The following is a 51415-nucleotide window of genomic DNA, read 5'->3' on the forward strand; positions in this document are numbered from 1 at the left end:
ACATTACTGATTTTTGCCTGTTTTTTAATTAATTTTATGCCAAAATCTAAACACTGCTATGTGAGTTTCCTTCCTGTTCTGGATCTCTGATTAATATCCTGTAGATCTGTGAGCAGCTACTGGGGCATCACACTGTTGCATTTTGCTGTTATCAAATGCAAGGATTTGTGTGGTTTCTAAGTTATCACAGACTGATTGTGTTTCTACACAGTCTCTGTTTTTACTTTCTTTCATTTTGCCATATTAATCTCCAGTGAATGACAATTGAGTCTTGGGGTTAAGTACTTTTGGAACAAAGAACATTCACTTTAAAATAAATACTTTTAAAAAAGATACTTCAAATTTATTCACACATGCTGCAAAATAAGCTTTTTAAAACAGTTTTATTAAAAAATATTTAAAACTTTTTTATGTTAATAAAAGCACAGAATTTCTATCCTGAATTACAGTAATTCAAAATGCCTATACATATGCCTATGTATAGGCATATACGCCAACCTAAGAAAAAATGCGTCTACAACACAATATAATGGCTTTGCACGTTTGTGCACATAAAGAATATATTTTGTGTCCTTTTTCTTAATGTCAGAGGGTGTATCCTCCCCCTCAGATGAAACATTTAACAGTAGCAAGTACTGTTAATGGCTCCCTAAGAGTCATGAGTGAACAAGTCCTGGACAGATCAACTGTAGAATAAAAAGATATGGTAATAACCATCCTTCTTGAATAAATGGATTTATTTTCTGAGTGTATGTGCTGATGACAAGCTGCTGTCTCGCCTCTGCCCATCCATCCAGGCCAGTGTCTTGATGCTGGTGAAAGAGAAGCCACCTGGCACGGTGCCCTGCAGAGAGCTGAGGCTGCTCTTACAGCTGAGCAGTGATTTGTAATCGCAGCAGAGAAAACTTGCATGTCCCTCTCCTGTGTTTCACATTTAGGACACCTTCTGTCATAGTATTCAGAAAATCTAGAGGCAGAAATAAAGCTGAAGTAAGTAATTACACAGCACTAGCTTATTGTTAAATGCATCTGCATTTGCTTAGCTTTTCAAAGTTCCTGCTTTTGTCAATTGCTTGCTGGTGAGTTCAGTGGCTGGTCTGAAACACATTACAGAGCATCTTGATCCCCCGTAGACTGTGTGTGGAATGAACTTGTAGATTCAGTGTGGTAAGTGATGTGAACTCCACACCACTTGCAAACATACCCAGGTAAATGCCAGTTCTTAAAGAGCATCTTCAGATACTTCTTAAATTTTTCCCCCATGAAGAAGTAGATGACTGGATTGAGGCAACAGTGAAAAAGGCCAAGGATTTCTGTTACCTGGAAAGCATAGTCCAGATTCGTGCTCACTTGACAGTCTCTAATGACTCCCGTAGTTTCCAGCAGTTGTAAAAAAATAACGATGTTGTAAGGGGTCCAAAAACAGAAAAACACAATCATGACAGCAAAGATCATCTTCACAGCCTTATTCTTTTTCTCATTTCTACAGTGAACTAATGTTTTAATGATCATGGAGTAGCAAAATGTCATAACTATAAAAGGGATTAGGAGCCCTAAAATGTTGATTTCCAAAGTGGAAAAAAGTTTCCATGTTGTGAAATTGCCTGGATATCTCAGCTTGCAGGTAGTATAATTATGTTCATTAAAAGACTCTCTAAATACAAGCTCAGGAACAGAGGCCAAAAAAGCTACGAGCCATATGACAAGGCTAGTAATCAAGCCATGGAAGGCAGTCCTTGCTTTCAAGGAAAACACTGCACGAACAATTGCCAGGTATCTGTCTATGCTCATAAGCATAATAAAAAATATACCACTGTAAAACCCGACCAGGTAGATCCACGAAATGATTTTACACCAGGGAGTTCCAAAAACCCATTGGTCTAGCATGAAATAAGACCAGAACGGCAAGGATAAAACAAAGAGCAAATCTGAGATGGCGAGGTTTAGCAGGTACACATCAGTCATGCTCTTCAGCCTCTTGTATTTGAAGAGGACCACAATGACCAGAATGTTTCCGGTGAGCCCGACCAGGAATACTAGGCTATACAGAACTGGTAGGAAGGAGGCTGAAAACCTCCTGACGCTTTCCTTACTGCATGGCTTTGGAGCATCGTTATAGTTATCATAATATTCATAGAAGGTTGAGAGGTCAGGGGACTCTGTACTTGCAGAACTCATGCTTTTTCCCCAGTTCCTGAGAAGGAAAGAATATGAAAATGTCAGTGACTTTCAGTGCGTCAAGACTGTATGGTTACTCCGCAGCCCTGAATCATGAGCAGTGAATGACTTACAGTTCCCATACATGTCTCATTACAGGTTCTCAGACATTATGTAAGCATTATGGGATGCATGTGCATGATTGCAGAATGTACTGTCCTTAACATGCATGCGCTTAGTCCTTGCGGCACTGTGCAACTTGGATGTCAAGCACACAACACGACACTGGATGAGAGGAAAGCAAATGGGAATGAAAGACCACGGATATCAAATCAGAGAGGGTTTAAGTCCTTTGTGGAGTAAAGTAAAAAGCAAAGCCACTGTTTATAGCAGTTCAGGATTTCACCCACCTTTCCCACCAGGCAAACATCACCATAAGAAGAAAGTAATAAAAATGCATCAGACTTTTCCAATGAAATTATACTTACTGAAAGCTGAAATGAGTTTTGTGCTGTCTTCAGTAGCTAAATGACTAACAGGAATTTGTCATATGTATGCACTTTTCTAATAGGCGGATACAGAGTTTTAAGTGATGTTACTTTGAGGTAACTTGCACACCATATGAATTTATTGTTGATGTATCACTGTGTGTGTTATTCACATCACAGCAAGTGTCATTCTTTTAGCCTGACATATGAGAACTCTAAGCCTGAGCTATGTTCTTCCCCTTTGTCCTTATTTTTATGAATAGAAAGCAGAAGAAAAGTGAGTTTCACTGCTTTACTTGTCTTTACTTTGTACATTGCTGCAACATAACAGCAAACATTGACTATCCTTAACCTGACCCATCCTGTGTGTAGTCCCAAGCATGACAACTTTGCAGCCTACAACTCTGTTCTATTATACACAGAGAAGAACTGAATCTGACTTACAAGTCAAAAGTGTCAAAATCATTTGACACCAATGGTCTAGAGATGACAGCTTTGCAACAGCTGTTCCCAGACATACCTGAATCTAATCTAGGTTCAGTATAATATACTCAAATATTTAAAACTGAAAAACATATGATCACAGAATTCACATATACCCACTTCTGATGATGCAAAAATTCTTAAAAGTGCTTTAAAAATTACCCGAGCAGCTAAAAAAGGTAAATGAAAAAGCATTACATTCACACACATCATGAGTGTACATGATACACAACTGTTTCAAAATTGCATTTTATGAATTTTACCTTTTCTCCTCCTTTCTTCTCAGATGATGTAAAGAAGCTTCTTTGCTCTAAGGGTGCAGAATCAGTTGCTTCTCACCAGGTAGCTCTGCCAGGGAGGTGTTACCCACACAGCAATATCCAGCAGCTGCAAAAAGCAGATGTCACTAGGTAGCTGTGTCTCATAGCGGAAGCTTCCGACTTCCTTACAGATTGTATCACAAGTGCTTCTCTCCTCAGTGCTCATCAGAGATAGTCCCTTTAAGTCAGAAAGAGAATTAAACACATAATGTTTAAGAAAATGCAGATTCCACCGAGGGCCTGATTACTGAGTTAAAACAGCTTCATCTTATCCAATAATCATTAAAATAGGTGTCGCTAAAAGCAGCTCTCATTTAACAGAAACCTTGTTCTTTCTTACGGGTTGTAAAGTGCATCTTAGAAAAAATAATCAAAGGATCATTTGTAGTGAGCAGAGAGGAGGCAGGCAGTTGGTGGGTGTGTGGGAGGTGTGTTTCTAGTTCTTCTCTGACAGATAACTAATTTTGCAAGTTGCACTATGTAATTGTACAAGAAAAAAGCTGTATAGATACAGTGTAGGGAAGGCTCCTTTTAATCACTGTTGTTTGATCTTCCTAACCCCTACTTATCTTACTAAGAAAAGAAACGAAGGCATGTTAATTCATGCTGCCTTTTTGCTTGATGTTTCCTGTAGTGGGTTTTATATACAGCAAATCTGCCTCCTACCACTGACCTGTACACACTGTAACAGCAGTCAGAATATCAGATAAGAAGTAGGATGTGCGCACGCGCACGTGCGGTCTGAGGGCAGAGGGTGCTGAGGTTTACTGTGGTTCTTTGTCGCAGCAGAAAGCTCAGCAGCTTCTATGAATTTCTGCTGAGAGTGTGGTGGGCCCTTATTTGTCTTTTGGGGGATCCTGGGAATGGAGAAGAGACCACAGAGAACATGTGTTAGTCAAACGGGATGGTTTTGTGTTCTGCCAGCAGACCAGCTGTGCTAGTAGCTGGCAGGTGCTGTTCTCCTCTGTATCCCAGAAAAGGCCAGCCAAGCAGAAGTGTAAGCCATTTCTCAAGAGGGGAGCCTGCTTTCTTGTTAGCAGGAGAAACTGAAGACACACAATGAGAAATAGAAACACGAAAGCTACAGTTGGGAGGGTAGGAAGAATCAGAGAGAGATCTCAGTCCAGAAGTTTTCTAGTTCATTCTCTGGTGTTATTCCAGATCCAGGTATAGCTTTTGCTCAGTTATGCTGTTTGCTGCTACCTCATATACCTCTGACACTGCTACTCTGCCCAACAACTTACATTTGGCTGAAGAGTTTCTTCCAGAAAAGCTTGCTGTGAAGACAGCATGTGATGTGGGATCTACCAGTTTCACGTTTTGCCAGAATAAAACAATTGTATGGGAAGGAGCTTCTCAATCATCTTTCAAAATTTCCGTATGTGGAAATTTTTAAATTGGTCTCTGAGAGACATTCCTCCAGTGCAGGTTATTGCTCTGCAGATTGTGTACGTTTTCTCTTCAGTTTACTAGCAGTCCTTTAAATATGTGGACATCAGATAAGCAGGCAACATGGTGGTACCAGTTTCATCAGCTCTGCTCACAGAAACTAGAAGCTGTTCCTCTTGCTGCTCTTTTGTCTGTGTAAGGACCTAATTAATCTCTTGTTGCACTAGGGCCACAAGTTCAGCTCTTCACCCACAATAACAATGACATAAAATCTTTCTTTAAGCACCTGCTTTTCAGGAACAAAAACGCCTCTTGCTCTGTAGGCATTGTTCTTTTCTAGTTTTGGCTGTAGTGGTTTTGCCTCAATAAACCACCATGCATGAGCATGCTTATCTTGTCCCACTCATTATTTTCAACTCTATCAAACTAGGTATCTTCTTTGAATTTCATCAGTGGTAATTTTTCTTGATTTCCAGATAAAGTAGTGAATAGAACTGAATTCAGATATGATCTCTCTTCAACCTTGTAAGAACCCTGCTTGGTTAAGGAATGATTTCCCATCATCAACAACCTTTTGAGATCTGTTGACCTGTCCTTAGCATTCAAACCACACTTCAGATGTGCTCCTTATCTTCCAGTCGCACTGTTAGCAGGGAACAAGTCTGCAGCCTTATGAATGCCAGTTTAGTATGATCCATATGGCACTGGCCTGAAGAAAGTACCTTCCTGCCATGTTGCCTTTTGACCAGCCCTTTGGAAGACTTTCAAGTAGCAAGTACTTCCTAAGCAGCTTTTTGTATCCACTTGCCACCTGAGGTGCAAGGTTGGGCTGATACAACCAGAGCAGCAGGGCAGCAAAGATTCCTTGTCAGGGTGTGTTTGTGTGACTGTGGTGGGATGGAGGGGAATGGCTGGACCACAGTGTCTTGTAAAGCAGCTGTTATTTTGCAGACACCAGTGCATTTCATGCTGCATCAGCAAATGGGAAAGTCTGTCTTTGTAAGGAGACCGAGCAAAAGCATCTCTGCAGAAAGAGGAATGCTCGGCCACAAAAAGAGATTAATGGTTGCAGCTACAGATGATGAAAATCTGTGAACTCCAGAAAATGAAGATTAAAAAAAATGTCAGTTCATGAAAATCAAGAGGATAAGAATGAATCTAGAAACATCTTCTGATGGCCTACCCATGAAAAGAGTCCCTGGGAGACCCTGCAAGGAAAACTGCAGAGAAGACAGAAAAAATAAAAAGAAATGTCTGAGCAAATGAGACAGTGCAGAAAATAGAGGAAAGGTGTTGTGAGTGCAGGTCCTGCAATGGCTTGGGGAGAAAGAAGAGTGAAAGGGACTGAATATAACTATAGTCTCTAGCAGGGGAGCTCTGAGGTCCCCTTCTAACATGACAACCTGTCTTTTCCAGGTCCTGCATGGAGAACCTGGCGAAGACTAACAGAAAGAGAATGGCAGGAGATGGCCAGAGTAAGAGGAAAGGAGGAAGGGTTCTCAGTGATGCTGCTGTAAAACTAACATGTCTGCAGGGGAAAGGGAGAAGTAAGAAGTTGTCTTACCTCTCTACTAGATGGTATCAGGTATGTGGCACTGACCAAATAAATAACGAGAGTGCAGAGAGGTGAACCAAACCTGATTAGCCTGACTGAGAGGAGATTAACCTTTCATATGGGTTGGTGAGGTGGGGGGGGGGCACCATTAAATCCAACAGGAAGGAACTTAATAAAAGCAAAATGCAGAACCACCCACACCATGAAAACATTGCTTCTCATCCAAAGATTATTTCAGTCATTCCCATCATTTGTGGGAACTCTTATCATTAATTTGCCATTTTACGGGATACATAAGATTCTTTCCCAAGGAGGGACTGGAGATAGACATTTATCTAACCCACTAGCTAGGCTGTGAGATACTCACCACTGATATAAAAGTGCACTACCCATTCCCTATGATCTCAGTGTTGGCCATGGGTAGACAATTCAGAGTGTGTTTATTTGACAAGCCCTCATTCAGAAGGGGCTGCCCCAGAAGAGAAGCAGATGACAGTAAACAAAGACAGATGACTGTTGCAAAATCAGTATTTTGACTGACTGTGTGGATCAGTGCAGGATCCAGGCTGCCAAAGTCACAGATGGACAAATTATTACCTTTCTCAAAAAACCATCCTCTCCATCAGGTGGCCAACTCCTTAGTGTGTGGTCAGGCCTTGCGCAGTTCTTTTGCAATTCAAGTGATTTTGGATCACAGTTTGCACATCTGTGTCTCCCATCCTTGCTTGTTAGCAAAACGTTTGTGCCACCTGTTCCTTGTACAGTTTGTTTCCTTGTATTTTTCAATGTATTCCAGATTTCCTGTTCATGAGTCAGACTGCAGCACTCTTGACAGAGAACTAAAAAAGGGAGGCAAATAAATTTCCTAGTCTTAGAGACAACCACTGTGTACACTGGTTCCCAGGTGATTCACTCATAAACAGTCTGAATGCATGAATCCCCTTTGGCTAAGATAGCTGTTTGCACTGACAAGCAAAAGATTTAAGTCCCAAACATCTTTTCCTTGCTCAAAACGAAGCTGCAATGTTCCTAATCTTTTTTTCTTTCAGTGGTACAGTCCTGTGCATTCTTCTGTTTGTATCCACTGGTGATTCTCTGAATGGTATCAGCCATCCTTTTCCTCAGCCTAATTTGCTTTCTTTCCATATGCTGTGCTTGCAAAGCTGCTAGATTCAGAACCCTTCATTAAAAAAAAGAACTGAAACTTCTCACCTTAAACATGACAGAAACAGTAATTTGTATGCTGAGTTTTACTTAAAATAACAATCACTGATGCAAAAAACATGAATTGTATTCCTTCTAAATGTGAAATGGCACAGGGAGGAGCTTTCTTTGTCTTGTTCAGTGATCTGTCAAATGTTCCCAAGCTGTTTTGGCTGTTTTGACTCTGAGGAGCCGTTGATATTTGAGATTTAATTTTTGTTTTTTCTTTTTTTTTTTTTTTAAATGTCCCAGCCATCACCTAACCATCATTATAAGTCCCCACTAAAGTCTGGTCTTTCCAAAGAAAAAAAGGCAGTGGTGAATAGCAGAGATGTTCTCAGGCCAGTTTGTTTCATGTTTATTGTGATGAGTTTAGATACAAGGGAATGATGACTTTCTGGCGTAAAGGCTTTGTTTTCTGTGTGCTCTGTGCTAGTGCCCCCAAGTCTCATGCATTTCGGTTTCTGGTAGTCTTAATAAAAGCTGATTAAATGACTGACCTTATCCTACACATCTACACAACAAATATTTTTGAAGTCTCTTCTGCCATGTTCCTCAGGTGGCAGTTGTAACATAAGGAATCTAGTTAGAAAAACTAAAATATTTGCAGAGGATCAAGACTGAGAAAAAACTAATACTTGCTCTTACTCATTACTAGTCTTTCTATCTTTGCTAAGACCCAGGCACTCTGCCATCACATGGAAAGGCTGTTTCACTGCAAGTCTTCAAGACAAGCTGTACAGCCAACTTACGTTAATATTCAGTTCACTTTTAGTAGCAGGGAAAACCAGTCAGGGCACTGAAATAAAGCTGTGACAGCAACAATAATAGGTTTTCATTGGAACATCTCCTTCTTTGTGATTCGCAGGATATTCTGTTGTGTTTTGTGAATTGCTGGTGAAACTGCTCGTAGTTAATTTAACATCCATGGGCTTTCATTTGTTCAATAGCAAGCGAATAAAGAAAACCTAAAAAAAAAATATGTTTCTTCCAGCAACAGAATGTAGTTTTGTCTTACTTTTTATATTTTTTGCACTTGGCACTTGTTCATCAGTGACTCCACTTACTAGACTGGGGTGTCCTCCTTTACCATGAATGACTTTTAAGTCCAATAGAGTTTAATAATGCCACCCTCTGGTGGAAATGCAAAGAAAGCATTGACACTAAAGATGGGCAGAAGGCTCAGTGGAGTAAGCTTAGGACAGGGGGTCCTACATGAGCAAAGGTTAATGCAGGGGTAGTGAATTGGTATGGTGACCCTGGAAATACTTGGCTTCAGATGCTGTCAGACTTGTGTAAAAAGACATATGCCACTGTCTGCAGCTGCCCTTTCGGAATCTGACTTGATCTGTAAACCCTGGTCCGTGCATTCCGTGTTGCCTTTATGATAACATGTATTTTGTCCATTCCTTGCACTGTAGCCTCCTGGAACCTGAGCTATTAGGAGGATCTGGAGAGCTTATAAGGATCAGCAATGGGACCAAGAGAAAGTAAATGAACAACAGATCAAGTGATGGGGAGCCTAAATGATTCAAATGAAGGCTCCCTTGGGGAAAACAAACAAACAAACAAACAAACAAAAACAACCCACCAAAACTGATCACAGTATGAGGATACCTATTTCCTAAGATAGGACCAATCTCAAGGGGAAGATAAAGCAAAGACTCCCTGGAGAGGGGCTCTGAAGCCACTTGGGGGTCATGATCTAGGGAATTTTAGTCAGCTCTAATACTGCTATTCACAAAATAGGCAAATCCAAACCTCTTTATACATCTTCCTTCCAGGGCAAAGAAAATATCCTGTTGAAGGTCCTTTGTCCCTACCAGGAGGTCTAGCATGATGTCCCTAGGAAGTGCTGAAAAAGCAATTCCTGTGCCTGCTTATCCATTCCCCATCCCTGAGTAGTTATAGGCCATTAACACTATTGGTTGAGGCCCTTTGAGTGGGAAATTCTCCCCATTGCCGTGTGCTCCTGCTATGGTCAAGTTGGGATCTGTGTTATTAGCAATTGCCAGGGGCAAAAGGGGGTGCAACAACCTGCTCTAGGTGCCTCACAGACATACCATTTCATTCTAGTTTGCTCCTACCTGGTTGGAGATGCAAAAAATAATTGAAGCTGCAGCTCAGGGTTTCAAGCAGTTCTTGAATGTAAGGAACCGTCCTGGTACAGCGCATAGGAAATTACACATAGAAATAGGAGATCCCGTCTGTCACTAGGGGGAACTGTCTCGTCAGCAGATGCACGAAGCCATCGGCTGCTCTGCTTCCTTAGCTTCATTGGTGTCCTCCAGTGTGCCCTGCAAGTCTTGGCCATTGCAATTTGTGCTGGCGTTTCTTTGTCTCTCGGTGCTGCTGGCTCTAGTTTTAATGTAGCAAATGTAGCATTTATGGGCTAAATGCAAACTTCTCATGGGAGAAATGCAGCTTCTCAGTTGCCTGCATTATCCTGGCATATGAACCTGTATGTAGTGGGACTGTTGCGCTGCAGCTGAATGTGGAGCAGTGACAAATGCACACAATTAATTGAGACTTAAATTCTGAGTGGGGTGGAAAAAACAGACTGTTCCAGTGATAGCTGCAGTTGGAAAGGAGATAATAACTGCTGAAAAGTGAAACAGCTGTGCCAGTCTTTTCTTGCATTCTCTATCCCATTCACTAACCTCTGCCTTCAGTGATATATAGTTAATGTGCTGCTTCCTGCTGACTACATGTCATGGTTGGAAATTTGGTAAATGCAAACTGTTCTAAACAAGCAAACTGGTTTCCCCATGTCCAGTCGGAGCTATTTTACAGTGTTTCTTTAGGAAGAGAAATGACAAATGTAATATATTAACATTTGTCTCTTGAATATTAGTGTAACAAACAATATCATACAGGAACAGCTGGTGGATTTTTTTTTCCACGTTGAGAACAATGTGTTTACCCTGGCACTACAAAACCCCAGTCTTGAGGTTTGGGTGTGTATATGGTGAAAACCAAGCTTTTACAGTAGCTACTGTGTAAATTAGGAAGTTCTGATTAACAGCGGTAGCAGAATTATTAACAACTTCAGCAGAAGCTGTATGTATGTGTTAAGTGTCAGAAACCAACCTTTGGTAGTTACACATTTTTCTCAATTTTTGCTTTGATTACCGAACTTGAATTTCAAAATAATAACTCTAGATGACACAGGTTTTCATTAGAGTTCCAGGTGATTTATAGGGTTAAGAAACTGAAGTGCAAACAGCAGATCTTTGAGCGAGACTAGGTAAGGCCTTAATACAGAAAATATTTCATTCAATGGCTCCTTTAGAAGTGGTGCATCAATGGCCTTTGATGAAGCACCACATCATGCTTGGGTAATAACTACAGAGGAAAGATGTTACCGCTAGGAGCTGCAAAAGCCATAGTGGGTAGATATAGTGCAACTTCTGGAATTCACATTTGGAAAGAATAAAGCTGGTAACTGAGATTTTCTTTGAAAAATTCTCATTTGTTTTTTAGTGATAGCAGGACTTGGGACTTGCATGGATCAGACTTGTCCCCTCATTGCCAACAAAGTTGACCCTTGTCCTGCTAGGAGAAGGGTTTTGTATTACCCACAGAATCTGAGTGAGGGACTTCACAAAGGTTATAGAGACAAAATGGAAATGACAGAACTTAACTCATAACCCATTAATTTATAACTAGTTTATCTGTGAAATACATTAAAACTTCAGACTACTCTGGGCCAGGACTTCAGATACACTCCCAGCAAATGCTGAATCCAAAGGAAATATGTGGGTAGTGGCTGGCTCCTTCTGATGCCAGTGTTGAAAATGACCGCTCTCACTGCTGAGCAATTTCCTAAGCCGATGCGATGATCTGGCAGCATTTCTAAGTTTTTTGTACAAGTTAAAACCCCCAAGAATTCAGAGTGACCATGGTCAGCTTAAAAATTAAGAAACATAAATCCTATTATTTTGGAACTGTGATGTAATATTTGACTAAGAGGGATTCACAGTGGCACCTAAAAATAATACTGATGTCCATGTTTCTCATTGCAAGCAGTTTGGCTGAATATGTATCTTGTTCATTCTATTTTGAAGTAGAACATGAAATATAGTCTTGAACCTGCTGAGGAAATTTGGATTCGGGTTTTCTTAGTTCCTCAAACTGCAATCCATCTGAAAAAAGATTTATGTTAAGTGTCAATGTGATTCTCAAACAGGAAAAAAGTTGATCATGATGAACAAATAAGATGCAAAGGTAGCTCACCACCCCTCAAAACCTCAAAGCCCAACACCCCTCCCCACAAACCCAGAGATTTCCTGACCTCATTTTTTGCACAACCAAAAACACAACAAGTGCATGTGTGTGTGTGTGTTTCCATGTGTAAATTGTGACTTGCTAAGTCAGTCCTTAGTTTATGGCAGATGGAAAAGTTTTATCCCATATTGAGAGACTGGTTTACTTTCTCATGACTAGTGGGTAGGGACTGGATGGTTGCTGGTCCTCAGGGATGTGTTGATCCTGCCTAAGGATACATGCATAATTAGTGCTCTATATAGAAAAGCTTTACATGTTGTAAACTAACCAGGCAGTGAGAAAAACACGTTTCCTGCTGCAGAGGTTTTGAAAGAGAAGTTGTATTTTTAAATAAAGGCTACAATTAACTGAAAGTCCAATTCTTAAAGAGACATGAGTGGGCTTTCAGTCAGGCTTGAATTGTGCAAAGAATACCTCAAGGAGTGTAATATGTAAAATTAGTAGAAATCCAGGAAACTACACAATATTAGCTGTCACAAATCACAAAAGAGGCATGGTGTGGGCAGGAGCTGCGAGGCTCTGGCTCCCCATGCCTGCTGCCATGGTGCAGTGCAGTGAAGGGCAGCAATGCCCAACCCTGTCCTGGTAAAGTTTGCCACTTGTGGCTCTCAGAGCAGTGGTATGTTTCATGGAGTCTGAAGCTTTTTAAAGAACAATTACAAGAATACTCTTCCAAGTAATACAAACAAAATGAAAATGTTGATTTTGGTTTTCACTTGGGTTTTCAAAGATTTACCACTTCTGCTGTGAGGAGGAATCTGCATAACTAGATGTTTGTGGCAGAGCCCAGCAGGGGTCAAAAACTAAGCGATCCCAGTATGGGGTATAAACTGGAATACTTTATTGAACACGCGCTTCGCAATGTAAGGGTCTTGGGGCAGGGCATGTTAATGAGGAGGATGAGCTATGTTAATTAGGGAATTACACAAATTTTACGGCAGTTTACCCAATAGGTTAATATTTCCCTCAACCAGGATTACATAAGGGGAAAGGGATTAAAGGGTTTAGACATGGTCTGATACAATTATCTCAAGAGTCCTTTCTTAATTCTGCTGGAGCCAGGCTTAATCCATAAAGTTGAACTTTTACAGGTCTTGTGAGAAGGGTTCAGCTCTTCGGATCACAGGATTCTTGTCAGCCTCTGTTGCCCAAGGCCCACTGCATTGACTCATTAAACTCCATTCTGCAGATATATTTTTGGGGTCCTGCAGAGCCCAATGCCTAGAAACTCTCCTGAAGCTTTTAATCTCATACAAATGCTCAAATATTGATCAATAAGACCATGCATGTAAAATGGCAAATTCTATATAATAACTTGCAAATACGTAGCATAAAACTTGACAATGTTACACTGACAATCCTTGGAAGTCTTCCATTGCATGGTATGGCAAAGAAGACAGAAGAAGTGCAGATTGTCAGAAGGGGCTCTTGACTTGGAAGTGAAGGATTTTTGCAGATGCAGCTTCACACGTTGTAGCTTGCAGAGGACTCGGGTCTGCCGAGGCAGTTTGACTCTCAGTAGCAAGTCTGCCCTGCCAAGAGGATGATCCATATGGCAGGAATATGATGCATTGTGCTGGTGATGGGTAGGATTGCTGGGAAAGAAACCACTGGAGCGAAGCAGGAAAAGGCTCTCCTTTCCTAGGAAGCTAGCAGAAAGCCCTGGGTTTTCACCTTTCACTTTAGAGACTGCATGTGGATCATATTTAAAGGTGCCTTTTACTCTTCCCACTCAGTAACTCACCGTTGTCTGAAAAATCAAAGTAAAGTTAAATAAACCAAGCAAGATTGCATTGCTCTGCTTGGCAATCCACCCTCTTCAGGCTGATTTCATGCAGATGACTTCTTGTTTAGTCTCAGAGCACCTTCCTCTTTCTTTCTGCACATCTTAGCATTTCTTTAAAAAAACATTGTAAAAATACCATATCTTAAAAATAACACTTTCTTGAGGGTAGGAACAGACAGACTTGTTTTCTACCACTTGATTAGGCAGATTGAATTTTGAAAAGTAATTTGATTTCAAGTGACACTCATGCTACACAATCTTAGACAGTAAGTCTGGAGTCTGGAAGTCCATTTATAGCTGAAAACTACAAAATTGAGCATATATTACATATTTACACCTAATACAAAGAATTTTATGAAAAGGCTTTTTTTTTTTTTTTTACAGCAGAGCAGGATGAATATTCAGTAACAAAAAAATGGATTATTTAATATTTGTGGAATTATTGTATATGGAAAATTGCTCAGTGGACACATTCTCCTCCAAGCTTTCTTAGAAACAAGGTGATACTAAGGTCCTCAAAGAAAGAGCCTACTCCTCACAGTGATACTCTAAAACAACTCATTTGTGTTATTTGAAAAGTGAGAGTGCTTCTTCAGTTCCATCAGTGTATAGAAATGGGACCCCACTGTTACAGACTTGTTTTGTAAGATCGGTCCTTGATTTTTCCTTTTAAGCTGATTTCAACTCCATTATTGGCAACAGTCCTTTTTCCATTTACCTAACTCTAGTCACCATTGCCAATAAACATCTCCTTTGCCCTTGCAGCAGATGATGGCTGTAGTTTCCCAAGGAGGTCACTGGCAAAGGGGTCTCAGTTGTCTGATTGACATTTTCCACCCCCAATGCACTGTTATTGCAAGAGTAAAAAGGATATTTTGCTGCTGTGGAGTACACATGGGAAATGTGTCCTCTGGGATGCACTAAGTCTGGGTATACCTGCAGTTTTCCCTGGGGAAATCAGTTGTGGTGGGGAGGTCCCAAAGGTTGAGGAAGATTGTAGTAAGGAGCATGGGCAAGTGGTTCTTTTGTCCCAAAAGCTGTTGTCTATGGCAGTACAGACACAATTGCTGTTTACAACATGGAGTAAGCAGAGCACGGGTGTGAAGCATGTACTTACCATGCTCAGCTTGATCATGCTATATTTGGACCAAGCACAGTGATACCCAAACCCATACCTCTAGTTCCCCTTGTCCCAGCAGGTGCTGGTCAAGCTGGCAGCCCCTGGCTCAGCAGAGGGCTTGGGGATGTGCCAAGTGAAGGACTCCACTGAGCTCTGGCCTTTGGCTCAGGCCAAGCCTGTGGTACTTGGGAGATAAGTCTACTGGCGATCCTTAAGGACAGTCCTTTCTCTATTATTGCATGCTATAAACAGAAAGTGCACTGTTGGCTCCAAAAGCATGTTAATAAATAACTCTTTTTTTTTTTAACAGTTGGATTTTATTAGGGATGAAAGCACAGGTAAAAAACATTTGTTGCATTCAATAGCCCCCAAATCACTTCCATATAGATATATAGCATCAGGAAAATATACTCCTTTACTATAAAAAATATCCTCCTAACAGCTACTATTCATTAAAGAGATCTCTCTTCCCTTAAAAAATGAGTTTAGGTCTATGTACATTAGTATCACACGTACATACACTGACACATGCACATTTCCATGATGAAACTGTTCAAAAGGTTTCTTATCCTTAAATTCTTCTCCATCCCCTTTTCTAAGCACAGAGCACTCTTCGTTTCTACTTTCCCCTTCCTTTCTCTTGATTCCATTCCATGTTTATCACTGACATATTGTACTGCTTTTGTTTTTAGAATCTTTACTGTTTTAGAATATTTAATGCTTAACAAGAGGCATGTCAGTAATTCAGTGCAGCTGTCGTCTCTTCATATGGGTAACAGCAATCCCTCAGTGCTTGCTAGCCCTGCAGAAGACATATACAGACATTTCTCCTTCCCAGAGCCTTTTAGACAAAGACAGAGCCATCCTGGTCACTGGTGTTCAGGGTTATGTTGCTGTTCGCAACACTTTCTGCATAACTAACTGAATGGGTGACCTGGTAGTGACTGCAGGGGCCACAGAAACACAGGAATGGACAGTACTTCAAGCAGACTTGATAAAGGTATTTCCTGAATTTTTCCCCAGCAAAGGCATAGATAAGAGGATTGAGACAACAGTGACTGAATGCAATGGTTTCGGTCAGGTGCATTGCGTAGTCCAATGATTTAATTTGGTTGCAACTTGAGAATAACTCATACTGCTTTAAAGTCTCTAGAAAAATCAGTACATTGTAAGGAGACCAAAACAGAAAAAACACAACCACCACAACCAAGATCAGTTTTATGGCTCGTGCTTTTTTCTGATTTTTGCAGGACATCAGGGTTTTGATGATCCCACAATAGCAATAGCATATGATACAGACTGGGATGAAAAAGCCAATGGTGTTCAGCTCCATATTGCAGAACACTGGCCAGATGTTCTCCAGCTTCTGTGGGAAGACAGCGATGCAGTCATTTTCTACCAGCTGGGAGAACACAAAATGTGGCACTGACACTAAAACCGCTATTGCCCATACTCCAAAGGTTACAAGAAAGCCCTGTCTCACTGTTCTGGATTTCAGAGAATATGTTGCTCGAACAATGGCCAAGTACCTGTCGACACTGATAACAGTGATAAAGAACATACCCCCAAAGAAACCAATGTAATACAGCGAGGAAACAGCTGTACATGAAATAGTCCCAAGGGTCCATCCACGCACTGTGTTGGAAGCCCAGAACGGAAGGGAGATCACAAAGAGAAGGTCTGAGATAGCCAAGTTCAGGAGATAGATGTCAGTGATGCTTTTTTTACTGCCTTTCACAATGGCAAAAAACACCATTAGATTCCCGGTGAGGCCAAGAGCAAACACCACAATGTAAAATATCGGCAGAAATATTTTCCCAAATTCTTGGATGTCAGCCTTATTGCAGGACAAAGCATGTTCATCGTACGTATATTCAGCTGTCGTTTCTGCATATGCGTCCGTCATGCTGAACTTGCTGGCTAGAGGCAAAATTGGAAGAATAAAGAAAATAATGTTAGAGGAAGATATCCAGTATCTGCTGTGGTAAAATATTGAGAGACTGTACCAACAAGCACACTTTGGGATTTTGTCACTGTTTGGCTTAGTGATAGTTGTGTTACTGAGGAGGTGATGGTAGTTACTAACCGAAGCCCAGACTCTGCCGTTCCATGTACTTCACTGAAAATTAACTCTTTAGGATAAGAAAAACTAAATGAGAATTTCAAGGACTGTCACATAAGCCCCTACATATTGGAAGTGCAGCGGGGGAGGCAGCAAACCAAGATCTGACTAAGTGATGTGGTGCATTGCAGCACTGTGAGAAATGCAGGCCCTCTGCCAGTCTGTTGGACAGTGCTTGGCAGGAAATGGTACAATAGCTGCTGATCAGCATGCAGTGCCTGTCAACACCACCAGCAGCCCAGTCTCACCCCACATGTTAACCCTGGGGTGGAAGTGTGGTAATACACCCAGTTTAGCCAGGCCTTAACTGATGCTTTCTGATGTGGGAGGAGCAAAGTCCGCAATGGGACATCGCTTGGCAGCAATCATATCTTTGATGAAGCTCTTTTAAAAATCATCATATAATCAAAAGAAGAGAAACTATATAGACCCTTTTCCTCAAGCAACAAAGCATCTCATGACTGCTCCTGCTTTGGCTGCGAGGTTGGAGCCAGGGCTTGTTAGCTTGGCTGAACCCAAAGGGTGTATGGGGTGAAGGTGCGCAACCTCTGGGCTCACTGATCTGCACATCCAAAAGCTCAGAGCACAAGTCAGTTCCTCTGCAGTCCCTTGGGATGTGGTGTTCAAGTCTCCTCAAAGATTTCTGTTTGCAGGAAACCAAAAATCCTAGAGGGGTCCAGATGTTACTGTATTCAGTTTGCTCCCTCATTGGCGTAAAGAGCTTGTAAGTATCCACTACTTGCTCTCACTGTAGGAAATGAAGGAAATGAAGGGGTGCTATACACATGACAACATGGCCAAAACAGCCTATTAAAGCCGAGACAGAAAGGAAAGGCCAGTGATAACAAAACTGCAACTAATAACTATCCCTTTGTCACTGTGTTGCCAGCTTCTTACGGGAACCCCCGCTGACTGTAAAGAAGGGATTGTAGGCTGTCTCTATTATAGATGTTTACATCTCCTGTTAGTGGGACATGTAGTCAATACAGCCAATAAAGAGCAGTGTATCTGATCTAATGCAGCCAAATCTGCTTTAAGACAAGACAGACTGCTTTCCAGACTGCTGATTGCATTGGTGAAAGTTCTTTTCCCAAGAGAGCATGGCTGTATTATTCAGCAGTAGACACTGACGGTGTATTAACTACTCCCACTCCTGATGCTTAGAGCTAATTAATAATTAGCAGGTTGGAATCCCAGCCTACATGAACGTTTCACTGATAACAATAGCTTTTATACCCTCTGTTTAAAATAAGCCTTGCAAAACCAAGCACAAAATAAAGATGTCCTGGAGCGTGAGATAGTCCTTTGCCCAAGAAGTTTCCTATGACCTGGTGGCAACTGCAACAATCTTCCCCAGGAGTGGCTACTGTGACCATATCAACATCTTCTCCCAATGCCTCATTGCCAGACTGCCGTTTGTGGTGTTGGCCATAAAGTTTTGGCCTCTTATTTTGTAGTAATATCTCAAAGAGGTTTTTTTTGGTGCTAGTTGAAAATGCAGGCTCTCTGTTTTAAATTATCTTCTTATTCTGAAAGTTCAAAGCCTAATCATCTCTGAAACATTTAAATGAGAAGTGCCCATAGTCACTTAAAAACAATCTTTGTGGTTTTGCACAGGAAAAGTGGGCTAGAAGAAGGGCTGTCTCAGCACTGGTAGTTTTGGGGCATGGGCACAGCGTGGGGAAAGCTGTTTGCAGCAGGCAGGCACACCCATGGGCTGTGCAGCTCCTTCAGTGTCTTTCACCTTGAACTGGAAGCTGAGTCTACCCAGCCCCTGCTTGCAGCCCAGTTCAGTTCTTCAGCTTTCGGAGATGAGGTATCTGACACCAGCGGAATTAAAGGGATACAAATAAGAAATGTTTAGGTGCTGGGGTAGAAACTGACAGCAATTGCAAAGAAGATACTTATTTTCTAGTGGTGAGAAAACTAATTAGAGTTGCCTACAAAGATACTTGCATCTCTTTATCTGCCCTGTTGAGGGATACAGATATGGGCAGGAGACTTCATATGTAATCTCAATAACCCATCATTTTCTGCCTTTCCATCCTAATTTCTTTCTTCTTTTCTGAGACTAAATATATGCAGCAGGTGCCTTTAAAATACAAATAAGTGCCAGGGTACACCAAGTCTCTTGTGCCAAATATGAGTCACTGTGACAGCCCACCCAGCTCCTTTGCACCCATCTGCACAAGCACCAGAACCTCTATCTTACTCTGTGAGCTGCTGTGCTCCACAGCTGGAGCACTTGTTCTGTGAAAAGACACTGAGAACTGGGTTGATCAGTCTCAAGAAGAGACATCTCAAGTGGGATCTAGCGAGAAGGTGTAAAGGTGAAGCAGACAATTTTCCTCAGGGCAATAAGAAGCAATAGCCATGGGAAATTGTTACTCAATGTATGGAAAAAGTTTTTGGCCGTGACAGTAGTCCAACACCTAGATTCCAGGGCTCCAGGGAGGTTATGGGATATAATCGCTGGAGATACTTGAAACTCAGCTGGCCCTGCTCTGAGCGTGGGTTTGGACAAGAAACCTCCAGAAGTCCTGTCCTAACCTCATGATTCTGCAAAAAAGGCAGACAGAGGTCATGACATTTCTGTAAAGTTTTCCAGCTTCTTCTCTGCTGTGTAAGCTTCTGTTTCAGACATGACTTTCCTGGTGCCACAGCGAAAGTCTCATCATGCACAGAGTTAAAAACTCATTGATACGTGCTTGTATCCCATTAGCATCTCTGCTAACTGTGCCGGCATCCAGAGAGGGGGCTGTTCAGTGGGGCTTGCCTAGACTGTGCTGTGTGAAATCCCTGATCTGGGACAGAGGCAGTGCACGCTGATTTACTCTCTGCTCTGAGAACCTCTAGCTGTGCTGTTTTTTCACATGCTTGCTCTCTTAATTCATATCTAGAAAAGCAGCTTGTTGCTCTGGAGATTTTTCATGTGTGTTCATACAAGTTGCTGTGCTCTGTCAGAGGATTTCACACATGTAAGGAAATGCAGCTCCACAGGTTAGCCCTTGGGTCTAGCAGACTTCTGCACAGGCTGAGCCCACTGGCATTGCCTGGAGAGAAAGCTGGGTTCAGGAATGGCCACCTTCTTCACTGGAGAACATTTACACAGAGGCGCAGGATAAACTCCTGGCCAGTTTTCTCTCTCATGCTTACAATAAATGTTCACCTCAGGGACAAAGTGAATTGAAGAGCGTAGAGGACATAGGAGGACCACAGGGCTGTGAGGTTCCTCCACCAGACTTTTTCCCTTGCTGAGTACAGGAAATAGTAGATTCACTTCTGCTTCTCATGGAACTGCTCAACCACTTTGCTCTGTGTCCAGATTTCCCCAGAGGCTTTGCACCCTACTCTACACAAACACTTCTGCTCTTAATCACGTTTATAGCTATCTCAAAGACCATAGTCTGCTAGACCAATACCCCTGTTTCTCAACCCAGCTATTCCCAACGACCATATGTGCCCTAAGTAATACACAGGGAAGTGAAATTGTGAGAGATCCACAAACTCCTCTAAGGAACAGAAGTTGCCTTTCAGCCTTCAAACAACACTAGCATCAGGCTGGAGGACATAAGATCTAAATCCTGCTTATACATCTGGTCTTTCAAGTTGTCACCCCTAGCACTTCAACCAAGTGCCAAGAAGAGGGGGTCTACAAGCACTTGCCTCTCTGTGATGCCTTTCCAGTCATCCAGTTAAAAGAAGTTAAAAAAAATAACCAAATCCAGACCTCTGACAGAAAGCCACACTTCAGATTTGCACAATATGCTAATAAAAGTATTTAAACCTCAGAAGGATTTTCGCACCTTAGTCAGCATTTCTGAGTGAGGCTCACTTACATGCTTTTCTTGTACAGGCAAAGCATGTTTTCAGTGCACACTGAACAGGCTGATGATTCAGCTGGCCCTGGGAAACTGTAGGCTTTGTGGGAACCCCTGTGAAAGGGTGCATATTCCTTTCTCACCCTTAGATCTGAGTTGCCATCCCCCTACCCAAATATAAATGCCATTGCTTTTTTGCATTTGCAACTACACCCATCTGCTTCTTGCCAGCTGGTGATTCTCAGCAAGACCACAGGGATGACCTCAGGTACTTTCAAATGAAATCTGGTAGCTATGGTGGCACTTCTAACACATAACAGAAAGAGGTTTAAGGGAAGTACCCAAAACTGGGTGGAAACTATCGGGAGAGATGCAAGTCTTAATAGCACTCTAGGTGAAACTCTTAACCAGCCTGGTGCCAAGCAGCTACCATGCAATCACCAGACTGCCATGGACACCTCTAAGCATGGTTTAGATGATACACAACCCAAAACTTAGACTTATGGGCAAAACATTAGCCAGAGATAGGGCCCAGTTTCTATTTCTACACCCAACTGGTTCCTATAACTCACTTAGTTTATTATTCAGAGAAAGGTCATTCCATTCATAGGGGATGGTTTCTGGAGTTGCTTGGGATCATGTCAGATAGCCAGGGTCAAAATCAAGCCCAGCCCAGCATTTGCAGTTACTTTCACTCTTCGGTCTTTTATTCAGTCCTGAAGTGGGGAGATGTTCTCTCTGTTCCACCTCTTCGGGTGTTGGAAGCAGCTGACACAATGCTGACCTCCAAAAGCAGAAAGCAAGGTGAAAGAGCTAGTGTAACCTAATCTTTAACCTGGCAAAATGAAATTTAAACAGTTAAGAGGGAGAGTGTAGCTAAGGCCAGTCTGTGTGGCTTTTTAGAAGAGGAACTTTTGGATATCTGATGACACTGCAAGGTTGATAAGGTGACTGTGCAGGAGAGTTTGATATCTGACCTCCGCTGCATGCTTATTTGGTCGACACATATCTCCAGCTCAAAGCAACACAAGTCCAAGAAAGCATTGCAATGGGATTTGGACTGGTTAGCCATCAGATCTCAAAAGACAGACATCCATGGAGGAAGCCTCACTGAACTAGGAATATTGTTTGTAAAATGTTTGTGGAAATAGCAAGTTGAAAGCCAAAAACTGTTCAGTATTTTCATCATTGGTTTGATAGTAGATCAGGAATCAGAGCTAGCAGGGGGACGTGATAAAAGAGTTAGAGAATTGGACAGTGATTCAGACAGTCTGAGTAATCTGGGGCTTCTCAGATGATTCACTTTAATCTAGCCAAAGTGACATGCTTGGGAGTTAAACAACGTGGGCCATGTCTCAAGAGTGGGGGCAGTTCTCAAGGAAACTTGACTGCAGGAAAAGCTGATGCAACCCTCAGGTGTTTAAAGAGCCACTAAATGGGAAGGAACAAAAGTGGGTAGGCTGCCAGTGCAGACCTCGATACTGGGGGTGGAGGTGTAATTTGTTAACACTTGATTTCACCTTTGCTTGTGTTAATAATCTTGTTAATTGTTCTAATGGGATTAGCCATACCTTAAAGTGATACATGGAACCTCAAACCAGAAACATGCAAGACAGGAATAAGATACACATTTTTAACATGGAAAGGCTAACGACTGAAGAGCCTTCAGGTAGGAGAAGGACTTGCGTATCTGAGGGTCTCCATGTCAAGAGAAGATATTGGTCTGGGAACCATGTTTAGGCCAGACATAGTGGAGCTCAGCAGGAGGGTACTGGGTAAAACCCCACAGTCCCTGATAGGCAGGGAGGCAGGCCATATTGGGGCACACTTCTCTTAACAACTGTGACTCTCTTGGTAATAAATGACTGAAAAAGCCAAACTATCCTCTCCCCAGGTACTTCAACTGCATTAGCTAGCCCAAATCCTGGGATGGGACCCCCTGAAAGGAAGTGGGCTCCTGTGAAAAGCACGGAACAGCTGCTGGGGTTGGCTTAGCGCTGAAGCTCTATGATGGCACCACAGTTTGGGGATCAAGCAGTTTGTTGTTATCAAACAGCCAGTGTGTACTGCAGCTGTTAAATCCTGGGTGTTTTCCCTCCTAACCAGTTCTTTTATCATTCCTCAAAAACTTGGGAGTGAATGTGGTGTAATTCCAGATGTGTCCTTGCTTCCTGCCCCCCCCTCCAGTTCTTCCCTGATAACTTTAAGGTAAGGAAATTCCTCTCTTTGGTGTTTCTTCTTTCTTCTGTGATTTATTCTCAGATCAGCTGGACAATTTCTGTGGCCCACCAGAGTTCTGCAAACCTAATAATTGCTTATCGATTTAGGTGATTTAATTTATAGAAGCTCCTCCCAAGACTTCAAGGATGAGTTGTTTAGAAGCAAGTAGTGATCTGGGCTGCTTTGTTACTGGATTTTCCAATTTAAGGTGAAGTTGAAGGTGCAGAAACATGATGCAGAGGCTTTCAAAAAATTAGGGCATTTAAGGTGTCTTAAGTAAATGACCCAGAAATGGAAGCTGATTAGACCACTGCTGATTAAGATAAATATAAGGCTGAATATTGGTCCTTTATAAATGCATTTAGGTCAAAGAGATTTAAAAAATGCCGTCTCTGCCAGTGGCAAGGTCTTCACCACCTATCTTTCAGAGCAACCACAGAGGTACTATTTTGAATGAGATTTTGCTCTTGCTCCATCAGTTCATGGTCCAGCTGGCCAGGCCAGTGGCCTCACTCAGACTGGTTGTGCTTCCACCAGAGCAAAGCAGGCACAGGGGACTGAACCCAGGTGCCCTGGGTGCATCCTGACCCCAGCAACGTCCCTCTACTTTTTGGTTTTGTCGTCCTGCCAGGAAGACTTGCTGGGGCATCCTGAGCCATCCAGGAGGTACAGCTACACCACAGCAGTGCTGGGGCCATGCCAAACCCTGCCAAACCCCTGGCAGCTCACCCCTGTGGTTACTGGTGTATTTATAGCAAAAGCCGAAGCTTTCAGTGGTTTCAGCTCCTTCCCTTGGCTCTGGGGAGAACAAAGCCCCTCTGAGGCTGACAGGGTGGATGTGCAGGTGCCTTGGCGCCTGCACACTTAATGGAGCAGGGAATATAGATTCAAGTTTTGGGGTATGATCAAGTCCCTTGAGCAAGTGAAGCTGCATAGAGTCACATCAAGGCATTTTCCTGGCATGCCATCGTTGATTCAAATCATTCTTCTGAATGGGAACTAAGCACTGGGGAGCTTCTGAAAAATCCCATAAGGTGCTTGGTCAAAGCACCTTTAGAAATCTGACCCTAAGGAAGTTAGAGCCTTAAATATCTGTTTCAGAAATTACTTATGCATTTAGGAAAGATGACCTGGCAGTATGATTCAGACTCCTGCATCTCCCCTGGATCTTAAAACTGAGGTTCTAAAATCACTGAAATGGTTCTGAAATTTTCATCTGTGACTCTCAGGGTCATGATTTTGCGGTCTTGATTTTATGACCAGAACCAAGGGTCCTCTTCAAAGCCTCTGCAGTCTGAGATGATTTCCAGGCAGTGTCCTGTTCCCAGGGACCAGCCGGGGAATGGGAAATTAGGTAAATGGTGTGAGAATTGTTGTAGAGCAGTATTTATTTTTGCCCTGGGGGGCACTTTAACTGAGCTGCTGGGAATATAGTGGCAGAGCTGAGGAGGGACTAGCTGCCCTCCCAAGAGCTGCCTATGGGGAACTGGGTGTTTGGGGTTGTCATCTGATTGGATGGTGACTGCCAGGATCAGGATTTTCTTGGAAAATTTATTTTACAGGTATTTCATCCAGCCTGTTAATTCCCCTAATTGCCCTTTCTGCTTGCACAGTTGCTCATGACACTCTGTATCTTTTTTTATATTTATAGTTGAGTATTTTGGCAGTGTTTTCTCTTACCTCCTCTTCCTCAGTATTTTTTTATCCCAGGCCTTCCCTTCTTAAGCAGCATTCAAATTTCTTCTGTATTTTCTGTAAAAATCTGTAAAAACAGGTGTTTGGTTTTTTTTTAGCTATGAGCACTGTTTGTACTTGTTTTTGGTTACCATTTGCTCCATCCTCTCGCTGCCTTTATTGTGATGCCTATTTACTTCCTGCTCCCCACCTCCCTTTTTGTGATTAATAACATCACATTGCTTTAGCATCCTTGAGAAATCTGAGACGGCTCTCTAGAAATGGGAGATCTCTTAAATCATCTTCTCCATTATTTAGAGAGCAGCACACATTACCCCTTCTTGACTGTGTATGGATGAGATTTAAGTTCTGGAGCTGCCAGCTCCTTCTGGGGAAGATCACATTTACTATGGATTTACTCTCAATTTATTATGTGTTGCCCTTTGTCAAACTTTAGCCTTTTCTTCTCCCTTTCGCACTTTTTCTGTGCTTCCCAATCCCTTGTAATTCATTGCAGTTGCTGTCTTTCATCCTGTCACTCTGTTCACTGCCTCCAAACAGGGTTTGCCCCAACAGACCAGATTTTGGGAATGACTGTTCTGGATCTACGTTTATATCACACAAGTAGTTAGCAGGTTGCCGCCACTGTATTACCCAAATGTCTCACCCAAACCAGCAGACATCTTTGTGCAACATCCTTCCTGTGGAAAGCTGAGTCACAAAGAAAATAAGTAATGTGTCATTCAGAAAGGTGGGTTTTTAAATTTTTTTAATTTCTATTGCTTTCTTGCTGATATGTCTACATCAGACACTTTCTATTGAGTCTACCAGATTTTCTGCTTTGGACTGTCTTTCAGTTCAGTGTTGTTTGGGATGTTGGTTCCCTGACCAAAACTAGAAACAAGCATTGCTGGGGAGTTGTGAAATCCCTGCAGACATCTAACAAAAAACATCTAATGAAGTAGAAGGGCTGTATCTTCTTGGTCTGTTCTTCTGGACTAGTGTTGCACACTAGTCATCTATCAGCATTTTGTTAACCTTGAGGATTTCTATCCAGGGTGAATATTTCTCTTACACAAGATGCTACAAATAATTAGTTGACCAAGTAAAATTCCTCCGCCCTGGTTCACTTTGGTTAATAAGTGTTCCCCTCTCTACTTTCTCAATTTGTAAACATTCCCCACATGATCTTTACCCAAATTAAATATAATTTAGATTCCAAGCACTAAGCAGTGAAGACTTTCCTTTAAGTTCACAAAACACCATTTCGTCTCAATCCTGCTTTGTCAAATTGTAGGTAAAATATAATTGTCTCTTACCTTAATTCATAGCTGCATTGAAAATCAATGTTTCCTTCAAGCTGAGCTGTTTGGGTTTAAATGTATATTTCCTCTTCTCTAATGCTGGTGCCTACCCTATGAAACATGTGAACTTTGGCAGGGCAGCTTCCTGGGCTGTGCTAAAGTTGAGCTGATAAAGTATTAATGTGCTCTGCTTGGGTCCTGCTGGCTCTTTGTGAAATTGCAAAGTGGGATGCGGTCACTCGGAGGGACAGAAATGCTTACAGAGGACAGGACTTGCACAGAAGACAGAAATGCCCAAGGTGCTTCATACTCGGTGTGTCAAAGGTGTAACCCCCTTGGTTCTCCCTATCCTATGCAGAAAGATGTTTTTGACTCAGACACAATTGTACAGTGTATAGAAATACAAGTTTGCAACAATAGCAGGGGCCTTGAGCAGTGGCGACGCAGGATGCAGCACAGAGGAGTGCAGGTATGGGATGGTAAAAGACAGAGCACAGGATGGCACTGGGGAGCCCCACAGATATACACCACTCACTGATGGTCAGTTAAAAAAATGTAGACCTGGAGCTGGCAAAACTGGGTTTAGTGGTAACAGGCAGAACAAAAATAGTATCTAGCATACATAATGGGCATCACATTATGTGTGTATAGACCAGCAAAGACAGAGGAAGGTATAGAAAAATGTTAGAAAACATAAAAACAATGCAAACCAGACCTAGAAAGAAGCAGAAGAAAAATTAGGATGAACATTGCTTTTATCCCAGGGAAGAACTGGAAATGCTGACAGCTTGCTCTAGCACTGCCAGTGAAACCACCAGCCTTAGGACCCAAAGGAGCAGGGGAAGAGAAAGTGGATAGAAACTATGTGTGTGCAAAAAAGTTTAAACTGCAATAGTGTACTTGTTCCTCTGCAACAAGCAGATCTAAACTGATAAGAGTTGGAGCCTTCAGATTGCCATTAAACTAACAAAAAATTCTTAGCTTTATGTATACATATATTGTGTCTCCTCTTTGCCTGTAGACAAGATTTTAAACATAAAATTTCTCTGCAGCCCAGGACCAGCAGAGTCTGAGGGTCTAAAGCATTTGGATGTCCATTAATTAAGGAGTCTTCTGGAGCATCATGCTCAGGGTTGCATTACAAGTGCACCGCAATTGGAATGCTGCATAGCACATTGCAAGGCACCACTGGGGCACAAAAAGCTGTTCATCTGGGGTGAAACCAGGCAGGAGGCTGTGCACTGGGGTGTGTTATGAGAAACAGAGACACAGTGTCTGGTTGGGGGGTGCACCAATACCAAAGTCCTCAAGCACACACAGGAATACAGTCCTGGAAACAACCAGGACTCTAACAACAACCAGGTACTGCCCCTGCCTCAAATGTCAAAGGAGGTTAAAATGCCTTCTCCCCAAAGGCAGAGTTGTGCTGCCTTCAGGCAGGCTGAGCTGGGTTGGATTTTGGGGGTGGAAAGCATCTTCCAGGTTGTCTGAGCTGTTGCTCGTTGATTGGTGTAGCAAGTTGCCAGGCAAATACTTTTGTATGAGTTTAGTTATGGTATTTTTGCCAATTACATGGCTTTTTTTCATTGTGTTATGCTTTATCTTGCAAAGGTTACATCCCCAACAGCTACATAGCAATGGCCAAAGTGTGAGCCTACAACATCCATCAAATTATGCAAGTGACGTGAGCCAGGTGCACCAGGACAAGCGCCCATGGAAATAATCAGGGAGCAGATTCCCGGATAGGTGTTGGCCAGAAAAAGCAAAGACACACTGCTGAAAATAAAGTTTAAAAGTTAGGGAATTCTAAAAGCCAGAGTAGCAGATTTGCAAAACTCACTTTTTCCTCTGACAAGTGCCAGCAGCTCCATTACCCATTCTTTAAAAATAAACATAAAGAACTCTGTACTCTTTTCAGAACAACATCAAAAAGCTAATGGCTGGTTACTCCCCACACACTGAAAGTAGGATCTATGACTGCCAAAATTACAAGCTTTCGACTTTCAGAAAGATAATTTCTGGTAGATGGTACTAAGGAAATGCTCTCATTGTGTGAGAACCCTAAGACTCAAAAGGATGAACGAAGGCTTCCCTTACGCCACTGATAGTCTGATATGATCCCTGCCCCCCTTTCAGGGGGCCCTGCAGAAGATGTTCTGTGGTTTAGAGGACACCAAAATCTAAACCTGTCTCCCATGTCCTTGTGGGGATGGTGAAAGGCTGTGTCTCCCCCAGCCCCCACTTCCCTCAGCCCTATAAAGAAAATGTACAGATAGTCCAGTAGGAGCTTCCCCACTGGGGACCTGCACATGCCAAGCTGGTTTGCTGCTGACCTGTAAAATGGGGATTGCCAGAACCCTGGCAGACACTCATCCTGGTGGGCACCCACTCCTGGGTTGCCAACTCAGCACAGTACCTCTGGTGTTGTTCTTTGCAGGCAAAACCCTTGTGAATAAGGGTCAGGACCTCCCATATGTAACAGCAGGAGAGGCTGTCCCCAGCCACTGCTAACAATCTCCTAAGAACAGGATTTCCCTGAAGGCAGTCACCAACTCCTTTCCTCCTGTGCTGCCCAGTTTAACTGGAACTGAACACAGAGCAGGCTGTTACCTCAAGAAGAAATGAGGTTTGCCCAAAGGAATATCCAAACAATCTTTATCTGGAGGACTTCAATGAAAGAGAAACCAAGTCAGGCTGACTCAAGACATCCTCAGCAGGTCTTCTCAGGAGACAGAAAAGGCTTCCTTCTGTTGTGAGTGATAACCCTAGATAAGAGTGCTGCTCATTATCAGGGCGTGCACTTGTAGTGCAACAAAGACAGGTATAAAATCAACACCAGCTGAAAGACAACTGCCACATCAACAAATGCTCTCCATCTTCAACCTCTGTTCACCCTCACAGCTCAGGACTAAGAAAGTCTGAGGAAGCTGCTGAAAAGACTCATTCTGGTCCGTACATGATGGAGAAAAGCATCTTTTGTTTCTTCAAGCTGAAAAGAAAAAGACATTGCATCCCTTGTAACCAGAGAGACTTTTCCTAGGAAGAGCTAGTTAGAGTGTGCTGTCTTCCCAACTGTGAAGCACACAATAGTTTTAGAGAAAGAAATCAAGAGTGGATGTGAAGAAATCAAGGGATGTGCTGTGCAGGGACACAGTGGGTAAAGAGGGGCAATCCCCCTTTTTATGCCATCTCCCTCCGAGTTGCCTTCTGAATCTGAAAACTCATTTCTCTCAACATCTGGGGAGACCAGCGGTACTTCCACACGAGTGGTGTCTCCTCCTGCTCTATGGCCAGGCTGCCAGGTCAGTTTGGGGAGGTAGGGTTTTACACAGTAGCACTGGCAAGTTCAAGCTTTGTGGACTAAAGCACTTGGCAAAGAAATGTCTGGCCTGAAGGATCAAAATGCTGCTCTCCCTAGCTCACTCTGCTTTCACTGCCATGTGGGAAAGCCTGATGGTGGTGGTTTTCTACAAAAAGGGGCTATCTTGGCTCTCAAGAATTTCATTGGAGTCCCTCTGCAGGGCTGATGGGCATCAGTACTGGCCTGGGAGTAACTGCTCCATCTTTCCAGGATAGAGCCCCGAGTCCCACAGGAGCTCTGTGATGCAGAGCTGCCCCGCCCCGCATGGCTCGGCAACACAACGTGTACCATAGCTGTGACTGCACTGAACCCTGCTGGACACTTTTTCTTTTAATTTCTCCAAAACTCTTGTGGAGGTGCATCCCTTCCACAGCAGCGTCCTGTTCCTCCCATGCTGTCTTGCAGCAGAGCCCAGATGGCAGCTTTTGATGTAGCTGTGGGCACCAGCTGCTCACACACACATACAGCCCTTTACAGAAAGCATTTCTGTGCCTGGCTTCTGAGAGAAAACCCAGCAGAGGGAGCCTCATCTCTTCATGCCACTGTTCTGGAGAGATGCAAGGAGATAATGGAGCTCTGGCACCTTTCCAGGCACCAGTGGGAGATGCATTTATTCTTCACTGAAAACATGGGGAGGAAAAAATTACTCAGAGAGAGGAAAAGAGAAGATATGTCTAGGGATGAAAGTGTTTCAGCCCGAGGGCTGCTGAAGATAAGATCCATAGAAAGATGAAGGTTTGCACACCTTCTACAAACAGTAGGGGTGTGGTCCAGAAAGACATTGAAAGTTAAGAGAAACATTTATTCCCGCATTAGAAATGACACGGAAGGGATAAGGACACTGGAACAGTTTAGTGCTTCGGCTCACTCGTGCCTTGGTGATCACATCTGTATTCCTGAGCCGTTTGTTTGCCTTCCCTCATTCCAGCTGTCACAGAGAGGTGGTGCTCTCCTGCCCTAGAGAGGTGACAGAGGCCTAGCCAGGTCTCCTGGGGAGGTGTCCTCCTCCCTTGGGATGGGCGATGTGCAGAGCAGCTGCTCAGATCTGCCTGTTTCAGTGTGTACCTGAGTTACAACAATCTCTCAGAGCACATTGCTGAGGCTGCGCTGCTTTTGAGGTTGGATCCAACAAAAACAATGAGATCCAAGAAAGAGAGGAGGAAGCCATTGGTGGGGCAATCACATTCATTTCCTCCTGGGCTCACCCAGGCAAGAGGAATGGCTGCTGTTCAAAATGATGAATAAAGAAATACCTTTTCTCCCTCCTTCCCTGCTTTCCGTCCTCTCTCTCTTGTGCTGCTTATGAGAGCTGAAGCTCTTGGGTACATTTGCACCAGCACCACCCCTCTCTCTGTAGACACACTGGGGCATTGTGGTGTTGGGGACGCCAAGATGTTGGAGGATGGTACAAGAGGTGTGCAGGTACAGAGACACAGAAGAAGACATGGTGAGTGAGGGGAGTGGAAATGTTGCCTGCCTTTCGGTGAGTGTGGACAAAAGACCGAAGGAAACCACCCAGCATTGCTCTTTGCTCTCAGCCCAGTTGAATACCTGAGCATTAGGGAACAAAACCCATTTCCTTCACTCCTTGTTGTGTAGGAAAGGCATTGCCTTCTGACAGCTGGTTTCCAAACATTTCTTGACACATAGGTCTCTTTACCTTGCTGAGTGCTGCAGTCAAGGCTGGTGCTGAGTCGAACACAAGAGACAATCAATACTTTTGCAGTGTCCTGGTGGTCTGTGTTCGGTCATGGCTGTGTCCTTCCTTTCTGTCCATCATTGTACTCATCCTCACATGCTGCATGTGCATTCACACCTTCTCTAAACTCAAGTATGTGGAGGATTACAGAGACTGAATATTCTCCAAGGGTGCCAAGTGAATTAAGGGATAATTGTCTTGCTGATCCAGAGGCGCATGCACATGTTGCACACTCATTAATATTACTGGGAAGGCTGCCTGGATACTGGAGTATGGCGAGGAAAAATGGTGTTTTCTGGAGTAACAGAGCAAACATTGCTGTTTGCTTGGTGGTAGGCTCCTCTTGCATATAGCTCATCCTACATGGTAAGCGTGACCCAGCTGCTCACCTGGCATTGAACTGGCTGCACTGGCTTCTGGAAAACACAGCAGACCCGCACAGACAGTCCTGGCAGCCACGAGACGAGCACGGCATTGGATCAGACGAGGTCCCATCAGACACACTCGTCAGCAGTGGCTGAGGAAACCCAAATCACTCTACTGCTCTTCTGAGGTGGGGATTTCTGTGACGGGTCTCTGTACATTTTGGTGTGTCAGCCGACGCAGCAGAAACACGGATTTATCTAGAAGTGCACAGACATGCAGGAGCGCACTGCTCAGAGCCTGTGTGTCAAAACTGACGTATGACAGCAGCGGCTTTGCTTTGCCCAGCACTACTTGCTGCCTTTAAGGGACATTAACCTTTAAGGTACATTAACCAGAAATGCATGTCAGCCCACACATTACAGTTAAATATGACATATTCAGACTAAGGTTATAATTACCTTTCAATTTCCCAAACTATTTTTACATCCAGAGAGAATACCTAAAGTCATCTTTATTTTTTTTCTGTCATGGTTCTTTCTGGATCCTCTACTGGCACAGTTATTAATTTCTATGGTGCTTCATTACTGGAATACATATATAATATGAAAATATATATATATATATATACATACTGGTGTATAAATAATTGGTGTTTTCAAGAGGCTGAAAATAAAATAGGATTATCCTCGACATGATACAATTAACAGGGCTTTTGGGAGTTTTGTGCATGCTAATGCAGGCCCATCGAGGTACGGGGGTATCTTTCAGCTGAGAGAAGCATGAGACACAGATACCCTTCATTAACCTTTCTTTTTTCCCTTGTTAAAGTTTTGACTGGTTCTGACCTCCAGGTGTAGCTGGATAATACCACAGCAGAAAGAGGCAGAGTTGTGCTGCTGGCTGGGAGGACTCCTCCAGAAAGGATCAAGTCAGAAGCTCCCATCCTCATCCCTAGACTGTGTGCAATGGCCTGAACAAGTGACTTGAAAGCCAGAAGCTCTGCCAAGGATTTAATTAGTGTCGTCTCCATGTTGCCTTAGGAAGGAGGCTTGAGTATAATGCCAGAAAAGGCCAGATATGGACTAGTTTCTTAGTCCAGGATGCTGTTTTGGAACAAGATACTAAGACTATCATTCCCTGTGCTAAAAGCGGCAGTCCTGCAGCTCAGAGCTGAGACGGGGAACAATCTGCTAGGCCCCACTTCACACTATTTTCCAAGGGATCTAGCAACACCATAAGCTAACATGTCCTCATACATCCCACTTTTTGCTGGCATAGTTCAACAGCATGGTCCCTAAACATACCCTTTTGTTCTCTACAACTGCAGCACAGGTTTGCAGAGTGTATTAAGTGACCATCAGGCAAGACGAGCCCCCCGATGCCACTGCAATGCTCCAGCCTGTTAAGGCCTTTCCATCCACACATGCAGAGCATCATGGGTGGCATCAGACAAAGATTCCGTCCTTCTAAACAGAGACCATCTGTAGAAGGGACCCTCTGTGCTAGTAACACCAATAAATCGAAAAAAAAATGGTACGTATTTTAGGTTTAAGCTCGAATATAGGTAACGGTTATGCTGGTCTCTGTTTTAAGAACAAGACTATATCTGACTATTTGATGTGCCAACATCATCCTGAATCTTCTTTAACCTGCATCATCTCAGCAAAAAGAAAAAACAAGATCAGGATATGAAAGTAAGTAGCAGATATGAGCAGGACCAATATAACAACTGTGGTGGGTATTTTTTACACAGTAGGTAAAAAGGCACCAGGGCTATGCAGGATGGTCTGGTCTATCCTCAGCTTCTTGTGCTCCCAGCTCTTGGGAAGACTCTAAAATTTCCATTACCCTCAAGCTGCCCATCAGCTTGTACAAATGCAGGAAGATGTCTTCTGCTCTCTATGCCCTCACAGGCACTGGCAGGGCAGCAGACTGCTCTCAGGTTTGTCCCTTCAGAAAGAAGACGAACTCTGTATTCTGCAGGGACGTTCCTGCCCACTCACAGCTACACAGGGCAGGTCCTGCCAGCCATGCACCCTCCGGATGTGGGTCTCACCTTCGTCCTTTGCACAGGAAGGCAGTGATAGCAGCTTAAAGCAGCTGGGCCAGGAGGAGAAGTTGAGGTCAGGTCCAACTCAGAGCTCCTGGTGTTGCTGCTGCAGTAGAGGAAGGCAGCTGCCTCTGGCAGAAAATCCACTGAGCTGCAGAAAGGTTCTCGTGCTTCTGCACTAGGAGGGTTTGCAAACAGTATTGAGGCAGCAGCAGGAGAGGATGTCCTCCAGTGAGAGCTAGAGAAGTGAAAGACTTTGCAAAGAAGGCTCTGCATGTTTATGCTACCCTCACACCACCAGGTTACAGCCCTTGTGGGGAAGCCCTGGGTCACAGCCTCACTCCAACAGCAATCAATGAAAGCTACACAACAGCAATCAATGAAAGGATTCCTCTGAAAGGAAGGAGATATCCCCTAGCAGAGATGCTCAGTAACACCAGGGAAAGGCCATTGTCTCGCAAGCTTGGGCAAATGGGCTCCAGCACCTGTCCCAATTACTCACACAAGAGATGCATGACAAAGCTGTGGGGCTGCAAAAATCATTCCCACCTCTTGTGCTTCAGCTGAGCGAGTTCTGATCTAGAGGGTTCATACTGTGAATCTGCAGAGGAGATAGCTGGTGCTGTCCTCTAAGCCTATGACCCTTTGGCTTTGTCCTGAATTTTTATTATTCACCTTCTAGAGAACCTGACTGTTTGCATACCCAAAAAAAATAGCCTGGCTGCCCGAGGGTTGTAGGGCACTGAGAGGCAGGGACTGTACTGCTGCACCTGGTTGCAATCCTGCTGCTGGGACCTAGGCAGCAGCTAAACCTTTTCCTCTGGCCACGGTCTTTGCTTTACAATTTGGGAAACGTGTGTCATGGCCTGCATGAGGCAGATGTATTTCTCACACACCTTTCATTACTGGCCCGCTTGTGCAAAAGATTTCACCTTGCAGATTGCAAATGGGAGCACACATTAAAATTGTAAATGCCATCTGAAGAAGATTAGTGGTTTAAAAGAATTTTATTTTTGTTTTGTTCTGCTTATTCGAGGGAGTAAGCCCAAGGGTACTCAGTAGGTATGGAAACACTACAGGGGCAGACGCTTACAGAAATTAAATTTCTAAAATAAAAGATAATCTACTTTCTGCTTCTTCCCAGCTAAGGAGGAATAGGAAGGGAAAGAGTAGAGGGAGAGAAGAGGCAGCCGAAGGGATTGTCAGTTTTATAGAACTGTCCAGGCCATAATAAATGCACAAGCTGAAAGAAATAAAGAAGAAACAGGTTCTTTGGGTGTAAGAATTGTGCAATTACACTGCATGCAGTATCTTTATTAGAAAACTTAAAATATGGTGATATCTTGTAGAGAGAAACAGATCAGAGATAAAAGTTTCAGAAAACCATTGCATTTATCTATCAATAATTCTATATATAAAAAAGATATTTCTAGATATACACACATGTATACATGTGTTTATTTGTGTATATTTGTGTTTATTTGTGTGTACGTGCAACTTTATATACACATCTATATGTACATAGATATATGAATCAGTAACCATTCACATATAAATCAGCTATCAAGTTGGTACAGTAACTAGGAGGCCAACCCCAGTTGTACGCTAAAGAGCAGTGACCACACTGGCACATCAGTTGCTTAAAGTGTTCAAAAAGTTCCCTCATGGGGACATGTGAGTGTCATCTGTGTTTTTTAGGGGCCTCTGGCCACACAAAACCAGCCAGTGCTGTTTGCTTTAGATACCACCTGAGTTGCAGGATGCTTGAGGTATTACCCCTATTTTTGTCTCTCTCTGTCCTGTTCCAGGCATCTGCAGAACAGCCAGCTCCTCAGCCAGCAGGTCAGGGCTCTGCTGAGAGCAGACACCACCCTGGCCTGTGGCTTACCAGCCAGCAGGTCCACAGAAAGCTTTGACATAGGACTCTTACCACTCTCTCAGCTCACACTCATTAGTTTTTCCACTCTTCAGCCTTTTTCCTGGTAACTATTCCTCCGCCCGTTCCTACAGGTCTCATTCATTCCTGTAAGTGTTGTTTTTTGACACCCACACCATTATTTATATGGTTGCAGCTTCCAAACCCTTCCAGCCAAGAAGCTGCAGGCCCTGGTAACAGATGGGGTGTCAAGATCATACTTAGATATTAATTCACGTTGATTTCACAAAAACATGTGGACAGCATTTATTTCTTTGTTGCTTATCCAATTATTCACTAGGTTCTTTTGGGGCTGAAAGCCTCATTCAGACATGTCAACTGGGAGCCAGTCCCTGCCATGACACCTTAAACTTGGATACCATTTCCCACCAAAGAGCAGGTTCCCACTCCTGCAGTGAGCCCCACCTCTGCTCACAAAGCCAATTCACTCTGCTGAGACCAGGGAAGGAGCAGCCAAGTGTCCAGAGTTCGGAAACATAAACAGTTCCTTTCAGTACTGAATCTGAGAGGTGGAAGATATGTTTCTAAGGCACCTCTCCATGCTGCTCAGGCAATGTGGGAGTCTGCTGGTAATTTCCACCACCCTTTTATGAAGCAGGCAGGGCAGGATGTGCTAGGGGAAAAGGAGGAAGGTGCTAAAAAAGACTCTAAAAAGTAACAACACTAAAAGCAAAATCAAGCAGCTGCTTCCACTTTTTCTGTCATAAAATGTTTCACAAATAGTCCATCTCTGTGGATTCCCTTCTGGGAGGATTTCCCAGCTTTAGGACACCTGTCCAGGATGATAGTTTTTGACATGTAGTTCTACAAGACTGTACCAATAGAAGACGACTGTGAGGACCTTGTGTGCAGAGAGGAGTTCTTGTCCAGGCTGCGTCCACTGAAAGCTCTGTAGTCTTTGCAGACCAAGAGAAAACATAGAGATTTTCTGAAAGCTTCAGAGAGATGCTTCTTGAACTTCTCACCCACAAAGGCATAGATAACTGGGTTGAGGCAGCAGTGGACGAAGGAGAGAGCCTCAGCCAGCTCCAGAGCTAGGTCTAGCCTTTGGCTTGTCTGGCAGTCATCAATGATGTACATGTTCCTTAGAGAGTCCAAAAAAAGCACAATGTTGATGGGAGTCCAGAAGAGGAAGAACACAATTACAACAATAAAAACCAGTTTTATTGCTTTGTACTTGTTCTGGGTATGGCACTTCTGCAGGTTTTTCAAGATGCTGTGGTAGCAGAAAATGAGGACACCAACAGGGATCAACCACCCCAGGATGTTGACTTCAAAATTACTGAAAGTCTTCCAGCCATTGTTGCCACCAGGATAGTGAGGGATGCATTTAATCTGGTTATTGTCATTTACTTCCTGGTAAAAAATTAAGTCTGGCATTGATGCTAAAACGGCAATTACCCAAAGGACCAGGCTGGTGATAGCCCCATGGGCAGCTGTTCGAATCTTCAGAGCATAGACAGACTGGACTATGGCCAAGTACCTGTCAATGCTCATGATGGTTATGAAGAAGACGCTGCTGTAGAAACCAATGAAATAAGCTGAGCTGATGATCTTACACATAGCATTTCCAAAAGTCCATTGACTCATAATGGAGTACCGAACCAAGAAGGGGAGGGAGAAAACAAAGAGAAGGTCAGAGATGGCGAGGTTCAGCAGATACACGTCAGTCATGGTCTTGATTTTCTTGAAAACTGTTAGAACCCAAATCACCAAAGCATTTCCCACAAGGCCTACCACAAACAGTAGGGAGTACAGCACTGGAAAAAAGGTAGATGAAAATGCTGGAATATTTTCAGCATTACAGATGATGCCCAGGTCTGGGTAGTAGAAGGCGGATTCATAGGCTGCAGGGGAGTTAGATGTTGGCAATGTGTAACCCACCTGTTCAAGGACAAAGAAGTTCATAAGACCCAAATCCCATATTACCCTCTTAGTAAATATACTAGGCACGAGTCAGTTCATGCTAAACCACATGAGGACAAAACAGCTGTGCCACAGCTGTCATACAGGATGCAAACAAGGAATGAACATGAGAGACTGGTCCTCCCCTGCAAGATCTGGGATGAGGTTCTTGCACCAGAGGGGCAGAGGAGATCAGAATGCAGCTGACTCCCCTGACTCCTTGTGGAGGCATGCCCCATTCCTGAGTCGAGGTGGGGCACTGGGGCCAGAGACAGTGACCATCCCCAAACCAGCAATGAAATAAGCATGGCCAGGGGGCTGAGAGCCCCTGATATGGATTTTGGGGTCCTATTTCATGTTTCCTTCTGAAAGGCGAAAGGGAGCAGGGCTCAGAGAGAAACTGACATGTAAACATTCATCTCTTAAAAGCTTCATTTCCAGTTAGTTGAGTGCCAAAAACAGTCCTCCATGGGACAAGTTACTTTTGCTGAGGATTCCTACACAATTCAAGTAGTTTTCAGCTGTAAAGGTGCCAGCACTTACAGGTCACCAGTGAGTGCTGCACATCACACTTTCTCGCCACCCCAGGCGAGATCAACAGTAGCAGCTCTGGCCCATGGGGTGACTTCCCAAAGAGCAGATGGGGCTTTCTGCCTCTTCCTCCCTCCTTCCCAGCTTTGCCTTCTCTGCAACCACCACATGCCTGGGCAGTACCTGTGACAGCAAAGAGCTAAAGAAGATGCATGGCAGCACATACCCCAGTCAGGATATCCTCCATAGGACACTCCTAGCACTACCTCTACCCTCAAGGACAGCCTTTTCCCACAACACAATCTCATCAGCCAAAGATACTTTCACTCAATGGTTTTTTTTAACAACAATCACACTGATTTCTTCTAAATCCTCATCATCTCTTTCAGTACTATATGTTCCCATAGGCAAAACTGGACCTCTAAGATGTGCTACTGGTCTCAGCTTGCAGGGGAGCAACCTGGTGGAGAGTGACTCACCGACATGTCCTCAGAGCCGCCTCTGCCCAGCTGGTATGTCAAGTTCCTCTCCATAATCCAACACTGTGTTTAAAGAGTGCAAAAAAATTGTCTTTATATGACATATTTTTAAGAAGCAGGCATACCTTCATTTATTATATAGGCTGGCAGTATTTACCTGAGCTTACGCTGCAATGCCAAGCCACAGGCAAGGTCCTCACTGCTGCGGTGCACAGTCCTAAAATATCTTTTCCTCTTTGTGACATGTGTTACAGCCTCTGTACTTGACACTTAGAGAAACGGAAACATTTCAGGTTTATCTCTGAATAATCAGTATGCCTTTTACTTTGGGCGTTTATATGAACGTCAGTGGAAGAGATTTGCAATTTCCCCCACATGTCTTTGAAGTGTCCCCGTCTTTCACCTGGGTGCCCTCGTCCCACCTGCTGCCCCTGTTCTGCAGTTTCTCTGGCTAGGAGAGAAAAAGTAGCACTGCCTCTCCTCTGCTCCAAGAACTTTTGGTGAAGATGTCTGAGGGGAATGGTCCAATGCTGCCAATAGCCAGCAATGGTAAAGGGCACCATGTTTGCTTTAACATTTCTCCTTGGAAGGCACCTTCCCACCACAATCACCCAAGCACAGAAAGAAATACCAAAGGGAAATGATCACAGAATCATAGCCATTTAGGTTGGAAAAGATGTTTAAGATCATCAAGTCCAACTGTAATCTGAACGGTGCCAAGTCCATATCACCCAAAACATGCACACTTCAGGATGGTCTCACTGACAATAAAGCCCTGAACAGCACTGAATTTCCACTAACTCTACCAAGTACCTACTGCCACCATATCCTGACCCAACACGGCTTCCATCCCATAGCTGTGTCTGATTTTCCCAACAACATGAGATACACGGGAAAGAGCAGCGCTGCTGAGCAACAGGTAACATCTGAATGTGTGTTATCTCCTTAAATACTGCTGCTCCTCACTATAGCTTGGTGCCATTACTGAAATTCAGGCAAATCTCATAACTTTTTTGTTTGTTTTGAACAAACAGTACCTCACTGGGCATCAGTCCACAGATGTGCCACTAAAGATCCCCATTTGTAATGGTCTCTTGTCTCTCCCAAACTCTTTGAATGTCCACCTGCATTCACCATTGCTCCAAAGGCAGAGGGGTAAATATCTGTGAACTAAGAATATCTGCAACTATTGCACATGTGGTGGTGATGATTGGCTTTCTTTGTCCGTGGTGGGCAGAGTGATATTGGTCAAAGTTCTGTACATGAGTCAAGCCATGACAACCAAGCTCTGCTGGGTATTAACTCTTAAAATACCTGAAACTAGAAATCAAACCCAGGAACAAATTAGTTTGTCACTGGAGTTACTGACAGTGTTGAAGCTGAATTTCCACTATCCATATGCAGGTTTAAAACAGCACTCACAAATTTATTAGTGTTGGTGGCAGAGAATATACCTAGGAATCATTCAATGTGGAAAAAGATGTGTTCACCAAATGGGAATTTGGCAGTCCTGTGCCTCTCATCTCCTAAATAGACAGGAAAGGCTGCCTGAGCACAAGGAACAAGCCCCAGCAGCTCTGAGAGTGCTAGGGAGCTGTGAAGTGTCCAGGCATCTCCCAATGAAGTAGGAACAGAGGCTCACAAGCCACCCCACGCAGTAGCTGGGACTGAAGGTGACACCTCGGATGTTCATACCACACATGTTGTGCTTGGGGGAGGTGTTTCACTGAGCCTGAGTGGGAGAGGAGCAAGTTGCCTGTGACATTTGCACAGAGCCTGTGACAGGACATCCTCTGGTGCCTGCACTGGTCAGCACAGTTGCAGCAGCACAAAACACCCCCAGCCAGAGATGCCAAAGTGACCTCTGCTTGCAGCTTGCCAAGCTCCACCCCAGGGTCTTCCTATGGGGAAAGCACTGGCTAGAGGAGACAGGATGTCAACATGCATCAGTGGTAGCAGTGGCACAGGCCACTGGCACCTCATTCACAGAGGAAAGACATGGCCCAACGCCCCTCTCTGGGAGACCCTGGCTGTGTCCTGCATGGCAGTGGGAAGCCCTGTCTGAAGGAAGCCCAGGAATAAGGAAAATTTGCCACCAACCCCATCAGAAAGGTCATCAGTGCCTTGCTCCTTTCAAAGAGTGGTGCCAGCAGGAAAGGAGAAAGAGGATGAGCAGGAGGAGGACGAAGAGGCAGGTGCCCACGAGAAACAGAGAGGGGTACAGTTGCAGTTGTCCCTGGGTAGCCACCCTGTGAACAGGACAGTGCCTGAGTGCTGGTGCTGCTCCCACTGACATCACGTCTCAGCTTTCACCTGCCCACTCCTTGGCTTCACAGGGGCAGTTACAGTATTATAGCACATGGAAAATGAATAGTGGCATGAGAGAAACTTAACCTGTTTCTTCTGAACATACCCTCAGCAGAAAACATCCTACAGGCACTGCAGAGCCAAACCCTCCCAGTTGCAGCACGGCAATCCAGGTTCACCTAGGAATCATTTTGGCTTGGGTCAAAAGCTTGAAAATACCTTTTGTAACTCGTAACCCCAAATTTGGCACCTTAAGCACCTGAGAGGTGCTTGGCTGCAGCAGTGCAGAGAGAAGGGTGGTGCTGGTGGCCACAGTGACCTGCAGATCCCTGTAAAGCCCTGTGGGATCCTCCTGTGGAAGATGTCCTCACAGCACAATGTATGCAGAGAATGCGTTCCACTTCCCTGGTCACAGCCAGGTGGATTGCATCGGTGTCACATCAGAGGTGACATTTGTCAGACTGCCATTTGGACCATCTGAGAGGTCTTCATTCACTCCACAGCCCCAGTCCTGTTGGCTCTAACATGGCAATGGGCTTATTGACCAGTGCTGTCACTGTAAATGTTTTGGGGCGTGGGAGGGAAGCATCTCTCCTTCACTGGAAGTGCCTCAAAGTAGTGTTTGGCTCTACAAAGAAGTTTGTCTCCATCAGCAGAGTCAGTAACACTTTGGCTCAGGAACAGGGATATTTGGGACCATGATGAGACCATAGTGTGAGACAAGTGAGCAGAAGAGACCAGGGATTCAGAGTCATCCTATACCTAAATCCAACAGTGCTTGGGCACCCCAGCTGCACCCACCCCTGAGCAGGGACCAGTCCGGACCCAGCTCACTTTTGCCTCCCCACCGCTTTACTGAAGAATTAACGTGCCCCCCCCCCGTGGCTGGAAAGCCACCACAGCTGAGTTGTCTCATTGCATCTCTCCAGGACAGCAACATGAAGGGATGCGGCTCCCTCTGCTGGGCTTTCCTGCAGAAGTGAGGCACATCCCTGCAGAGATGTGTGTGATCACCGGCGCTGCTTCACCTCCTTATTCATCATGAGGCTTATTTTAAGGAAGAAAACTCTTCCAGGTCCACAGCAAGACAAAACCTGGACAGTGCTGTTACTGCCACGGTTTCATGTTGGATGAGCTCTTTCTTTGGATGCATACCATTTGGCCACTGTTGTTGCAATCCCTTTTTGCTTAGAAAACCACAAAAAAGTCCATTGTTGCTCCACCCAAACGCATAGGATGGATAGGATCCAACCACACCAGCTCTATAAAGAAACATTTCAAATGCATCACTTGAGTTTGGCAGCTTTATTAGAGTTGTTAAGCTTACTCCTCTAAACAATCTACCTAGGCAGTCTCACCCCAGCACAGCCAGAAACATGTCAAAAGAAACAGCCAAAGCAGCTTTTCCAAAATGACACATATCTCCCAGCCAGCTTCCTTATATAATCAATTATATAATCAATGATGATGCACTGGGTTTACATGGCAGTACCCAGTTCCAGCTAACTCCAAGATGGCTCTGCTGCTGGCCAAAGCTGAGTCCATTAGTGATATTGGCAATGCCTCTATGATTCAGAAACACTGTGCAACGGCAGCTGTGAGAGAGTGAGAATATGTGAGAGAAAAAGCCTTGCAGACTCCACAGTCAGTGAAGATAGAGGGGAAGGAGGTGCTCCAGGTTCTGGAGCAGAGATTCCCCTGCAGCCTGTGGAGAAGACCATAGTGACACATGTTGTCCCTGTGGAAGTCCACAGTGGAGCAGGATGTGAGGTAGGGAAATGTCCTAATTAGAGCAGCTGGGACCAGTTCATCACTGTGTGGGTGTAACCCAAACTGTGTATTCTACACCCTCTATGTCATTTCCCAGGAACTGTTAACAATAGACCATTTGCAGCAGCTGCCCAGAGCACACCTGACCCCTCAGGCTATAAGCAGCATGTTAAGAAGCCTGTGAGATAGGAAGATGTTCCTATCCTCACACTAATGACTCAGGTGTAATAACTCCCAGGAGGAGAGTCATTAGCACCTCCACACCCAACCTAAGGGGTCATGTCTGCTAATGGGCCATCAAGGATTCCAGACTCACAATCACCCACTGTGGAACTTTCCGCCCTGGGGGAGGTACTGGGCATTCCCACTCAAACCTTGTATATAATCTTGGGGTCTTGTGATTTCTGGACTCACTTGTCAGATCCAGAGGAGGACTAGAACCACTAGAACCATGACCGGACTGTAACCATCACCCTTGACCAGACTGCCACTAGCACTCTCACCAACAAGTTTTCCTCTCCTTAACTTTGGACTCAGAGGGACCATGTGGAGCTCAGCACAGGGGCCAATGAACAACATTCTGTTCATGCCCAGGGTGCTGGGTTATACATCTGGGTTTTGTGGGTTAAAACCAATTGTTTGCCCATATAATTGTATTTATTGTATTATTTTTACTAAATTGTGACTCTGACTTATAATCTCTTTTGAGTTGGGTTCATTTCTCCTGCTGGTTTACCTCTAAACCAGCACAGGAAAGAGGTACCAGGATGGATGGGGGTGAGCTGATCCTCTTTTCCATGAGTTAGTAGGCAAAGTCAGTTAATGAAATATAAGGCAGTTACTCCCCTGAGGAGAGAACTGCATAACAAGAGAGGAGCTTGCAAAAGGGAAGAGAGCATCTAATGAAGCGCTTTTACCAGCCTGTGTGCTACATTTTCTCAGAGAAGTATATTCTCTCTTTCTTCAGGGGCTGCCATGTGGCAAAGCGAGCACATGACAGAAAGTGGTTTGTGCATGTGGCTACTGCTGTGCCCAGGGAATTCTTTCTAGGAACAGCCCAGCTAGCTGGAGCATGACGTTCTGGATATGCTGTCCCTTACTTGCCCAGGGCTCGGCAAGCTGGTAGGCCAGATTCTCAGAAAAGCAGCTTGCCAAAGCCATTGCATGCTCCTCCCAGCCTCCTCCGGCTTCGTTGATAAGCAGTGTCTGATTCTGCAGGCACAGCGAAGCTGCACGGTCTAAGGGCTGGCACAGGTCTAATATTGAAAAGCTTCGTTTCTGTGCCTTACTTCTCCAATGCTCTGGAAACCCAGCCCTCCTCTGCTCCAGGCCCAGGATGTGGAAGACCAAGTGGAAACACTACCAGTAGCGGTAAGGAAGCGTTAGGGAGTAGCTCAGGCTTCTGAATGACACAATCTCCACAAGAAGCTGGTTTTGTGGGGAAGTGAGGGGGTGTGAACTGAAGGAAGACATGGAAGCTGCTGGTTATGAACCAGTGCTTCCCACTGCCCGTGTCTGAGAAAGCACTTTGGGGTTCAGTTGCTGGATATAGTGTACAGTTCTGGAATACAGCATACAGTTGCTGGAACTGAGTACAGTTCTGCTGTCCCCAACATAAGAAAGACATGGAACTGTTGCAGCAAGTCCAGAGGAGGGCCCCAAAGTTGATAAGAGGACTGGAGCACCTCCTCTGCAAGGACAGGGTGAGAAAGCTGGGGCTGTTCAGCCTGGAGAAGGTTGTGTGGAAACCTCACAGCAACCTTCCAGAATCTGAAGGGGGCCTACAGGGAAGCCAGAGGGGGACTCCTTGTCAGGAACTCTAGTGATAGGACAAGGATTAATGGGGACAAATTGAAAGAGGAGAAATTTATGCTAGATACTAGGAAAAAATTCATTACTGTGAGGGTGGTGAGACACTGGAACAGGTTGCCTGGGAGGTTGTGGATGCCCCAACCCTGGCAGTGTTCAAAGCCACATTGGATAAGGCCTTGAGCAACCTGGCCTAGTGGGAGGTGTCCCTGCCCATGGCAGCGGGGCTTGGGCCTGGATGATCTTTTAAGGTCCATTCCAACCCCTTAACATTCTACGATTCTGCGGTTCTATGATTCTATACCGAACGGCGGAGAGAACTGACGAAAGCGCGACTCCGAGGCAGAAGCGGCTGGGGGGAGCCGGCTAGGGCCGGGCGGCCGCCGCTCGCTCCCGGGATCGTGCCCGGGTGTCTCGGCGGACAGACGGCGCGGCGAGCGAAGGGTTACAGGCCCCGCATGCGCCGGGCGGGAGCGGGGCCGGCCCGGGGTCGGCGGCGCTGGATGGGCGTCACCGCTGCCCGCCGCGCTCACTGGCTGCGGGCGGCGCGGGGATGCCGGGCCGGGACGCTGAGGTACGGCTGGGCCGGACCGGGCCGCTGCCCCGGGCCCTCCTCGCCCGCTCTGCCCAGGAGAGCCCCGAGGCAGCGCCCGGGTGGGAGGCGGCGGGGGACTCACTGCCTCTCCCCTCCCCCCCGCCCTCCTCCATCGCGGTCCGCGGCCGCCCGGCTCTTGTTCCGCGGCCCCGGGGCAGCGGGAGGCACAGGAGGGGAGGGACGCGCGGGCCCAGCCCCGTAGCGGTGGGTCCGGGCGGTGGGGGGTGGTCGGGCCTCGGGGGGTCCATTGCTGTCTTTGAATGTGCCTTTCTGGACACCGCCGTGCAGTTTCTGGTCTGTCCGTGTTTCCTCATCTGCTGTGCCAAGGGGCGCAGAAACTCGTTGTCCATTAAAAACCCAGTTATATGTTTATATAAAAACAAACAAAACCCCCAAAAAATCTTCACCCGGCCATGTGATTTGTATCTCCTGCCTTATCGTTACCCGAGAAGCGCCGTCAGGCGGCAGCCGATGTGGGTAAGGAAAGGCGGGAGGCACAGCTCAGCCGAGCAGGCCGTGTTGCGCTTTGGGTCAGTTTGGGCCAGGTTTGGGTCGAGGGCAGTCTTAAGGAAGAAGCCCACTGGTGCCCGTGGGAGTGCGGGACCTTGGTGTGCAGAGTGGGGAGGAAGGGTAGGAGGTGCTGCCAGCAGAGGTGGATGGGACTGGGGCAAAGGTAGGGGTAGGTGGTGGGAAGGGGGCACCCATTTCTTTTGACATGGCAAATGGTAACCAAATGGCTGCTAATACATTCGATGTTCAGAAAACTCTTTCCAACCACCGAACTGCAAGGAGATTCTGGAACAATCTCCCAAAAAGAGCAGAGGGCCCAAAAACCACAAATAAAACATAATCAGCCTCAGAAAAGGTCTGGCAAAATTTTCTGTGCCCTAAAAACAGTCCTTAGCATCTGGGGTCAGCTTGTCTTCCTTTCATGTAATGTGCGACATACCAGCTGCAATATTTCTTTTTGTGCCAGTCTTAATTAAAGGGCCATTTAAATTTCTATTCTTCCTTTTCCAGATGCATCCAGTCCTAAAGGCCTTTGTGTGTGGCTCCATCAGTGGCACTTGTTCTACACTCCTCTTTCAACCCCTTGACCTGCTGAAAACCCGCCTGCAAACTCTGCAGCCTGCCGTGAATGGGTGAGGGGGTGGGGATGTGTATGCGTGGGGGGCGTGGGGGTGCTCCTCCATAGGCTTCTGCTTTATTTGCTGGCTGGGGTTTGGAGTTCAGGTTTGTAATTCAGGAGCTCGGAGTCTTCTTGAAAGAGGAGGTATGTTTTTATATCATGGAGAAGGATTGATATTTTACTCCAGAAGAGGGAAACTGTCTGCGGTTGTGAACGCTACTTTTATATATTTAATAATTAATATTACATATGCTGTAATAATGTGTAACCTCAGCATTTGTTTGTTCTCCTCTGAGAGACTGTTTTGCTGGAGTGGCTGCTGTGCAGTTTCATGGGGTGTCCTCTGCCTGAAATATCTGGTGCAGTTATCCTAGGATAACTTTTCCATGCAGGCAGATGCTCCCATTTGCTTCGTGTATGCCTATATCTGCTGCTGCTAACAAAGGGAATGATCAGCTAAAAATGCTAATGAGAGTGGGCTCTAGTGTGTGTTACAAGTGGTGAGGAACAGGAGGTGACTGAGAAGCCCTGGAAAGAGAGACCAAGAAAAGCAGGCTGATTTGAGAAAGAGCACCTCAGAGTAATGCACAGAGATAGGCATGAAAGGGGGGGGCCATGGAGTACATCTGCCAGGTAGCAGGAGCAGGTCATCTCTGCAGTTCCTGTCTTTCTTTCAGGTCTGGTCGTGCTGGGATGGTAAGGCTGCTCTTTAGGGTTGTTCGTACTGAGAGTATTCTGGGGCTCTGGAAAGGTGTCTCTCCAGTAAGTGGCTGTTTTAACCCTGACTTCTGAAAATAAATAGATAAATAAATTTACTGTTTATTACTACGTCTGCCTGGATTTAAATAGCCAACTCTTGTACAATTATGAATGAAACCACATGATTTAGAGTATATCCAATTTTAAGGAGTTACTGTTGTGAATTCCACTGATTTGGTTATGGCACTCCCTGTGGTTTTGCAGTCCTGACCAGCTGAACACTGGAATACTTTTGCAAATATGGGATGGCAACTGCACGAACTTCCTTTTGGTTTGGAATATCTTGTTCCTAGAAAACTGCCATTGAGGAATGCATTAAATCCTGGCATCATTTGAATCATTTGTCTGTCAGTGCCATAAATAATTTTTACCTTATCTTCTTTCCTTGGCATGTTAGCTTTAGTGATTTCTTAGTTTTCTACAAAGCCTTCTGTCAAGTTTAACAGTCTCAGAAATGTTCTGTAGTACATTTTGTCTTACGTTAGCTTTTTCTTTCTTCGTCTGCTTCTGTTTCTTCTGAAGTCCTTTGCAAGATGTATTCCTGGGGTTGGGATTTACTTCAGCACTTTGTACATGATGAAGCAAAAGTTCCTCGTGGACCGTTCACCCACAGCCCTGGAGTCTGTCTTTCTGGGTGCCACTGCACGTGCAGTTTCTGGGATTTGCATGTTGCCAGTGACTGTAGTGAAGACCCGATATGAGGTATGCCTTTCCAATTAGTTCCCTGTTAGTGGTGTCACACACCTTCCTGGTGATGAAAAATAAGTTCTTCTGTCTGGAGAAGGTTACTGCCACTGGGGTACAGGCAGGGATGTAGACCTGTTTTCATCCTGGTTCACACACTGTGCAGGAGATGCCACGCACTGATACTTAGGCAAGAAGTGTAAGATGACACAAAATTCACCCTGAGATTTTTAAGTTTCAGTTGTGTAGGATGTATGTGTAGCATCTTTCATGTTTTACCTTCCTGAAAGATTGTTTTAAAGGCTGAGGCAGGTGAAACCCAGTTTTTGTCTTGGTCTGTCCTCTGTGCTGTCATCTTGGGCATCACACTGAGTGCATACTGCCATTTCTTTGGATGGCCTCAGGGTGTGTATAGGGCTCCTTGACCTGTGCCTGGCACATGGATTACTGACCTTCGTGTACTCTTGCAGAGTGGAAGATTTGGCTATGGGAGTGTATATGGAGCTCTGAAGAATATCTATCAGACGGAAGGGGCTCGTGGCATGTTCAGTGGGCTCACGGCGACACTGCTGCGGGATGCCCCCTTCTCTGGCATATACCTGATGTTCTACACACAGACCAAAAAACTCACACTTCAGGGTAAGGATAATTGTTGGAGGCTGGAATGGAAAATATTTCCTTTCTTGGATCTTGCCCTGCAGCTGACAGCCTGCATGCTCTGCTTACTGCCCTCCACCTCAGGAGTTAAATTAGTCTCTTGCAGGGCCTTAGGTGAGACATCCACATTTTCCTGTGGAGAACTGTAGACCTATAGCTGAGGTCAGTGCAGAAATGGCCCTAAATTGATTGATGTCTTAATGAAGACTGATGCAATAAGGTGAGTTAGGGAACAGTTGAAAGAGAGCACATCTTCAGCACTGCTTGCTACTTCTGCTTGTCTTGCATACTGCTCTGTTTCCACTGAACTGGGTCTTCTCTGATGTTAGAACTGACTGGGGCAACATTTCTACAGTCTTGTCTTTTCTGAGTTTCTGTCAAATTCAGTTCCCCAGCAAGTGAGGCTTTTTAGTAGTGCTAACTTTTGACTAGTAGCCATATTTCCCTTGGAAAGGTTTCTTTACCTGCAAGGATTTTACAATGTTGATTTAATCAAGTAGCTTTCTCTTTGTCACACAGCATGAATGTTCCCGGCCTGTTTTCTGTCTGAGTGCATTCCCTTTGCTCTGTTGCAGACCAGCTGGATCCAGTGCTCATGCCCTTGCTGAATTTTGGCTGTGGGATCTTTGCGGGAATCTTGGCCTCGCTGGCAACGCAGCCTGCTGATGTCATCAAAACACACATGCAGCTGACCCCCCAAAAGTACCACAGGACAAGCCAGGCCATTGCCTTCATCTACAAGGTGAGGTGAATCCCTTCTAATACATGCAATCACAACCTCATTTCTGATCCCCTTGCTTGAAGCACAGCTATTCTGGGGAAGTTTTTGCCTTGAAAAGGAGGTGAACAAGTGTCAGTGCTTGATATGCTCTTGCAGTCGGGCTAATCAGTGTCAGCATTTTCGAATGATGAAGGGGGTCATGCTGTGGGAAACCAAGACTATAGTATGTAGTCTGAAATGATGGTTTCAGATACAAACCAGATACAAAATAATTCTTTGTCTTTTGGACACTAGAAGAGAAATAAATGCCCAGATCTGTATCCTAGGAATAGGATGGAGATGTACTCAAAGCCCACCTTTCCCTTCCTGCTCTCAGAAGGGCAGATCTTGACAGGTTTGCTTTATTTCCATATTGAACTCTATTCCTAAACAGGAATCTGTTTATTTTTGTATGTATTTTTATGTAACTCTTTTCTCATATCAAAAGTTTTTTTTACTTCAGTACTTGCAAATCTGTTTTTACAGAACAGCTAAGTGATTTTTGTAAATATGAAGCTCTAAAACAAAGACAAGTAATTTTCCTGAAGTGTCTTGAAACCATTACCATGCCTTCTCTTTGCTGGACTTCCCCAACTATTGTCTCCATCTTGTCATTGCATTCTCCACTCACTGCTCTTCCTGCTTTCTTGGGTAGCCTTGCAATTGTGCAGTGCTACAGGTTCTTTCTAAACATTAAATGCTATTTAAGGCTGGATCTTGCAGAAACTGATCTGAGTCTGAGCTGAAATACATCCTGTGCTCTTCCACATAATAAATGATGAGAAATTGAAATGCTAGAGGCAGACTGTGATGACTTGCTTTTTGTGTATCTCCTGTTGCAGGACTTTGGGTTGGTTGGCTTTTTCCGAGGTGGTGTGCCCCGTGCCCTCAGGCGCACTCTGATGGCAGCAATGGCATGGACGGTGTATGAACAGATGATGGAAAAAATGGGCTTGAAGTCTTGACCGAGTTGCACGAGAAATGACCAGCTTCACTCCTTCTCCTGCTTGCTGTGATCAACTGGCACTAGGAAGTTCCCAGTTCCACAGAGGAATAAGCCTTGCTCAGCCAGGAGGAAGAAAGCCCTTCTGAGACAGGGGATTAGGCCTTTTGGCAAGTAGAGGAACGGAAAGGCTGGACCTTTGCATTGTTTGATCAATGTATTCCAGGGGGACTGCACTTGCAGACTGCCACGAGAAATGGCAGAGTTTCAGCTATTTTTAAAAATAGCTCTGTGCTCACCACCTTTACGCAGTGAGACATTCCTAGAGCAAAAGTGTTTGAGGAGAAAACCTGCCAGCCTGTTCCTTGCTCATGTGGCCAGTAAGGCCACAGTGAGCCACTGTCTGATATAGAACCTCCTTCCTCATATGCTTTGTTCTCACAGAGGAACATTGCAGGCCCCAGTGGGGGACTGGATGTGTCTCTTAATGCTTATATTGCAGGAGTGGCTGGAAGAGAAATGAAGTGCTGAAGGAAAGCTAGAAACATGGTCTCTGACATCACTTTCGTACTGTGCGTGATAGCAGAGAGAGTAACTGGAACCTCCTTGCTGTGTTTTGTGTTATTATGTGATTGAGCATCTTCACACTCTTGAAGTGTGCTTCTGCCTCTACAGCAGTGTTTGCACTGGAATTAATAAGCATAAGGCACTTTAGAATTGATTGTTACCAAAGTTCTACTTGTTCTCTGAAAAAAAATTCCTGCTGGTTTAACATTAGCAGGAATGCTCAAGTGGGTTTTGTTGTGCGTTTCTTTTTATCCAGTTGTCGTAGAGATTTACTTGCTTCCCACTACTCATTTGTTAATCCCTGATCAACATCCTCGGTGCGAACTGCTCCTTCGATGTAGCTTTGAGGGTCATGGCTCATAATGCATAAAGGTATGATGGAAACAGATACAGATAGTGGCACTTCAGGTTTCCCAAAGCCGCTGCTGATTGCATGTGGAGTATGTTTGGGTTTGGAAAGAAAAGGCTGCTCTTTCTGTAAGATTTCTCCAAAGTTTGAGCCCTGTGAGTGTTTGGTAGGGAACTTTACTTCTCCTTGGGCTCCACAAAGACCCTCACATTCTCCCAGCTGATCATTTTCTCTTTTCAGGTAGTCCATATTTGAGTATCCCTGAGTTTAGGCTTAGAGAGAAATACACATTTTCCATCCACTGTGCCTTCTTACTCTTTCCTACTGTGTTACACAGACCTCACAGTGTTTGCTGTCCAAACCTGGGTACAGCCTGCTCCACTCTTCACTTGTGCCTCTGTGGTGGGTTGGATCTCTTGCAGCTCTGTTAGCATAGCCATGAAGCTGACATGGAAGTGTGCATCCTGTTCTGTAGTGTGCCTTGTAGAAAACTTAGCTTTGGCTTTTATTTTCTTAAACACTTAGGGATATTACAATTAACTTAAAAACCAGAGCATCCGTTTCTAAAGACAAAGGCGTGACACTGTAGCTGTATGAACAATCAGTGCTACCTACCTGTTCTTCATAAATTTCAGAGTGTAATTTGGACATCACTGCCTGCCCTGGCAACCTCCTCAGCACAAGAGTAGAGGGGATGTGGATTGTTAAAGGTGTTCTCTACCAGATTTCAACTCCAAAACGGTTTGATAACTGGTGTGAAAGTTAAGTAAAGTGTAAGGGGACAGGCTGGAGGCTTGCAAGGTGTTGCCTGTTTTCAGTCTCAGCCCACC

General features: G+C 44.5%; 4 protein-coding genes across 6 annotated transcripts in view; 1 reads left to right on the top strand and 3 right to left on the bottom strand.

The window, feature by feature from the left end:
• Positions 1-661: 661 nt before the first annotated feature.
• On the bottom strand, positions 662-2191 carry CCR4 (C-C motif chemokine receptor 4). Its single transcript, XM_027748566.2, has one exon. The coding sequence runs from the start codon at positions 2176-2178 to the stop codon at positions 1108-1110; it is 1071 nt and encodes a 356-aa protein (XP_027604367.1). The 5' UTR covers positions 2179-2191; the 3' UTR covers positions 662-1107.
• Positions 2192-15132: 12941 nt separating this feature from the next.
• On the bottom strand, positions 15133-26027 carry CX3CR1 (C-X3-C motif chemokine receptor 1). The gene is made up of 3 exons (XM_039381566.1): positions 25945-26027; positions 24632-24713; positions 15133-16708 (listed from the first exon to the last, which is right to left on the bottom strand). Exon 3 carries the CDS (start codon positions 16692-16694, stop codon positions 15633-15635), a length of 1062 nt encoding a protein of 353 aa, XP_039237500.1. The 5' UTR covers positions 16695-16708; positions 24632-24713; positions 25945-26027; the 3' UTR covers positions 15133-15632.
• Positions 26028-36124: 10097 nt separating this feature from the next.
• Positions 36125-38310, bottom strand: LOC114002553 (C-C chemokine receptor type 8-like). Its single transcript, XM_027748578.2, has 2 exons — positions 38257-38310; positions 36125-37225 (listed from the first exon to the last, which is right to left on the bottom strand). Exons 1-2 carry the CDS (start codon positions 38308-38310, stop codon positions 36146-36148), a joined length of 1134 nt encoding a protein of 377 aa, XP_027604379.1. The 3' UTR covers positions 36125-36145.
• Positions 38311-43625: 5315 nt separating this feature from the next.
• Positions 43626-51415, top strand: part of SLC25A38 (solute carrier family 25 member 38) — a 9623-nt gene continuing 1833 nt past the window's right edge. Inside the window, exons 1-7 of one of the 3 annotated variants that reach the window (XM_027748598.2) lie at positions 43626-43704; positions 45758-45879; positions 46544-46628; positions 47148-47327; positions 47780-47948; positions 48542-48708; positions 49569-51415. The exon at positions 49569-51415 is cut by the window's right edge and continues 1833 nt beyond it. In XM_027748598.2, the coding sequence (XP_027604399.1) occupies positions 43630-43704; positions 45758-45879; positions 46544-46628; positions 47148-47327; positions 47780-47948; positions 48542-48708; positions 49569-49691 (921 nt within the window). In that variant the 5' untranslated portion in view covers positions 43626-43629 and the 3' untranslated portion in view covers positions 49692-51415. Of the gene's footprint in view, positions 43705-44466; positions 44717-44805; positions 44942-45757; positions 45880-46543; positions 46629-47147; positions 47328-47779; positions 47949-48541; positions 48709-49568 lie in introns of those variants that run through there. The other 2 variants (XM_027748599.2, XM_027748601.2) reach the window with 2 other exon arrangements.

The sequence above is a fragment of the Pipra filicauda genome, unplaced genomic scaffold, assembly GCF_003945595.2.
Source record: "Pipra filicauda isolate LSUMZ 115617 unplaced genomic scaffold, ASM394559v2 scaffold231_size1239837_pilon, whole genome shotgun sequence".
Lineage (NCBI taxonomy): Eukaryota > Metazoa > Chordata > Aves > Passeriformes > Pipridae > Pipra > Pipra filicauda.

Coding starts and splice junctions, on each gene's coding strand:
- LOC114002553 (XM_027748578.2), bottom strand. CDS start 38,310: ATGGAGAGGAACTTGACATACCAGCTGGGCAGAGGCGGCTCTGAGGAC. Junction 37,226..38,256: donor GCGGCTCTGAGGACATGTCG/GTGAGTCACTCT, acceptor GTCCTTGAACAG/GTGGGTTACACATTGCCAAC.
- CX3CR1 (XM_039381566.1), bottom strand. CDS start 16,694: ATGACGGACGCATATGCAGAAACGACAGCTGAATATACGTACGATGAA.
- CCR4 (XM_027748566.2), bottom strand. CDS start 2,178: ATGAGTTCTGCAAGTACAGAGTCCCCTGACCTCTCAACCTTCTATGAA.